This window comes from Pteronotus mesoamericanus, unplaced genomic scaffold (genome assembly GCF_021234165.1).
Source record: "Pteronotus mesoamericanus isolate MK-2021 breed Mesoamerican mustached bat unplaced genomic scaffold, CSHL_Meso_final scaffold_85, whole genome shotgun sequence".
Classification (NCBI taxonomy): domain Eukaryota; kingdom Metazoa; phylum Chordata; class Mammalia; order Chiroptera; family Mormoopidae; genus Pteronotus; species Pteronotus mesoamericanus.
This window is the reverse complement of record NW_026555329.1, coordinates 20,070,448-20,142,536: the sequence shown is the minus strand read 5'-3', so window position 1 is coordinate 20,142,536 and position 72,089 is coordinate 20,070,448. Positions and strand designations below refer to the sequence as shown.

General features: G+C 35.3%; 1 pseudogene; it reads left to right on the top strand.

Moving 5' to 3' along the window:
* The first annotated feature begins 37,619 nt into the window (after nucleotides 1-37,619).
* LOC129063137 (E3 ubiquitin-protein ligase RNF138-like) lies at nucleotides 37,620-38,199 on the top strand (annotated as a pseudogene).
* Nucleotides 38,200-72,089: the final 33,890 nt, after the last annotated feature.

The window sequence follows — 72,089 nt, the reverse complement described above, 5'->3', positions numbered from 1 at the left end:
TGGGTAATAATTCCAAATACTGCTATATCACACTAATTTTTCCATATAATGTTATTCATAAGTATGTGAGGGTATTCTTAGTCCAAGTCTTCTTACAGGCTATAAAGAAGTATCTTCAAACATCCCCAGAGCTGAAGCAGCTTATAATTTAATTTTGGGGAGGTGTTTACAGACAATAACCAAATGAAGTGGGCTAAGTGAGAAGTTGTCTGCATGATGTAATTTCAGTTGCATTCAAGAAAATTCCTGCTCCAGACAAAATGCTCATAAACTTAGACAAACTTTGCCTTAATAACTATTTCTACAAAAGTCAAGCTTTAAATAATAAATGACTTAGGAGAGGTATGTGCTGACTTATCAGCTCACTGAGATGTAGGTGACTTATAAAGAATTCTTCTCTTAAGAAAATTGCAAAGGGTCAAGAATAAAATGAGAATTAAGCTGAAAACAATGAACTTAAATCACATTTTTGTCCAAAGAAGGGCCAATAACAAAGAATAATAAAAAGCCAAATGGCAGTCATATTATGAAACCAGGACTCTAAGACTCATTTGTATTAGAAAAAGAGACAAAAAATCTAATATACAATGACAATTAAGAAAAAATGTGGTGCAAAAATAGACAATAAATAAAATTGCAACATTATTAATTAAAAGGAAAGTAAAAACAATAAAACCAGACAGCAATTGTAACCTCTGTCCCCAAAATATACCTCCAAAAGGACCAGTCAGATTTCTCTGAAAAGTAACTAAAAGTCATAGAAAGATATCTTGAAGGTCTGAGGTTCACTGGAAAAATTACAGAGCAGAGTTTTGGTTGAAGACTATGTCTCCCCAGCAAGCTGATGGCAGAAACTTGATTAGGACAGGGCCCCGCACCCAGGAAGGTGAAACCCAAGGCTCCCTATGTTCTCTGTCCTTAAAAGGCCATTGCCTCCTTCTCCAGCCTGACAGCTCATTGCCAGCAGGACAGATTGACGCTTCCAGGCTAACCTGCTAGTCTCACTTGGTCTGCATGGAAAAATCAAGGCTTGCTTAAGGTCCCCAGGTGGAAGCTAAATATAGGAACACAGCTACCATTATAAATCTCTCTGGGTTCCTATAAAAAATGTTCCTTAAATAGATCATACTAAAAAATGCTTATGTTTTAGTCTCAAAAGAATTTCCCATCAACTCCTTTCTTGCTTCTTCTTGCCATTAGAGAGAGCTGTATTTGTACTATGTTAAATTTTTAAGGGCGTATTCTAATCATTTCAAGAAAGAAAGAGAAATTCCTGAACATATATGTATAGATATTTTTTGGCCTCTCTTTTTGTGAAATGACTGGTGTATAGTAGATACTAAAATAAGCATAATTATTAATTTAGTCCCATGACTTTACTTATTAGATGCATTCCTTTAGAAATGGAATGTTGATAACACAATGTTAAAACTTTGAATAGGCATAAGTAAAAGTATATAAGGAATAATTTCTATCCAATATTGGGTAGTAAATCATTCAAAGAGTGAAAGAGTTGTAAAGTAAAATGGAGAAATAAAATGAATATTGGACAAGTGTGCTAGAAAATCTTTTTTAATGTGTAAATATATACATGTCTATTTAGATGAAAGTTTTAATTCCAACTATATATTTAATAATAATAACTGAATATGATCACTAAGTAAACTTCCACCTACAGATTGCTGCTTCCTTGGCTTCCAATCCATCTCTCAGCATTAATTTTGAAGTCACTGTTTGAAATTTAGCATAAAAATATCGGATTCTGTTGACTCCCTTTTTTAATCAGCCATATTGAATATGCCATTTGACATTTTTTTTAATTGTTTGTTTTCTTTAATTACTACAGAATTTGAAAATATATCTCTCTGGTACTATACACAATTCCTTGAGTAATTTAACTTCCTTCTTTTTTCAAGAATGAGAAAACCAGAGGCATGTACTAAAAGTAGCCTTGCTTTACAATGGAAATTAACTCAGTCACAGGCTAATGCAGGACAACCTCCTAAATGAGACAAAGACTAGCAGAGGGATTCCCTGCTATCTTCACTTATTTTATTTCAAATACGTTATCTTACAATTACAAAGATCATATTCTTAAATGAACCCAATATGATTAAGAGCAAAATGATGGTGTTACATGTTTTCCTACAACAATAAGTCAAAATAAGCTAATTACATGCATTCTATTGTTTACTCATTCCCATAGCCACTGGCATACATCGAAAATGTAGCCAACTAGCCTTCCTGTTTGGTAGGTGTGTATTAATTAATGTCTTGGACATCATTCCAAGTATTGTGTTAAAAGTTGTTACTTTACTTACATTCCTAAATATAAGCCCTGTTAGTTAAAGATTACTCTCATTCCTATTTTACAGATGAAATAATTAAGGATTATCCAGCATACTGGGTTCATCTTTTACGTTACTAAGATCTGAGCATTGGCCTTTATAGCTGATCAGAGTGACCCGAAGGACAGTTTGCACTCCTACGACAATCATGAAGCCAGATCTCTTTGTGGTCTATTGAATGGCTGGTCTTAACCCACCCCTCAGCAGGGAAAGAATGCTTCCTATACATTCTTCTCTGCCCATGGCTTCACAGTCACAGGCGCAGGCTTTCTTATCACTGGAAGTTGGGCTTAGACAGGTGGTTTGATTTACCCAGTGGGATAGTAGCAGATGGGAAGTGAGCAGAGACTTGAATTGCGTTCAGAGGTAAGGCTTGTACTTTTGGGCTTTGGTCATTAGAAGAACACAGGCTAGACAGCCTCCACTTCAGCCTAGGGCCAGTACATCCCTCCATGGCCGGAAGCCAAACCTTCCCAGCTGAACCCAACCTATACGAGCTGAATAGCTTATTGTTTTAAACCATTAAGTTTTGGGCAATTTATTAGGCAGCACTATTGTGTCAGTAAGTGACTAATACACTGCTATTGTCACCTGCTGATTTGATTTGATTTTGTTTTTACAGTGTCAGCCTCTCAGCTCTGCTGAGAGAAACAAGGAAAAGGATTTGGGCCCATGATTTTAAAGACGTATCACTTTTTTTCTGGGGAATTAACTTGGTATTATCAGGTAATGTTTAATGTTTCTTAAAATAAAAGTAAGATAAGCTGATATGCATATGAGGGGGGACCCAAAAAACCCAAAATGTATTTATAAAAAATTATGTATTTATTCTTACATGTTTAAACTTCAGACACCTTCAAAGTACTCTCCATTCAATACAATGCATCTATCGAGACATTTTTTTCCACTGCTCAAAACAGTTTTTAAATGTACTGATTTTGATGCCTTTTAGTGCTTCTGCTGTTTTTTGTTTCACTAGTTCCATGTTGGCAAAACATTTCCCTTTAAGGACTTTTTTCAGCCAGGGAAACAAAAAAAAGGTCCTTCTGGGGAATAGCAGGTGAATAAGGAGGGTGAGCATGGGGGTCATGCTGTGTTTGGTCAAAAACTGCTGAACACTCAGCATGGTGTGGGTAGGTGCACTCAGAAATCACCCATCATGAAATGGGCAAATGCATTGAAAGAGTCTTTAAAAAAATTCACTGAAGTCGAATGCAGCCTCTCACAACAATGCCAGGTGGTGCCCTGATACAGATCGGTTCCTAGAACACTCACTTGGTGGGGGATGCCTGTACTACAAGGGGCCTGCCCTTTGGAAGATAATTGTGGTTTTATTGGAGGGTACCCCCTTGTATGAATTGCCAGGTACTGTGCTTAGCATTTTATAAGTGTAAGTTCAACATAAATATTTTGTAGCTGCTTATGAATGGGTAAGTTGAGGATCAGAAAGGCCAAGTAATTTACCAAAGAAGGCAGGACATTTAAGAAAGGGAACTGAGTCTAAACTTAGCTTGTTTTGTACATATCACAGAAACTATTAATCACTAGGTTGTATTACTTCTAAGTGAAAAGCCCTCTAAAGGAAAGACATGACAAAACAGAAATATTAATATTCTTTCCAGAATTCACAGATGGTCAAATCATAGCAAGATTTTTGTTTTATGAAGAGGAAAATCAGTGTGTCTTCTTTGACTATAAAATCTTAGAAGTGATTCTTATAACTTTATCATTTCAGAAATAATCTAAATTATATAATTATAATATGTATTTATTATTTATTAAATATGTTTTTGTATTTATCTAGATAAATTGACTTACAGTTTATATTATCTATAAGATAGTACTTTTTAGGAGTGTATTGCTATAATAGTTTATTATATTCTTGAAAGAATATGTCATTCTAAACCTTTCATTAGAACATTTTCCATCATCTATCAGGTTATTTGGTATATGTTACATGTCGCATTCTATTACGCAGTGATTGTTTTGGGTGAATATCTAAGCTATTTGTTAATTTTACATTACCCTTGGGAAAACAAATAAAAGCTACTTCCTCATACATCTGGTGCCATTTCAGAATTGGGTAATAAGGGGACTAAATGTTAATGGGAAAAAATCCAATAAAGATTAAATTTTAAAAAAGTTCCAATCCATTCTTTGTAATAACAGGTTGTATTTGAAAGACATTTTGAAATATTGGACAGAATATTTCTATAGAATGTTAGCAAAAAAGAATAGTTTTGTACATTTTCCATCAAATTAGACAATATTCTAAGGTAGACAAGAAATTTTCCAAATTAGACACTAATGTCCCTTTTCTATTATCTACATAACACTTTTTTAAAAGTTTAATTTAAAATGGTGCTTTAATTTCAGTAACTTTATTTGAGAAAGTCACTGTTACTTTTTTAAATAACATTGATTTCCCAGTGATACATCTGTGATTACAGTTTTATGAAATATGCCTTGCCATATGTTCTACATTTGCAGTGACTTAATATTACCTAATTTTGTCTTATTTACTCAAAATTATATTTATTTTCTTCACAAAACACATAATTTGCAAATTTTTATTGAAATATATAATTTATATAGAAAAGCATTGAAATTATAATAAATGTATTGCTTAATGGATTCTCACCAAGTGAACACATTCCCGTGTATAACCAGTGTTTGTATGAAGAAACAGAACATTACTTGTACCCCACTAACCCATTTAAGCCATTACTAATCCCTATGGTAAACTTTGTCCTAATTTCTAACAATTTAGATTACTTTTTTACTATTTAAAAGAATTCTTTAATGAAATTATGCACTAGGTACTCTTAGTTTTGGCTTTTATCATTAAACATTTTGTTTGTGAGTTTCATCCATGCTGTTTTTTGTAGCTATAATTTGTTTGCATTGCTTAATATTTCATTTAATATATCATATTTGTTAAATTTATAATTAATCAGCATTTGTTTTTTCTAGCTTTTTTGCTGTTTTTTAATAATTGTGCTATGAAAATTATTGCACATATCCTTTAATTTACATATAAAATCATTTGTTACATTTATATCTACAGTGGATTTGCTGGGTCCTTGGTTTTGCATAAATTCAACTTTAGTTGATACTACCAACCTGACTTCCAAAGCAGTTTTGTCTGTGTTATTACCACAAGCTTACTATGAGCATTTCAATTGTTTCTCATTCTTGTCAGTACTTGGTATCGTCTGCCACTCTTAGGTTAGCCATTTTGGTGATAGTGTCTCTATATAAAAGTGTGGCTTTAGTTTGCACTTCCTTGATAATTTATGAAGTTGAATGCCTTATTGTGTGTGTGCTGGTCATTTGTACATCATTTTTCTGTTATGTACCTGATCAAGTCTTTTCCAAAGTTTTACTCACTTGTCTACCTTTTAAAAATTGCCTTGTAAGGGTTATTTATATATTCTGGACATGAATACTTTGTCCAACATAAGTCTTCAAAACCTCTTTAGCCTGTGACCTCCATTATACTCTCTTAATGGTATCTTTGGATGAACAGCAGTTCTTAATTTTAATTGAGTGCAATTTGTCACATTTTTCTTTGGATAATTAATGCTTTTTTGTACTGTTAGAGAAATCTTTTCTTACCCCCGGATCATGAATATTGGTTCACATGTCTTCTTCTAAAAGCATTGCAGCTTTACTTTTTCACATTTAGGTCTCTAATACATGGTCAAAATAATTTGAATGTGTAGTATAGAGAATGGGTCACATTTTTTCTGTATAAATATCTAGTTGATTCAGAACCATTCTCTCTCCATGTACTGAGAGGTCAACTTTACCATATTATCAGATGACTATGAATCCTTTTCTATAAGTTTGTGTTAGTTATTCTTGGCCTTTTGAGTTTCCACATAAATTTTAGAATCAGCAGTTGATTTTCAAAAAATATATCAGCAGGAGCTTTGGCTGGAATTGCACTTAACCTATAGATTAATATAAGCAGACTTGAAATCTTCAGTGTATTGAGTCTTCCAGCCTATGAAGGTGGTGTATCTCTCTATTTAAAGGCCTCTTTTAATTGTGTACTTTTCAATATAGTTGTTTTTCACATTTTTATTAGATTTATTGCTAGGTGTTTCATGTATTTGTTTTAAAGTTATAAAGGTAATATTTTAAAAAATTACTGTTTTCTCCATTCAACTTGCTATATTCACTTATTATTTCTAATAATGGTAGATTCCTTCAGATTTTCTACACATATATTCATGTCTCCTGTAAACAATGGCAGTTTTTTTTCTTTTTAATATTAATATCTTTTTTTTTCTTGCCTGATAGTACTGGATAGAAGATGGACTATAATTCTGATCGGAACTGGTGACAGAACATCTCTGACAGAGAACATCTTTGTGTCTGTCCCATCTGAGGGGAAAGCTCTCGCTGTTCAGTGTGATGTTTGCTGCATGTTCTTTTGTAGATGATCTTTTTTGAGACTGAGGAAATTCCCTTTTATTCCCAATTTTCTAAGAATCTCGTTATGAGTATTCATTTTGTTCTCCACACTTCTTTTTTGTCTCCAGAAATATCAGTCTCTTTTAAATACCCTGATACGGGAAAATGCCTGCTCTGCCCTTTAGAGGCATTTTCCTTTCTTTAATTGTCATTGCTTCCACAGCTATCAAATGTCTGTAGAAACATAACCTTCTAAATTCATCTCACTTTATCTAGTTACTGCAGGAGGATCATTGGCCTGTTCTAACCTAATCCATCCTACCCAGAAGTGGACTCCCTCTTGATATTTCAAAGCATGTGACACTTTGATTAATCATTATTTTAAATTCAATATGGACAATTTTTAATTTTTTAACTCATTCAGAATAGGTTTCATGTTTTTATTGGGGGATTTTAAGACAAATACTTTTGTGATGCTTGCTTATTATTTATTTATTTACTTATTTATTTTTGCTTTTTTTTTTTTGATACTTCTTTGTCCTTCCTTCTTAAAAATCTTTTATTATGTGAGCTTTCTTTGCCTGATACTCAAGGTCAGTACAGAATACTGGCTTTCAATCTTTTTTCTTCTGCTTTTACACACAGAAAGGGTGACATTCACTTGAAGATCACATTCTATTAGCATCCTTGGGACATAATATAATTCTCATGCCAGAAATATTAGTCTGGCTTATGCTCTAAGTTTGTATTTTTTTCTTTCTTTCCTGTTGACATTGCATATAGCAAAAAGGATGTATATAAGATTAACTCATTATTTTCAACTCAAGTATTTTTCTGAATTGTCATTTTTGTTAATATAATATGTTTTTGGATAGAAAGATGAGCTCTCTTAACATATATTAACCCTCAATATTACTGCAAATACATACTATAGCAAATAAACTGAAGTCAAAGTTTTCTTTGTGTCACAGAAATGAAAACTTCATAGTATGTGTATGTTAGATGAGCTGTTACTTGATTCCAAAGTCAAAGTAGCTTATAGGAGAATCTGCTGCAAACACTTTCTGTACTTACTGAAGTTAAGGTGAACAGATTGGAAGGAATGATTTGTCTATCAAATAAATGTATAAGATAAGTGAAAATTTATGCTAAATAAATGCATGCTGTATTTAAATGATTCTCACTGATATCTAAAACTTTAGAATATTCCTCTGGTTTGGCCTATTTCTGTAAAAGTTGCTGAAAATTTTAACTATTGGAGCTCAATTTTTCTCTAAGAGAGCTCCTTTTCTTGAGATTAATTGTCAAAAATAAATAAATAATATCCATAACAAAAAGATACTGACAACATAAAATTAGCCACATCTTAAAATATTTTTCTGTTTAGTTTCTAAAGCAATACATTATATAACCTATTATCTCTAGCAGGAAAAGTACAATGTTAACTTCTTTTTAAACTATAACCTCATCCAAGGCAGGCACAATGTCTCTTGATTCTTGCACTATTGAAGATGAAGGGTTTTTTTTCTTATTACTGCTAGACTATACTAATATCAAATCATGTACACAGTCCCCTCTTGTAAAATATTTGCTGTTGGGCATAAAATATTCATTGAAGCCCTTCTATGTGCTGTACTACATCCTATGAGGATTATATTCAAAGCATAGTATTTGACCTCTGAGTACAAGAAAATGCCAATTTAAAAATCTTATATGCTTGTTTAATGTATAAAATAGGTAATCTGATGTAGGGAAGTGTTTCTCAAAATATAGTCTTAGAACATATACATGAAATTATCTGGGCTGCTTGCCAAAGGTGTTGATTCTGAGCTCTCTATAGACAAGTTTAATCAGAATATCTCAGAGTTAGGTCTGGGAATCTGTGCCTTATGCACTTTATTTTGCTGTGCATGTAAAACTGGAGGATCACTGATAAGGCAGTAAAAAGCTTGGAAGCAGACTTAGCTTCAAAATCAAGAAAACCAGTTGTTAAGTAAATTGTCATCATTAGAAAGTTACTTAGCCGCTCTCTAGCTCAGTTTTTGTATGTAAAATAGGAATACTGTCTCTACAGACATAATTATATATGACGTATACATGCTGACCATTATAAAGCATGTCACATAGTAATTACTCAGCAAATGCTACTTATTATCAACATACTTTTAAAAAATAGCCAGGCATTATGTTAGAGACCCAGAAGTGGTTCACAGAAGATTTCCACTGCTAATTAGGGTAAAGTAGGTTGCACCAAATATAATCCCACCAATCAACCGGAAAAGTGGTTAAAATTAAGAAGAAAATCACCAAAGTAAAGGCATTAGAGTAAATATCGCTGTAACAATCAAGCCTAGAGGGGCTAAGATTTTAGGAAGAGGGGAACAAATGAGAGGATCTTGGTAATACAATTTCCAAAGGGACATTTGCCAATTCTGAGTGGGGAAACTGAGATATTCATTTACCAACTCCTGTCGGTCACAGATTGACAGCTGTCCCTGCTGGGGTGCGGGGAGAAGGAGGAGTTAACTTCCTGGCAATTCCAGATACCACGTGCAGGGTAAAGGCCACCGTAGCTTTGGAGAAAGCCTGGGGGGAAAGAGATGCAGGGATGAGCAACTAAAGACCTGGGAGTCACCTAGAAGCTACTGAAGTGGAAAGGCCAGAGCACGAAGAACCAGGCACTGGTAATGTTGGTTAATCCACACTTTAATATTCAGATTCATGCATGCCCTCTGTTAAATTCTTGCCCTTCATTACTTCTCTGAATCAGTAGCCGGTGACAATTTACAAAACAGGTAAACTAGTGGGACTGGCTATAATTATTTTGAACCCACAACTGATATTCATCATCGCTCATCTCAACCACCCCCAGATTCTGCTCAACCTCAGCCAGTACTTATGCTGGACTGCTGATGAGATTCACACCTACATCACTCGAGAGTCTGAGCTCCTATGGTTTTTATGCCCTATTCAGGCAACGGCCCTATTCAGGCAGTGGTTGCCATTACTGCCCACTCATGGCTATTACTGAACACAGGAGCAAAACAGGCACTCCAGTGAATTTCTTGATTTTTAGCCATATCTGCCTCCACTAAGCAGCAGCAACTCTGCTTCCTCATGTTAATCGGGGTCAGTCAGTGTGGCTAGTAGAGTAGCTCCTTTCTGTGGTGTTTTGAAGAGCATTATACGACCAGGTGGCAGTTCCCAGGTTCTTGGATCCTCTGGTGAAAGATTCGTTCCTAACCCAGCCCCCACTCCCATCAAAGAACAAGGACCTCAGGCAAAACAGAACCAAAACTTATGCCAGTAGAAAACAGAAACTCTTCACATCATTGGGAATGATGGTACGAGCAGTCACTCTTTCTTCCTCCTTTGGGTTCCAGAACCCAGTATTCTGCCTGAAGCAACACCGTAAACATGCCCCAACCCTGCAAGTCATTTCTATGCTGGTGTTTGAGCTGCCCCTGTGAGAGGCCATGCCAGCATTCAGTTCTGTCAGTTCAGCAGCTGATAGGTGATGCAGTATATGGAGGACTGATGGATTCCTTGGTCTAAGGCAATGTGATGCAGTTTCAGAAGATCTGTGAGCCCTTGGGCTCAGCTGGCAGAGGCTCTGTGGGTAGAATAAGAAAACCCATTAACTGGAATATATATCAATCCAGATAAAGACAAGTTGTTGCCTTCTAGGGAAAAAGGGATCAGATCTATTCAACTTGCCATGAAGGAGCTTGGTGAGCTCATCAAAGGATGGTACCATATTGAAGATTTCATACCAATTTTTGTTGCTGTTGGATTGGACATTCAACAGCCAGAATCATATCGATAAGTACAGGTGTTGCCTCTATTCTGGCCTGTGTGGCTATCCCATCCATGCGCCCATTGTGAAAGCAATGGCACGGCTGAGGAGGGGGCTGGCTAATCTCCACCCTATGAGTCACGTTATCCATCTAATTGCTCAGTGTCTCTGCTGCAGTGGGTGATCCTGGGTTGTCATGGATATATGATGCAAGGAAGCACATACCAGTACTTTTCTTTCAGTTCCCTCTGGCAATTAGTTGGGAAGAACTCTGTTTAGGAAGTGATAGTTCTCATGCTTGTGAACTTGAGAAACAAAGTGAAGTATAACTTTTAGAGCCCAGGGCACTATCAAGGGGAGAAAATGTAGAGCAGGTAGGAAGATCAAAGAAATATATTGACCCTGAAGAAAGCCCCCCCAAAATTTAATAAACAACTAAGTTATCCTTGTGCTTTCCTCAGGTGGCAAAAATGGAGGCAACGCATACATCTAACAGTATGTATATACTCACTGATCAGCCAGACAAGGGCAGGAGACCCTGAGTTTGAGGAATTTTGTGCCAGGAGATGATGTAAAGTTACAGAAAGATATACTACCTTCACCTGTCTGACAACTTAGCTTAGAGCTGGGCAAGAAACTACTGTGTTGTTGATGTATATTCATCATCCCAATACTGTGAAACCATTTAGCTTTCTTGCATTAAATCGACACCTAAATCACTTAGTCCTTTGTTATAAAATATCCTTTCAAATGTATTTCTACATATTTATTTCAGTGGCACCGAGGTAAATTGCAAGTCTTGGAGCCAGGCAAACCAGGTTCAGATTTTACCTCTGTAATTTCATAAGGCTATTTAAATTACCTGAGATATTAATATAAAGCCAGTCAAATGGCAGGAACTAAATACTAATGGATATTATTATCAGTATTATTATTTTCTTTCTTAAAAATTTGATCTTTATTGTATTTTTTCCCACTACCATTTAGTCCCTTTATACCTTCCTTCCCCTAGCAATCACCACACTGCTGACCATGTCCACGAGGGCTTTTTCTGTTTCGCTCAATCCCTCCGCCCATGAGCCAACCCCCAACACTGACACATAGTAGTTGTTATTTGTTCTCTATGAGTCTGTCTCTGTTTTGCTTGTTAGTTCAGTTTGTTCATTAGATTCCACATATGAGTAAAATCATATGGTATTTGTCTTTCTCTGACTGGCTTATTTCACTTAGCATAATGTCCTCCAGGTTCCATCCATACTGTTACAAAGGGTAAAATTTTCTTTTTTATGGTCAAGTAGAATTCCATTATGTATCAGTATTATTATTTATCATAGCCCTAAAGAAATATAATAAACAATTAATTAATTCCATAATTTCCACTGTATACTCTAGAAAAGAAATTCTTCAATCTTTATAAAATAAATTTTACCTTTTTTTTTTTGGTAAAGAAATAGATGAAATGTCACTACTTACATATTACTGATATTTCCAAAGGAGGTTTACTTGGCCTGAGGGCTGCCAAAAAATAAGACCTTTAGGTTGTTGATTTTATAGTTTTCCACTCCTTCAGTAAAATCAGGTGCATATCAGTTGCTACTACTTTCTCAATGGTGGTTTATTTACCAGGCCAGTGAGGCAGAGTTCAATACAGACTTTTAAAATTAAAAGTAAAGTTAATGTTCTTTCTAGAATGATACCTACATCAATAATTCAATCATTCACTCAGGTCATGTAAAGCTGCTTTTAAAAATTCCCAACACATCGTGGCTTAGACATTTTATGATCCCAAGCCTTTAGGGCAATTGACTTATTAACCAAAAGATGTGTTTAACCTCTTGTGGTTCTCACTAGGCAAATTCATTCTATTCTGACTTGTCAAATTTACCTCTCTATGTGTTCTTAGGATCTGAGAAATTATTTTTTTTTAAAAAGCAATTTTCTCAATCTCTTATAACAGCTCCACCACTCTGTCCGGATGAGGATTGTTTTAGCACAACCATATATATAGGAATGATTTCTGCTAAATGCAAACACAAGTAGCAACAATTGTTCTTTATATATGGCATTTGACTATTATGCCTTGAAGACCATGAAGACAATATATTATATAGTCTAGTCATAAAATGTTAGTTGAATTTCTTTGGTCAGGGTTCATTTGCAGAGACTATAATGCTACTTGAGAGGGTTTGAGTGGGGAAGGATTCATTACAGGGTATTTAAAGACTTACAAAATCTTCCGAGTGGCTGAAGAAATAGTTTTAGTTTAAATCAATACTTTAGGCCAACTCTTCTGCCATGGACCATGGACCAGCCAACCAAGTGGAAAGATTTCTTTTATAGCTGTCGTTTAGGGCCAGCCCCTGAGGAGCTCTGTTATGTAGTGGCTATCAAGGTATCTGAAAGAGTATCATGTGGAAAAAAAAACAATTTTCTTCCTCTGCTAAGTATAAAACAGACCACATTTTGTTTTTCCTTGGATAACTGGCCATAGGGAACTCCCTAAAAGACCAGGGGTGTAGTTAAAGCTAAGACAACAAAGGAGTAGGAACAGAAACCCCAGGATCCCACACATGCAAGTTAGTCACCCTTTCTGCTCTGCTGGGGCCCATCCCGTATTCGAGGTCCATTGAACAATGACATGCTCCTGTGTGTGATTCAACGGGTGAAATAATTTTGTTCACAATGAGCAGTTTAAGAGTCATAATCTCTTTGTATTCTTGGGTTTTAAGAATACAATATTTACTGAATATATTCAGTCTTTACTGAAGTTCAGTAGTAAACCAGGAGTTGACTTGCTTTAAAATTAATTTTATTTGTTTATGTATATTTTTCAATTACAGTTTAATATTCAATATTATTTTGTGTGAGTTTCAGGTGCACAGCATAGTGGTCAGACAATTATACACTTTACAAAGTGTTACCCCCAATATTTCCAGTGCTCACCTGGCATCATAAATAGTTATTGCATGTTATTGACTATATTCCCTAAACTGTACTTCACATCCCCATGATGGTTTTGGAACTACCCATCTGTACCCAGCCGCCAACCCCATCCCCTCTGGCAACCCTCAGTCTGTTCTCTGTATCTACAAGGCTGGCTCTTCAAATGGAGACTAGTCCTTATTAGAAGGACGCATGGTTTTACTCCAAACCCTAGAGGCATCCGTACTCTGGTTCTCTTTGGGATTGGCAAGAAGCGCATTATGATACTTGTCTGTGTCACATATCTATTACTCCGGGACTGCTTTGTTATAAGGCTTGAGTAGTACGACAGGTTATGCCATAGTCTCAACCTGATGAAGAGCCTTCTTTTGCTTTGGATATGACTCAAATCTGGTAACCTTGTGGATTTCCCAGTAAATGGATGTGATAGTGAGTTCAAGTATTATATATGTTGCTTCTAAAATCCAGAAGGGCCGGATAGATATTGTGCTTTATTGTTCAGTGTAATGTATATCAATTTTTCTCTTATTTTAGAGGGGGTACCTTACATGTCTCAGACCAGTGGGTTCCTAGATATTTCACAGATGTGGAAAGCTTCTGAATTTTCCTGGAATTTATTGTCTAGTCTCTCCCATGCTGTGTTTTAAGGCATCTTATACTCACCTGATCTATTATAATGATACCAATGTAACGGATAGCATGATGTTCCCTAGGATATCAAAATGATCAATATTTCTCTGAACTGTATATTAGAGAGCAAGAGAATTGACATAACTCCAAGGTAAGACAGTGAAAGTCTGTGGCTCTTCCTGCTATTTTTGCATTATTTTGAGTGGGACAAGAAAAAGACATAGTCTAAGGCAATAACTACATATCAGGTACCAAGAGTTTGTTAATTCACCTCTGAAAAGAGAGTTATTTGAAACACTTGAATAGCCTAAGGTATCTGGAATTACATTTCATTCCTGCTTATGGTATTTTTCTATTAAATCAATGTACTTATCACCTGACCATTATAAGCCTTAACATTAATTGGCTGATCACATTAGTTTTTTGGAATTCTGGAATTTGTATTAGGACAGAGTTAGTATATAATTACCTGCAGAATATCAAAGCATTTCTATTTTCTCATTATGTAGTCACATTGGAAGATATTGACAGGTCACACTGAGTAAGACTTGGAAAAAGGACTCACATAGTGTTAACTTGCTTAATCCATGAGTTCCACATTGAGCAACTAGATCATGTCTGTGAACTAAGAAGCTGTGACCTAATAAGGAATATTTTCTTGGGCTCCCAAGGGTGCAGAGTTAGGAGTGAGTAAGCAGTTCTTTGCAGTCCAACATTTCTATCTTCCTAAATTTTTAAGTTTTTGCTTTCTGCATTTATAAAAAATTTCTGTCATTTGAACTTTATGTGTGCGCTGCTTGAGGTAATACATGAAATCCAAGATCTCATATCCTTATAATCCTAATAATAGATGCAGCACAAATTAAAAATTACCTTCCCAGTTGTCAGTCATGTTCCTAAGTTTTAGTCAGTACCAATTAGCAAAGTCTTACAATTAATTTGCAAGAAGACCCTATAAACATTTCACCTGAGGTAGTAACAGTGTAAGTGGATGTAAAATCCATCATTCTCCATTCATAACCTCATTACTTCTAGATCAAAATTAGAGTCAGATCCCACTCTGCTCCTTAGGACACAAAGTTTAGGTGGCTTTTTTTTAAAAGAGGCTTTCAGTACAAGTTGGTAGTACTGAGCTTGTTCTCACAAAGTTTTAGCATCACATTTTATATCTACAATGATTATTGAATTCTCTTCAGATTCTCTGTGGCATTATTATACCATCTTTGGAACAAAAGCACCAGTTGAGTCCTACATAAAAAGAAAATCAATTAATAGCAGAAACAACAAACCACAAATATTTCAAGGAATGTTTAGAAAGCAGTTGCTTTACCTACATTAAATTTTTATGGGAATTTCCTATTCAGCAAATGGTTCTGCATCTTCCCACTCCTCTTGGAAACCATGCAGAATAATAAGGGAAACAGTGACAGGTAGCAGGCTATCCATCAAATATCTATGCTTCCTCTCTATTGTTTAGAGTTGTCTCTTGGAACCAGCTCCCTGTCCTGCAAAGTCTGGAGAGCCCCAATCTTTTTTTTTGTTTCGTTTTGCTGTGTTCAAAAATTCAATTCATTTTATTTTTAATTTTATTTAAGTATAGTTGGCATACAGTATTATATTGGTTATGTTAGTTTCAGGTGTACAATATGGTGATTCAACATTTTTATACCTTAAAATATGATCTCCCCACTAATCCTAGCAATTATCCATCACTGTGTAAACTTACCACAATATTATTGACTATATTCCTTTTCCCCTTTTCCCCCATCCTCCACCCCCTCATCTGTCCAGCATTTAATAACAGGAGTTATAAAACACAAGTAAACCTAAGGTGAGAATAGAGAGAACCCACTGGAACTATGATCTTTGTGTTGGGAAATGACAGACAGGCAGTTTGAAAAATAATAATTCAGTTTAAGGTATTTGCAAGAAACCCGCCAATGTCATCTAGCACACACACACACACAAGTCACATTTCTACTATGTGTTCAGAGATCACAAACAGGATAGGACACTTATGGACAAACACACCACTCATTCTTCCTTCTCAGAACCAGCTTAACATTTCATTATTCTAGGTCAAAACAACCTGACAGATTTCAGAAAATACTAGCATACCACACATAATATCAAAATGGGGGTGCACCACATTTGAAGATGATGTTTGTGAAGAAACCTGTAAAAGGAAGCAGGAAATAGAAACTTTTCTGAAACAAGGTAGGACGTAAGGCTCAGAACAAAAGCAGCCAGACTCATATCAGCAGTTTAAAATCTGCTTACAATAGTTAGAGGAACTTTTGACACATGAAACTTAGAAAAGCGGCCTTGGATCTCCTTATTATCATTTTCAGAAGAATTTTTGATTCTTGTTAAGAATAACCCATCCATTTTTAATATGAATAATAGAAAATAAATTAGATCACTCTTCACCTAAAGACACCACAAGAGATGTGATAAAAATTAATATAGCATTTTGGCAGATGACAAAACCTCACCAGATATGTTGTCAACAGTAAGCTATAGGCTATTAAAATTATTGAAATGTAATTATAAAGAAAGTATTCCTTGAATATCCAGACAAAATATTGAATCTCTTGTAAGCAAAAGAAAAAGTTTCACAGTAGATATTTTTCATAATGCAATTCTACATCAGAAAGGAAGATATTCAAAGTACATAGGGGAAAATGTGAACCAAGAATATTTTATTCAAGCTGTGAAGTGTAAAGGCTGCTGATAATTTTCAATTACAAAAAACTGGGAATTATTGTGTTTATGACACCTTTCTGAAGAATCTACTAGAGCACAATTTTCATCCAAGTTGTTATAAAATTTTTATTAGAGGGGTGGTAATGAATAATGAACAGTACCCTGAACAGTAAATTTTTGACCAAGGAAAAGTTGAAATAAAAGCAGACTACAAAGGTAAGCACAAGGAAAGATAATGTTATTGAATAAGACTAAAAGGTAGAAGTAATGGAAACAGATAAAAGAAGTTACATGCTCCACTGTAATTCTCCACTGTGTATGAAGGTAAAAGAATAATGTTAAACCTTTGCTATATAAATACAAACTAATTATTATAAAAGCAACAATAAAAAGGGAAAGAAAAGAGTCCACATAAAGAATATGTAAATGAAACATGACATAAAATGCAGGACCCAAACTTACATTTACACCAATAAACATCATTGGGCTTAATTCAATCAGAAGAACACTATTTTAAATTATATTTTAAAGGAAAATCCAATTCTACATTGTATAAAAGAGATATATTTTTATTATTATTATTTTTCAATTAAAGTTTATTTTCAATATTATTTTGTATTGGCTTCAGGTATAGAGCATAGTGGTTCAAGAATCATGTACTTTACAAAGTGTTCCCCCCTGATATTTCTAGTATCCACCTGGCCCCATACATAGTTATTACAATATAATTGACTATATTCCCTATGCTGTACTTCACATTCCCATGACTATTTTTAACTATCAATTTGTACTTCTTTATCCTTTCACCTAAAAGAGACATATCTTAAATAACTTAGAAATGTTGAAAAATAAGAAGATAAGCAAAGTAAACCAGAAAAGAGAGCTGGAAAAATAGCTAGTATTTTCTGATTTTCCACAGGATGATGGACTCTTCCCAAATTTCAATGTTTTCACATATCCTCTTGCAAAGCACACTGAAATAATAAAATAAAATAAATATCACCCACATACCATACTAGAGCATAACTAAGGGACATAGATATTCCAAAAACTCCAATATGCATGGAAATGGACAATGATAACCAAAATCAAGAGCTCTGTCCAGAACCCATGCCTGAGACCTGCATTGGTGGATAACAGATTATATCAACTGTCACTAGTTGGGAAATACTGAACATGAACATTAAACCTGGCAGGGCAGACCATGGCTACTGGGAGTCAAAAAGAAGAGGATAGGAAATCAATGGGACCAAATGTGACAGCTATGGGAAGTCACCACCTCTGAAGAGGAAGGGGACACCTTAGAAAGAGAGGTGCACTTGGCAGACTGGATGATGATGAGAAAGATGGATGCAGATAAGAATGGGCCATACGAGTGCAAAATATATATCAAAAAAATTAGACAACAGAAAAAAAAGTGGTTTATTTAAAACACTTATGTCACTGTGTTAATAGTAGATGGTGTAAAGTTATATAAAGCAAAAACAAGAATAATGAATGGATTGCTATCTCAATGACTGACCAAATAGAATTTAGACTAAATTTGACTAAGTTAGAATGAAAATACTAAGTGACCAACAATAGGACACTTTGTAATGCTAAAGTTTACTGTTCACAAGTATTTCTCTATCAATTATGCATACCTACATTCCAAATATCACAGCATGATCTTAATAAAGCAGAAACTACTGTATATGCATGGCCCAACATCATTAATACACTAGTCATAGAAGATATTAACACATACTTTTCAATCTAAAGAGAAATAAAGTGGATACAAAATAAGTTAGACTCTAAAAGAACTAAACAATTTTAATAATGTTTATCTTATGGCTATATCTCAAACTTTGTTTTCCCAAAATAGAGAATGATATTCCTTTTCAAGTGCACATTGAACATTTACAAAGTCATCTAATATATGGACGTAGAGAGATACAAAATTTTAAGATTAGAAATAATGTGTTATCATGCTCTGATAATAATTTAATAAATTCAATAATTACTGACAAAACCAGAAATAATCAAGCCATATACTTGTATTTATGCAATGTATTGTGAGTATATTTTTCTTCAAAATGTTTTTTAAAAACTTCCAAAAATGATAATGAATGCAAATTCAGAGGGAAAAGGTAAGAGTCTGACGAGATTTTCATTGGCAATGTTGGGAAAAATTTGATAATTAAAAAAATAATAATAATGAGGGACTTCCACTTCCAACCATGACAAACTAACTGGTTCTGAACATGCCATGATGTAAGCAATTAACATATCAGACAGAGTATATGAGCCGACTAGGCATATAGGCAACACAAGACCATTACCCCAAGATAAGGCTACAAATGAAGTGATCCCTACAGTTGTTTTGACTTTCTGCTAGAGCCATGACAGAGCAAGAAGGAACCCCCAAAGAGCATGGAAAACATGCTAATTTGAGAAGACAGAGATGACCAACTTTCAGAAACTTGTCCAAAGACATTCCACAAGGAAGTGGTGGATTCAGCCCTAGACAGGAGTCAATCCTGGGCACTCTGGCTTCAGAGTTTGAGATTGTCACTGCTACTCTGTCTTGCAGTCTATGCAGTGCAATCTAGTATAAAGGATCCAGTGTTATCAATTAGATTTCAGAATCAAAGCTTAGCTGAATTTTCTCTTGGAACCTAAGGTAGTTAATGCAAGCAAACAACAACAACAACAACAACAACAACAACAACAACAATAATGAATAGCCTTGGGCAATTATGTTCATTAACTTTCTCATGGTTATAGATACATTGTTGTCATTAGAAGCCAAGTTTTGTTTTACTGAACTAAAATATGCCCTACAGCTGCATCAATAGCTTAATTAAACCTTTTATTGAAAGATGGTTTCATGCATTATGAATAATTTAGTTAAGCTTCCACAATCTGAGAATAACATGTGTTCAGTGAAGCTTATAGCACAATGGGCTGACAGACCATGCAGAGAAGGCTAATGTACTTCAAACAGCTTAGTTAGGAAGTAGACAGTGCAGTCATATGCGAGTATTCGTTAACTCATGCTTTCTCAGGAAAAGTTCTAACATCAAACTTGGACAGGGTTTTGATACTGAAGTTGACAAAATATAAAGCAAAAGCAAATGAAAGCCTAAAATAAAAACAAGTGAAATCTATAAAAGCAACGAAAACACTGGCAAAGCTTGTTAGAATCAATTTTATAAGAACTCTGACAATTAAACAAAGGCTTGTAGCATCCCATGGCATGTGTATTCAAGAAAAAAATAGCTGAGTCTCTGTGAGAACAGCAAGCTCTGTGGTATTTTTCTGTGGTTGGCTACTCTTCCATTTTCCATTTCCTAACTCCACAGTAGCTTTGAAAACCAGCAGCACCCAATTACAGTGAAAAATAATCGCCTGCAGTCACTGGAGGGGCTGGAGGGAATTGAAGGTCCTTCCAAACTTCCATCCCAGAGAATTATCCTTATTTGGCATGTCTGATGGTTCAATGGAAGATCCCATTTTCAAGACTGTCTTTATTTGAACAAAATCAGAGCTTGCTTAGTGCTAACAGTCCTTTTCCTGGGGCTGTTCAGCACAAAAGATTAGAGGCAATTAATTAACATCATGACAACCAGAAGCAGTGAAAAATAGTTGGGGAAAACAACAGGCTAATGAAAAAATTTCAAAGGAAAATCTAGATAGTGATTTCTACAGAGGACTTTTAAAGGTCCTATTGGGTTGGCCAAAAAGTCTGTTTAGTTTTTCTATAAAATTAAAGACACATTTTTTATTTCCACCAATAATTTTATTGATTTGGATATTTCGAGTATGTTGATTATCTCCCTTCTGGTATAACATTTACTGTTCTCAAATAATGTCTTGATTTGATCGCTATCAACTTCAGCTGGCTTACCTGACCATGGAGCATCATCCAACAGGAAACCCCTAGCATGAAACTTCTCAAACCACTTTTGACACATTTGGTCAGTCACAGCACCTTCACCATACACTGTACTAATCTTTTTTGGCATTTCAGTTGCATTTTTACCTTTCTTGAAATAATAAAGCACAATATGCTGAAAATGTTGTGTATTTTCTTCCATAATCAATATTAAAATGGCTACACAAAAATTCAACAAACTTGATGTTTTATTTTAAATGAACACTGATATGACAGCTGTCATAATCTAACAAACTGTTTTCAATGCAGTTAAAACAACTGAGCACTAATAGAGCCATCTTACAGGAGGAAAAAAGGAACAAACTTTTTGGCCAACTTAATGCTAAGCTAAGCACTTTTCCTGAATATTCTCCTTTAGTGCTAGTAATAACCCTCTAAGGCAAGGATTTTTATTGTCCTCGTTTTATAAACATCTTAACCTGGTTACTTAGAAAACAAAATAGAAATAAATACTTATATACTAACACTTTATCAGAGAATTTAAGCAAGAAAGGAAGAACTAGTGAAAAAATAAGGGAGAAAAAGAGGGAGAATAAATATCAGGGAATAGTTAATGAGCTAGTAACAGTTTTATAACAAAACGTTTTGTGAATTATCTTCAGTGAAGCTCTATGAAGCTTCTGTCTCCAAAACATTGCAAGGAGGAGAATTTGAGAAGGAAGTACCTGACACTATCTCCCACCAGTCAAAGTTTATGCCCATTGAGTATTAACTCCCCCACACTCCTACATTTTGCATACAGCTGAGCACTAACTGGATCCTGTGATACCTTGCATACAAGTGTAAACAGGAAAGCCCCATTGGGAAGCAAGAGGCATGTGGCACTGGAATAAGATGAGATATTGTTGCATATGCCCACAGGTAAAGTTCCCTTTTCATTAAATGCGTACTAAGGATAGATGTACTTAACCACTTTTCAAACTCTCACATTGTTTCTCTGAAGTGCAGTGTAAGGGCAACTGTGGTGGGAAGGACTAAGTAGAAATTGTCTCCCTGCCAATCAAGATAGAAAATCAGAAGCAATATTGGCATTAATGACAACATTAAAGAGTTGAAGGATGCAGGCTGGTGTTCTCTGTCTATTCCTATTTAAGCCACCAGACTGGCCCCAAGGGAGGAAATAGGGATTAGGATAGATGACAGTGTACTGCAGTGGCCAGATGGCAGTCCCCATCACAGATGCCTTGGCTTATCTGCTAAAAGTGAACTACACAGACTCTGGCATGTGGTTTGTGGCTATTAATGTACTCCTCTTGATTCATATCCATAGGAAAGATCAAAGCAATTCAGTTTTATGTGGTATTTTTTGTCTTAGGTATTCTAAAAACTCATGCAGCTCTCTGGCTAATAGTAAACTAAATGATACGTTGTATCAGGGCCCATAGTTACTGGGTATCCCACATGCCTTTGAATATCCCGGCTGGCAGTAGAAATCTCAGCCAGTACACTGGCACCCCCTGATCACCACATGCCATATTGGAGGTTAGGAGGATGAGAATACACTGAATCACCTGTTCCTGCATCGTGGTTTCCGCATTCTTACCTGCTACCTTCAGCAGAAGAGGCTCCCTGTCTTGAGCAAAATGGCTTGGACAAAACAGGATTGTTCTGAGATCCTTGACACCTGGGGAAGGGTTATCCAGCCACTTCACATTGTGTTGCTGAAGAGACTTTCCATCAATTTACTCTCCTCACATCACATAGAGCCTATAGGTAAGTCATTTCTCTCCCCTTCCTCTCCCCAACCCCCACTAAGAGCCAGGAGACCCTTCCCTTCTCTCCAACGTGCTGCTTCATAACCATAATCTTATTCTTGCTACCTAGGAGAATGTGATGTCATACAAGTTGCAGAAATAATTGTTTCATGGAGGGAATAGTAAAGAAGCCAAATCTTTCTGATAGGTCAGGTGAGATAAGGGCAAAATTTTTCTTAATACTTATCACGAACTGTGTAGTCACATCTTTGGGAAGAGCAGTTTTAGGGCAGTTTTGGGAGGAGAGGACAGATGGGAGTGGGTTGAAAAGTGAGCGGGAGATGAAGAACTAAGTGCAAAGGTCACTGTGAAGTAGAGGAAAGAGTTTGGAACCGTTGAATGTGGGGTCAAAAGAGTATTTTATTCACATGCAAAATACTTCAGCACTTTTAAATATTTATGTAACAATAATATAAGCGGGGGGATGACAAATACATGATAGATGAGGTCCCTTCCATAGGCTAAATTATTTGTATTCTTCAAGTCACCTGCCCAGACTCATGGAGAAGCAAGTGATTGCTGGAAGGAAGAGAACGTGGGTATTCTGACATTTTTTTAAGTTATTCTTCCAAACATGTTCTTCGGGATGTATCAACCCATAAAAGAAACACCCTCTAGATCTGTATGTTTGTAGAGGTATTTTAAAGGTGTCTTCCAAAGTCAGGCACTTCATCGAGACCGTTCACACATGGGGCCTACCCTCCGCGCTGTGCTTCCACTACAGCCCCCTTCCTTCTGCTGCCTGTGGCTGGTGCTGAGTGGGCAAATGGCTGAGCTAGACGAATCAGGGTAGCTCTCCTGGATTTTGGAACTAGAGTTCCAGACAGTACAGTATCGTTTGGCCTTTGAGCAGAGAAACTTCCAAGTTGTAGACTAAGAAGCAGATAATCTGTTCTGCAGAGATGAAGTGACGACGCAGATTCTCCGGGTGTCTAGCCGTTGTGAAAGGGCGTAGACTTGCCTGTTTTCTCCTCATTGTGTCCCTGGCATCTGGTGCTCTACTTGGAATAAAGTAAAGGCTTACTAAATATTTGTTAAATGGATGAGTGAAAATTGAAATAATGAACCATTCAGGTTTATGTACTGGTAAAATAAATATGATGCCATATATTACTGGTTATTTCCTTTCTCTAAAGGTGTTAGTATCCAAACATTCATATATTGATTTAACATTAGCAGAGCTACAAAATCTCCCAAGTTAGATATTATGGGGAAAAAAGAAAATACATGTCTACAACTTTTCTTAATGTTTATAAAACCATCAAGTCATTTCTTGGCATTGTTTCATTTTAAATCACAATTTAATAAAAATCAAAGATCAATTTGGTTTTATTTTGAGAGAAATGTATTACTACAGGAATCCCATTGAATTTGTCCAGTGTTTTGAAAATTAAGCCTTTTTAGATAGTGGGGTTTTTTTGTTTGTTTTTTGTAATATGCTACTTGGTTAGTAAGGCCTATTTTCCCTTGGATATGGCAGCATGAATATCGTATAGAGAATATTTCTGCTCATAGAAATTTTAGGACTTCAGACCATCCTGTCTCTAGATTTTTCAAATCATTCTGGCTCAAATTATTCTGATATAGTACATTCAGTTCTCTCTAACCACTTTCAGTTCTTTCTAACCACTTAAAAAAATTAGACTCTGAAAATGCTGATCAGAGACAATTTGACTGGACTGATGAGATGTTCTTCCATAACCACTAAGAGAAGTAGCCAATATTGAAGGTTAAATTCTGTTGCTAGGCAACCCAGAAATATCCAGTATACCTAAGAACTTTCTTCCACTCAAACACAAGTTGTAGCAAACTGCATCAATCAATTCAACAATCAAATGCCATTTCTTTGAAAGAGAATGAAATCAGAATTTGTCATCTGATAAGGACAAATACTTCTACAGGTGTCCAGCTTAAGTGTGACTAAACATCTGTAGGTTTTTTTTTAAAATAGCCTCTATGTGCACATGTGATCACAGTATCATTTTTTTCTTTGTTGGACCAGAGACTTTTAACTCATTAATTCAATCCATTAATGGAATCCTTGCTTAGCTGTGTCATGTCAGGTACTGTGAATACAGAGATAAATGCAGAAAACTTGGCCCATAGGGAGTTCACTTTCTAAGGTTGGAGATAAAAAAGTAAACAAAGCATTTCAAAGATGATAAAACAGGAAAAACAAAACCAAGTATATACAGAGTGCAATTGGAATACCAAAGAAAGAGTAATTAACTTTTCTGAAGGACTTAATGTCTGAGCTGAGTTTTAAAAGAACAGCTAAGTAGGAGGAGGGGAGGAGGTGGAAGGATTGAGCAAAAAGGAAATAAGACCCATGGACATGGACAACAGTGTGGTGATGGTGGGGAAGGGGTATAAGGGGACTAAATGGTAATGAAAAAATGCAATAAAAATACATAAATTAATTAAAAAATAAAATAATAAAAAAATTACAGGCAGAAAAGGAGATAACAGGCATTCCCAGCAGAGGAATCTCTGTGCATTTGGAAAGTCACAGGCTTAAGAGGCCACATGATGTTATTGGAGAGCCACAGAGGATTCAGTACAATCTAGCATAAGGTATTGATGAAGAAATATGAAAATGGCTGGATATGTAGACAAAGTCCATATAATGAGGGTCTTTTTTTCCAGGGACTCTTTCATGCTTTGAATGGCCTTAGGACATTTTATTTTAGAATAAGGGGTCAATGAGGGTTTTAATAAGGAAGAGACATAACCATTTTTTCTTTATTAAACATTTTATTGATTTATATTAAAATAATATTTATTTTTTTTTAAATTTTATTTTAATTTATTTTTTTCAAATACATTTGTCTCTGCCTACCCCCCACCACTTTCCCTTGCCCCCTCCCTCCTTCCCTCTCTCAGCTCTTCCCCTTTGGTTTTGTCTATGAGTCCTGCTATATGTTCCTTGACTTTCCCCTTCCCTTCCTTTTCCCCGCCCCCCCTCCTTCCCTCTTGTCTCTGTTGATTTCTTTTCCTTTCAGTGTTGCTGGTCTTATTTTCCTTGAATCTTTGTATTGTTGGTTAGGGTCCACTTATAGGTGAGATCATGTGGTATTTTATTTTTATTCAATGAAATGTAAACCAAAAAATTTAAACTTGCTCATAATTTTATGATATTTTACTGATATTTTTAAATGTACCCTTAGAAAATGGAAACAGGTCAAGATGTATACATTAAAGACTCTCTCTAACCCCCACCAGTTTCACTTACCTTCAGACCCTTCGCAAAGTTCATTGTTGTTAACAGTTTTCATGTGAGTGCTCCCAGAATATACAAATACACACACATACACACAGGTGCATACACCTACCCGCTCATCTATTTATATATTAAGGTTTCTACATATTTACTTAACTGTCATTAACTTATCACCTTTCTCTCTTTCTGTCTTGAGAATACATCTATCCTCAAGCTATTTATCTTTGTGTCTTATTTAACAATGTTATTGAGTACTGAAAAATTATAAAGATTTTATGTTACTTACTAAGGTAGACTAATCATCTTGAAATTACTTTTTGTATAAATAAGAGGTAAAGATCAGGTTCATTTTCTTCCATATGGATATATATTTGACCCAGAGCCATTTATTGAAAACACTGTAGTTTTCCCATTGAATTTTAATGGCTTCTTTATCATAAATCAGTTGATCACATATATGTGGTATGCATAGTGCATACATATGGTTCTGTTTCTGGACTTTCTATTTTATGCTATAGCCTATATTCTCTCCCAAACTATACTACTTTCATAATGATTTTGATACCTGGTAATATGTCTTCTGACTCTGTTCTTAACTCTGCCTGGTCTTCACTTGACACATATATCCAGAATCAACTTATCAAATTTCTAAAATTCTTATTGTGATTATATATTACATTGACTCAATATATCATTTAGGAAAGAGGAAATTGACATCTTTGCAATATTGACTCTCAATTCTTAAAATTGGCCTTGTATCCAGTGACCTTGCTGAATTTTTCTTATTAATTCTAATAGAAACTTTGCATTTTTTTCAGGTTTCTATGGACAATTATATTGTTTTTCATGGTTGTATTTATATGTTTATTATTCTTATATCTTTTATTCCCTCCATCCTTACTGAACTTGCTGGGACATCCAATAAAATGTTTAGGAAGGTGGTAATAGAGGACATTATTGTTTGCCAATATTAGAGGGAAATCTTTATATTTCAATGTAATATATTTCAGTATCAACATTTCACTATTAAATATGATGTTTCCTATATTTTTTGCTGATGGACTTTATCAGATTAAACAAATTTTCTACTTTTAGTAGTTTTCCAAGAGCCATATTTTGAAATCATTTTTATTATTGTTAAAAAGTCAATATTCTGAAGGAAATAAAAATGTATGTAAATAAATGGAGACATAGTCTGTGTTTATAGAAGACCCAATATTGTTAATATGTCAGTACTTCCATTTTGAAGTATTCAATGCAATCCTAAAAAAACATTCCAGCAAACCATCTTGTGTATATCAACAAATTCTAAAGATTATATGAAAAGGCAAAAGACCAGAAGAGCCAACATAATGCTGAAGAACAACAAAGCTGAAGAACTGACACTAATTGACATCAAGGCTAAATGTGAAACTACAGTAATCAACACAGCACGCTAAAGGCAAAACAAATAGGTAGTAGATTAATTTAATAGAAATAGACCAATGCTAATACTGTCAACTAATCTCTGTTAGGGTAGTAAGAAGCACTCAACATAAAAGGACTGTTTTTTCAACAGCTGGATGTCCATATGCAAAAAAAAATCTAGACTCAGGCCTTACATCTTTCACAAAATTAGATCAAAAAGTAGATCACAGATCTAAATAGGAAGTAAAAGGGAACTTCTGAAATCTTATAAATCTAGAAGAAAATAGGATAATATCTATGGATTTGCCCATGAACTTATAGATATGACACCCAAAACATTGTCACATGTCTTTTATCAAAGAAAAATTGATAAATTAGACTTTATTAAAAACTACTCTGTGAAATGCAATAAGAAGAAAATGAAAAGATAAGCCATGGGCAGGGAGAAAATATTTGCAAAACATGTATCTGATAAAGGAATTGAATCCAAAATGTGTGAAGAATTCTAAAAAGTCAACAGTTTCTTACTGAGTTAACAACCTAACTTAAAATGGGATAAGTATTTCAACAGACACCTCACCAGAAAAAAATATGCTATTGGTAAATAAGTATATAGAAATAGGCTCAACATTATTTGTCATTAGGAAATTGCATATTAATACAACAATGACAGACCACTACACCTTTTAGGTTGGCTAAAGTCTGAAAAACTGACAGAAATTGTTAGTGAGGATATAGAGCAAAATAAACTCATTCACTGCTCATAGGATTGAAAAATGGTACAGCCATTTTGGTAAAGACAGTTTGACAATTTCCTACAAAGCTAAACATAGTCTTACTATATAATCTAACAATTATTCTCTGAGGTTTCACCCATTTGATTTAAAGACTTGTATATGAATGTTTATGGCAGGCAGCTTTATTCATAATTACCAAAGCCTGGAAGCAACCAAGATCTCCTTCAATAAGTAAACTGGTATATTTATACCATGTTTTTTTCAGTTTTCGTTTTCTCAGGACTGAGATTAATGAAAACTCTACTTAGCTTTTTAGCTTCTTTTCATGACTGCATGATGTTTTGTATTTTTATGAGACTCACATTCTATACCTTCAGTCTAAAAGTCAGCAAATGTTCTAAGGGGAATTCTAAGTTCATTATTTATAGTTTCTTTCAGGGGTGTCTAACCTGTGGCCCCGTGGGCCACATGTGTGCCAGGATGGCTATGAATGCAGCCCAACACAAAATTATAAATATACTTAAAACATTATGAGATTTTTCTTGTGATTATATGTCACAATGTATTTAATGTGTAGCCCAAGGCCACTCTTCTTCCAGTGTGGCCCAGGGACACCAAAAGTTTGGACACCCCTGCTTGGCCTTTCAAGTTATGACCATCTTGGTAACCTGAAATCCAGTGTTTGTCTCTATAGTCCAATGAGACTGTTCCACACTCTCGGCTGCTGCTTTGAGCTGACTCTGATGAGAGACCTAGGTGCCTTGCCAATTGGAAGTCTGTCTCCTAAGGGCATTTTGAGTGTCCTCCAAATGTGATAGGTAGCTTCCCCAAAGCAAGTGATCCTAGAGAATTGGGTCTAAACTACAATGTCATATAAATGACAACCTCAAAAGTCACATGTGATCATTCCTGCAATATCCTGTGGAGGTGATTACAAAGGTCAGCCTTATGAAATATGGAAGGTCAACACAAGAGTGTAAATTCCAGAATCAAGAGTCATTGGTAACCATTTTGGAGACAATCGGACATTGCAGAACAAGAGGAGTCAGCAAAACAGAGAAGGAAGAATCAGAAATTTAGAGGAGAACTAACAGAGATTGGTATTTCAGAAATGAAAGGAGATATTTTAAGGAAAAAAACCGTATTACAAGGAGCAAATGTACAAATAGGATAAGAACAGAGAAGTATGCATTGGAGTATACATTTAGGTACTTCATGGTGCATTTTGCCAGCATTATTTCATGGGGGTGGTGGAGAAGGAAGATATGGTTCAGGTAACTGTAGTGCACTTTGGCACCTGAGAAGAGCAGGATTCTAGAACTAAAGCTATTGCATATACAGATGCTGATGAAGTCCAGACTTTGATTAGTGCAAGAATTTAAATAGGAATCATAGAATAGATGATAATCCAATTGAGTCATTATTACTGGAGGATAGGAATGAGAAATTACATTAAAAACAGGTTATACTAACATGAAATGGATATCAAAAATAGATAAAAAACCTAAGGGATACTTAGCATTAGCAACAAAAACTTTGGCTCAAGAAAGTCTAATATATGTTAGCAAGGTTCCAGTCACCAAACTGGAACACTGGGGTAGACCTAACATACTAGAAATAGTAAGAGAAAAAGATAATACAGGCAAGGATGAATAACAGCTGTGCAGAATCATTGCAAAGGTAAATAAGTAAAAAATCTAGCCTACTTATTAAAATTGTTTTAATCACACTAGTGTTGAAGCCACAAAATAATACCGAGAATGAAATGCATTGGTCAAGGGACATTTCATCTTTAAGACTTACAGGTTTATAGGAACTTTTCAAGTTGCTCTAGTTGACAGTTCTTTCAGGTCTTTTGAGCAATGGGTTTTGAGGAGGAATGATCTTTGATTCCTTCTCAGTATAAGGTCTTTAAAACTTTGCATATTAGAAGGTGCTTTTGTTTTATATACATTCTCATACATGGATATGCATATATATACACACATACATATAAAGGAGTCACACAAAAATATTTGAAATAGTAATGATTAAAGTCACCATTGCAAGTAAAAAAAGATGCAAAAACATTATACCATAAAAGCCATTTCAGATCCTAGAGAGGTAGAGCAGAGCAGGAGAAATGTGTTCATTGTCAACATTCTCCAGTGATCCCAAAAGCTTCTGATCTTTCTCAAACTTCAGTTCTATTTTTCCTTTCATCCACTCATAGATCTATTCATGTCCATAATTAATTTTTAACCTCTTGGTTATTGAACTGGTTCCCAGCTATGACCTTTGTTTTGGATATATTCTCTTTGAGCCTTCAAATCCATTCCCCACGCCTCTCTACCTGGAATCTGACCAGTATGGCTTTAACAGTTCTCTTTCCTGCTGGTTCTTATTTAGTTTTGTCCAGTGGTAAGTAAAAGCAAGAGATCAGTGGATAGAAAGGAAGTAATTCAGGGTATTTATTCTACCATCATCCTTTTTATTCCAAGTCACTGAAAATTGGCTGTGGCCCTCATTAAAAGCCACAGCTCCTGTCAGGCAGCCCTCGTCAGGTGCCAGAAGCTCCCAATTCCCTTCATCACACCAAGCTTAGAGGGTAGAAACAGCTCACAACTGGTCCTGGCATGGGAAACATGATTATCCAATGTAGATTTCAAATCTTCATGTAATTCTGTAAATAGTCACTTTATTAAATTACCCTGTTTGATCATGCCAATTTATTCCTTCCAGGATCCTGAAACAGCACCTACATTTACTAATTCCTTCAGCATATAGAATGTATCATCTTTATTTTTTTAATCTATATTTTAAAAATCATATCTGTGACATTGTTTCCATAGGACCCTCACCCTATTTCTATTTGTCCAGCTCAGAGCCATCTTTCAATTCTTAGATGAAATGCTGTCTCTCTGTAAGACTTTCCCTCCAAGGTGATTCATGTCCTGGTTTGCCGGCAACAATCCTGGTTAACACCTGTCGTCCTGGCATAATCGTCAATTGATCCCCCTTTCATTCTTAAAAATGTGCAAGTTCAGATGATAAATCATAGTGTCATTTTATCTATGAGTCTTTCAACCATAAGTAATTTCTCCTGATTCTGACCTCTGTATAATTTTCTTTGCATTTCTTACACAGAGAATTATTTCTATTGATATCACAGACGTTTGTGTTTATCTCCAAACCTTTCATGACCTATGATCTCCTTGAGAGCAATCACCATATGTCTTAATGCCCTGCACCTCTTAGTCCCCAGTATACTAGAAAAAAATATATGTAGAAACTAGATATATAACATACATTTTAATTTTACATATAAACTATATTTATTTCTTTATTCATATACATATACTTTGTATATACTTACATAGAAACTATATATAGAAATTATATGTATAATGTGTACCCATTATACATGGGTACATATGTATACAAGCATATATGTGTATATATTTATACAGAAAGAGAGAGAGAAAGAGAGAGAGTGAATATTTGTCTCCTTCACAATATAGAACAATTCCAATTTGATCATCATCCTTGAATTAAAGTTGGGGAGATTGATATTTTATGAAGGAAAAAGGTGATCAGCGAACACTGACTTGACTTTGAGCAGTGCCAGTGCTCTCAGAGTGCCAGCCTTATGAAGGTTAACCAACCTCATGACAGGACAGAGAGAGAATAACATAAACTGAGAGATTTGCTCCAGCACAATGTGTGGCTTGGAAACTCTCCCAAAACTGGGCTACATTGAGGGGGCTATTTTCACACAGTAGGTCACAATCATCTCTATAAAAAAAATAAATTAAACTCTTTTTAGGCACAGTTTTGCAAGGCTGGGAACATTTAGATTACTTTTTTAAATCTTCCCAGAAATAAGGCATACTTTTTGATGACAAGAAAAATCTCATTCATTTTTGTTTTTCTAGTATCATTTACCCCACTAACTATTTGTTGCTGAACTGGTAATGGTGCCTTTAAAAATAGGTCTTTCTTCTTATAACACAAATATAATCATATGTATTACATATATGTACATATGAAAACAAATTTAATGCTAAATTACATCTACATTTTTAATTTGGCTGCCATTTTCTTATTATTTTTTAGAAACATACTTTAGTGCTGAATTAGTGTTATGAAAAATTCTATCACAATATCCATATAGATCACACTAGACAACAAACAATACAAAGCAATTCAAACCAGCCTTGTTATCTGTCTTTCACACTTATGCTAACAGCACTCAGATTTAAACTAAAATTTGGAAAAGGTTAGAGTCCATCTCTTGTCAGTGACTTGATATGTCCAACATGTATCTTCAAACATTTACTATACAGAAGTGCCCTTCACTTTAAACCAATTTTACATATTGTCAAGAAATTAAATGGGGTCTCTTGAAGCCCTGTCAAGTGCAATTTCCATCATGTCCACCGATCTTAGAATTGTAAGAGGTCGGTGCGTTCATCAAGTCCTTCTCTCTGCTTCGATGGCTCTCAGTAGCGGCGGCATGACAGAAACAGCTGTGAGGCTTTTGAATATATTAGATACTCGTGCCTTATTTCTGAACTGTTGTCCATAAAGCCATTTACAGATTGAAGATGCTAGAGAGTATGTGACTGAAGAAGAGCTAAACTGAGAGGATAGAAGCTATGTCACTCCATGGAGAGAGGATGTGGATGTTTCACTGCATCACGCCAACCTCCCAGGCCCCCTGTTTTACCTCATCTCTCTGTTATTTCTTACCATTGGTAGAAAATAGAAGGTTAACCAAAATGACCCCACAATCCTCCACCTCACTCTACTCTTCACTTAGAGTGACATATCTTGGCAGGTAGTTATTACTTTGATGTATATGTATTCCTAAATATGCAGAGATGGGGGGAGGTCAGGAAATAATTAAGTACAAATAGCATCACACTAATCTATAATTATTAATAATAGTCCAGAAATCTCAACAATTCTGTAAACCACAATCCTACAATGCATGGTAGGAATGGGAGGATGAAGAATATAATTTAATTTTCTCCCTGGATGTAAGGCTAAGTAAGAACATTTTCTCTGATTCACTGTGAAACTTCTACCTTCACTTGAAGAGGGATATTTTCCCTGAAAAATGAGTCTGAAAAACACATTACTGCTTAAGACTCTGAATAGTTCTTATATTTGAAATACATATGATTTTTTTTAGACTAGGCAACCTCACAAATACTACAGACTTACAAGATAATAGAATATCAAATCTTTTCTGCCCTGCCAAGTTTTCAGCAGTTCTTAAGTGGATATAAGATTATATTAAAGCATAGAATCCCAGAGAGAGTGAGCACTAGGTTCCATTTTACCATTTTAAAAATAAATTCTAACTTTTTTTTGTAACCTTGATGGCACAGTTTGCTAGTTTATGGGTAGAAATGTCATGTTTTATAATAGAAGAAATGTTAGATATCATTTCAAGGAGGTTCTTAACTGGCATCTGATGACTCAAATGGTTTGTTCCAGAGGAAAGACTCTGTAATAATTCTACTTTTTGAAATATTTTTGGAAATATATAATTTTTTAGTTTCTCAAATTTATTTCAGAAGACATCAGGATATAAACTATTGAAATAAACAATCATATCCTTTTTTCTCAGCAGCAACTATTTCAGTATCATGTAAGATGCCAATTGGTCAGCTTCATTAAAATACTTTTTTGAGCTTCACTCAGGAATATTTGTTTGAAATATATACCTCTAGTGTGAACTATTATGATATATATATTTGTTTTCTTTACATGATTATTTTCAGTGGAAAAATTTATAATTCAGCTACCTGATTGTACTAAAAATGATTGGGTCTAATCTGATTTCCCAAGAATGCTTTAGGGAAATTGTTCCATGAACAGAGGACTAGAGCAGCAGCACCCTACTGTGCCCAGAGTGCAGTTAGACCTTCAATGTTGAAGATATTAGCAAGAGTTATCTCCTAGAGGAAGTCTAAAATGAGACTAGCTATTGCCAGTTCATGTGGAGAGTAAAAGTTGGGCAAAATGAAATTTGTTTTGAGTTTGTCCTCAATAAGTCTGCAACCAAATACTTAACGTTGTTGTTTTTATGTGCTCAAAAATTTAGAAACCATCACACTGTAAAGATACTTGAAAACACCAAAAACCTCAACTAATGTAATATTCCTTAAGAATTAATATAAATAATACATATTAAGTACTAATATGTTCTGTGAACTTTACATGGATTATTTTTATCCAGTATGAAGATATTTCTATACGGAAAAGTACTATCCCATCCTTATTTTATGGACGGATAACTCTAAGCTCTCTAGGTTCTATAAATTGCTGAAGGTCACAGCGAGCATATGGTAGAGTCAAGACTTTAACTTGGGCAATCTGACCCCAGCACCTTACACTCTTAGGCACAAAGCTATTACCTCAGTAGTATAGTACTATAGTTAAGAACTATAGAGTGAAATATGACCTTAACCCTGACTCGATCTAATTTTCCAAGGAAGTATTTCAGGTAAAATAAACTTTCAGTTCTTCCTACAAAATGGGACTAAAAATACCTATTTCATCAGCTTATTATAAGGGTTAAAAAAATAAAATAAAGGGAATCATTAAGAGACTTTCTTTTCCCATTTGCAAGTGAGATGGGCTACTTAAATTTCATGTTTCTCCACATACCTTCTAAAATAAAGCCATAGAGATCAAAATAGGCACATATAAAACTACCCATAGTTTATTCCTACAGTAAAACTGGGAGGCAGGTGATAATACATCCTTAAGTTTACATTTAAGTAGATCAATGAAAATGTGAATAGAGCAGAATTGTCTCGGGGACTCACATAAAAACAGATGGTCAGGCCAGAAAGGAGCTGAAGACAACAGAGTGCAACAGGAGTGATGGGGCACAGACAGCACATTAAGGTTCAAGCCCAGAGGAAGTATTCTCCATCCCAACTCAGGAAATGCTAAGAACAAGATCAGGTCCAAGATCTAATCAGATCTCTTGGCTACTTGACAGTGGACATGAAGAGACTGGAAAATGTATGGCCTAGAAGCAGTGGTATAGAGAAGCCACCATCCTAGTGAAGAGGGGTCGCCTCAGGAAGAAGGCTATCCCTTAGGTGGTAACAGGAAAAGACGAAAGTGGCAGAAAGAAAGGCTCTAAGGAAATGAAATATGTTCAAAGAATAGGATGAAAACAGTAAAAAACCCACATGCTTTATTAAAGAAACTACAGTTTACTGTGAAAACAAAAGAAGCTAGTGAAGTAATAATTTGGTAAATTTCAAGAGGAAATTTTATAAACCTTACAAACACTCCCTCTACCCACTGAGGCATTGACAACCATTGATTTAACAGATGCACTCATGCCTAGTTCCTCTACAGAACTTCCACCTGATAAGTAGAGATAAATAGAGGCACAGAGTGGGCCAGCATGATTTTCACACCTCTCTGCAGAGCCAGGTGACTGCAGATATCTGCACTGCCTTTAGAACTGGAGCAGGTAGGACTAATAATATGTGTTCATCTTATTTCAAACCTGAGAGTAGCCAAGTCTGGTCATTTTTTTTTTATTTGGAAGTAATACAAAGCATCATCATATTTTCAGGTTTTTCGTAACCTGTATCAGTTAACTGGAGAAAGACAACCTCATGATGACATTTTTAGGGATAGGAGAACAATGTCTTTAAACTAATACTTAGTTTTTAGAAAAAATCATATTTCTTGATTTCCCACATCTGTATATTTGGATATATTATTATATCAAAGAAATGTCAATTTTCTTTGTATTTTTCAATGTATGTATTTTAGAAATATAATCAAATTATATCCATTTGATTGGAAATTATAATATCTTCCCAAATAAAGGAAGGCAGAGATGTCTGCCTAACATTATCTGTATAGTCAGGAGTTAAGCTGACATCACTTTGGAGAAAAAATACCAAGAAATTATGAATATCTTATTAACAGAATTGGCATATCATCAGGGACTACATATCTTTCAAATACTAAAATGTTAAATTAATTTTGTTCAAGAGAATCTAATTCATAGAGCTATGGTGTGTCCTTGGTAACTACGATCAATGTTTAGGGTAAATAAATTGCTTTATGCCAATTTCTGAATTCTTCTATAATTTTTGCAACACCATAAAAGTCCCAGAGGAGAACATTGGTAGGAAACTCTCAGATATCCCACACAGCAATTTTTTCACTGATATGTCTCCTAAAACAAGGGACATAAAAGAAAGAATAAACAAGTGGGACCTCATCAAAATAAGAAGCTTCTGCATGGCTAAAGAGAACATCAGCAAGATGAAAAGGGAGACAACTCTATGGGAAAATATATTTTCTAATGATACATCAGATAGAGATTTGATCTCCAAGATATATAAAGAACTCACTCGACTCCACTCCAGGAAGACAAAACGATCCAAAGAAAAAATGGGCAAAGAACCTGGGCAGACGCTTTTGCAAGGAAGAGATACAGAGGGCCCAGAGACATTTGAAAGGACGCTCGGCATCACTAGCTATCAGAGAAATGCAGATAAAAACCACAATGAGATACCACCTCACACCGGTCAGAATGGCCATCATAAACAGATCAACAAACAACAGGTGCTGGCGAGGCTGTGGAGAAAAGGGAACACTAGTACACTGCTGGTGGGAATGCAGACTGGTGCAGCCATTGTGGAAAGCAGTGTGGAATTTCCTCAAAAAGCTGAATGGAACTGCCTTTTGATCCAGTGATTCCCCTGCTGGGACTATACCCTAAGAATCCCAAAACGCCAATTCAAAAGAACCTATGCACCTCAATGTTCATAGCAGCACAATTTACAATAGTCAAGTGTTGGAAGCAACCTAAATGCCCATCAGTAGATGATTGGATCAAAAAACTATGGTACACAATGGAATACTATGCAGCAGAAAGAAAAAAAGAACTACTACACTTCGCGACAACATGGATGGAACTCGAGAGCATTATGCTAAGTGAAATAAGCCAGGGGGCAAAAGACAAATACCATATGATCTCATCTATAAGTGGAACCTAACCAACAATACAAAGATGCAAGAAAAATAAGACCAGCAACACTGAAAGGTAAAGAAACCAACAGAGACAAGAGGGAAGGAGGGAGGGGGGCCAGGGAAAAGGAAGGGAAGGGGAAAGTCAAGGAACATATAGCAAGGATTCATGGACAAAACCAAAGGGGAAGAGCTGAGGGAGGGAAGGAGGGAGGGGGCAAGGGAAAGTGGTGGGGGGGAGGCAGAGACAAATGTATTTGAAAAAAATAAATTAATTAATTAAAAAAAGAAAGACAAACAAAAAAAAAAGAAATTTTAAAAAAAGCTCGAATTATAACCTTAGAAATTTTCCAGATCACAAGTATATCACTTCCTTCATTGGAGCTGACTCACCCTGACTTAAATATACAGATTTACATTTATTTCTGAGTTCTCCGACCTTATCATAAATTTATCAGTGTATGCAATGGTAAGGGCATGTGATACTCAGTCATTATAAACCTAAGTCTACATCAAAAGATGAATAAAGAAAATATGAGTTCCAGTCAAGATGGCGGCAAAGGTAAATGCAGGACTCCAATCCTCCCACAACCACTTCTAGATTACAACTAAACCATAGAATAAACATCATTCAGAACTGCCTGAAGTCTAGCTGACAGAATTCCTACAACTAAGGATATAAAGAAGAAGCCACATCGAGACTGTTTCTGGAGAAAATGTTTCCAACTGCAGCGAGAAAAAGCAGAACACATTGTTCTCCCTCTGTCATGAAAATGTGATTAGAAGAAAAATAGCATGACCTAAACAGGCCCTGGACCTTGCAAATATCACAAGGAAGTGTCCTTTTAGCTACAGATACTGTACAAAACAGATTAAATTCTATCACATGAGACATCATTACAAATCTTGTAAGAAGTATCAAGATGGATATGGCGTTTTTGCTATCATTCCAAACTTTCAGATCTCTCAAGGTGCAGTGAAAAGCAGCAATAGGAGTGAAACATCCACATCTGATAACATAGAAACTGATCAAGGGAGCACAAGTCCTTCTGGGCATCCCGCCTTTCAGAGTTTACTGGATCCCTGGAACAGTAATCACCTATTCAGATAGTTCCTGCGATGTGACCTATCCACATGTCTCTTCCTTGGGGTGAGCCTAGCCAAATTACTAGAAATTTCATTAGTCATCTAATTCAAAGACATCTGTTTGATTATAGAGAATTTATGTATCTACAGCTAGATGAGGAAAACCAATATCAAGCTGCTGTTGGAGAATTTTTTCAAGTAATCATTTGAAGGCTGTAGACATCTCTTCATCTTTGTACCTGCAAGTGCCATCTTTAATGAGGAAACTACATGAAGTCACCATTCAATAACTTGATATGTATATTAATAAAAGTAGTTTAGCCTAAAAATGTGGTATGTATATAATAAAATATTATTAAGCCTGGAAAAGAAAGAAACTCTGCCATTTGCAATAACATGGATGAAATGAGAGGGCATTATGCTAAGTGAAGTAAGCCAGATACAGAAAGAAAAATAGTTCATGGTCTCACTTAAACATGGAATCTAAAAAGTTATAACTCATAGAAAAAGAGAGTGCAATATTGCTTTCCAGGGGCTGGAGGGGCAGGGGGAAAGGAAAAAATGCTGCTCAGAGTGTAAAGTTTTAGTTGTCCTGGATGAATTAGCTCTAGAGACCCAAGACACAGCATGGGGACTACAGTTAATAATACTGTATTGTATACTTGAAATTTGCTAAGAGTAAATCTTCAGTGTTCTCACCACACACATAAATAAAAGGATCATGAGAAAAAATGGAAATGTTTATTAGTTTGATGGTAGTAATCTTCTCACAATGTATACGTATCTCAAAACATCATGTTGTATACCTTATGTACAAGGTCTATCCAGAAGGTATCTAGCCATGTAATATAAAAAATAGAGACATTCATTGAAGACAAAACAAGATACAAGAAACATTGCACATAGGACAATGACCCCTCAGTCTCCTTCAAACTAAGCACCTTGAGCCTGCACATAGTTCTCCTAATTGCCATCAGCTGTCCCATCATATTTTCCTGAAATCTCTTCCCTTTTGAAGGTGATTTTAAGTTCTGGGAAAAGCCAGAAGTCATAAGGCACCAAATCTGGGCTGTAGGGGGATGAGTCACCTGGGTGATTTGATGTTTCACCAAAAAACTCTGCATAAGACTTGATGCATGAGCGGGCACATTGTTGTGATGAAGCTGCCAATCACCAGTTGCCCGTATCTGCGGCCTTCTGAATCATCTGAATAGTCTCTGCAGGAGAACATTCAAGCTTAGTGAAAAATTTGATGCAGATTTGTTGCTCTGCTCACTCAATCATTTTGAATGCCATGGCCATACAGTACACAGGGTCACTCAATGGCATCTACCACCCCCACTGACGTAGCCATTATTTGCACATGTGCATTCCAGGCTACTCTCCTTGGCTACCAGGTTATATTGATGTTGCATAACTCGTTCTCATTATATTGACAATGGTTGGACTTTTCTAGACAGTCCTCACATATACATTTTTAAAAATTTTTTTTATTGTTCAAATACATTTGTCTCCATTTTCCCACCAACCCTGTCCTCTGCCCCACCCACCCCCTCCTCCCACCCTCAATCCTTCCCCACTTTGGCTCTGTCCACGGGTCCTTTATATATGTTCCTTGACTTGACCCTTCCCTTTCTTTTCTCCCTTAACATCCCCCATCCTTCTCCCTTCTGGTTACAGTCAGTTTGTTTTTTCTTTCAATGTTGTTGGTTATATTTTTCTTGCTTGTTTTGTTGATTATGTTCCATTTCTAGGTGAGATTTTTAATTTGTCGATTATACCTCATAAAGCTGGAGAAAATTCAAATGTTATAACATATTACAAGTTTCTTATATTTTCTCAAGCAAATTTTGCTATGAACATGATCAGCCATGACAGTGTTTCTGAAGTGCTATGTCTTTAGCAGATTGGCCCTTAAAAAGAACATTTTGTTAAAGTTAGTTTTAAAGGACAGGTTGGATTTCACTCATAGATAAATTGTATGTTATTTAAATGTACTTATTCCAGAACTTTGAACTGAAAGGGCCCATCTAGAAATAATTGTCATTATGTGAACTTATATAAAAAAGAATCGCCTTCATTACTGAACCAGAGACACCATTGAACATATCCTAAATCCTCTATCAGTGACAGGCCTGAACAAAAAAGACATTGCTCAGGCTTTCTGATTTAAGAGTTTTAAAATTCTCATCTGAAAATATGCCTGTAGTTGGGAAGTCCATCCAAAATGGGAAGTTAACTTTTTTTTCTAATTTTGTTTTTTCTCCCATTATCTATTTAAAATCTACCTTATACTGGGCTCAGGGTGTTAGAAGTTAAAATTAAACAAACAACAACAAAAACACCCCAATGCGGTCCCTGACTTTATACATGTGTTATATCACAAATTGTTATTAGCATATAAAATTTAAAAAATGCAACCCAAAGCACTTTGTTCTTATATATACTATACTGATTATAGCACAATATGGTAAATATATACCTTGCCTCTGGCAACTCTTCCTTGAAGTACTTTATATAAACTTAGAGGCAATGCTTTCCTAAATGTCTTAGGTTGTATGTACTAACAACTTCATGCTGCCACAAACTATAAAGTTGGGGTATTTAAGTACAGAAGCAATTTCATCTTGAAATTAGGATTTTGCATGTCCACCACTGGGGCTCAGACATTTCTGAGCCTGTCTGAAGAAATAACATGACAGCCCAATGGTCAGTGATGTTTAATGGCTTCAGAAAGGTTGACCTGCAGCAAAGAATAGGAAGGAATAAACAGGAAGGCAGAGCAGAACAGAGAGAAAAAGAGGAAGAATATGTGGAACACAATTGGTCAAGATGACTTTTATTATTCTTTTTTTTTCCACTGAGAAACAAGTGTTTTTATTTTTTAATATTATTTTGCATAATTTATTTATTTTTCTTTTTTTAATCTTTATTGTGGACTCTTAGTATTCTTTTGACACTAAATCTCCATTCTAGATACCCAAAGATAACTTAGTCAATTGTGAAAGATTTGAAAAAATTCTTCCATGTGTGCAAGTGTCTTATGCTTTATTTATGTAATTAAAATTGCCTTCTCTAAGTAACAACCTGCTTGTGATTTTACTTACAATCATTTCCATAAGTTTGTGTAAGAACCCTGAAATTATATTGCACCAGAAGGTCAAATAAATGTGGTTCCACTTCTGGTAATGGCAGATCTTGTCATTTGTACTAATCCGTCCACTGAGAAAAATTTAGGAAGCTGGACAAATTATTACAAAGCATCTATTTGAAGGTATCAAATCACTACTAAGGCAGGGAAAAATTATGGAGCAAATATCAGGACAAAAGAAGGGAGTCTAAAGAGGTGAACTTGTCATTAAGGGATATTTTCCCCCAAGGAGCATCAGTTAATTGCAGTAGAAGTGAAAAGGAGGAAGAGAAACTAAACAGGACTTTTAATACGAACTGTTGAGCTAAGCAGTACTCATCAGGAATTCAGGAATTACTGACGGGTGTGTATTAAATCTCCAGGTTTGGTTGTGGACATTGAAACCTCTAGTCTACAAATAAGAGTAAAAGCAAAACAAAACCTTCCTATTCAAGTCTGAAACCTGGCTGCTAATCATCTAATCTGTAATTGAAGTAAGAAATTCCAGGACAGCTAACTAGTGTTCATAAATATTTGCCCAGAGTGAACTTATAACTTCTGGAAATTCAAATTATCTTTAGTAGTTTTTTTAAATTTATATGTGGAACTCAATAACCATATAAGAATGTAATTTAAAAAACAAGGTAAATAAAAAACAATAGAAACAGAATCTGGAGAGCTCAAGATATTTGTTATCACACACCATCTAAAGTAACTATACGCTCAATACATTTAAGGAAATAAAACAGAAAGTTGGGACTTTATATATAAAATTGGAAACTCTAAAAAAGAACCAAATGGCAATTCTAAAACTGAAAAATTTCAAATATAATATTAAAAACTTGGTAGAAGTTTAACAGTATATTAAACACAGCTAAAAAGACAATAAAGAAATTAAAATTTATGTGCAAAGAGAACATCATGTATGATTGATTACAATCTCCATTTTTACTAACATTCCTTTAACTGCTTAAGCAATAATCCAGCAATGGTCCCCACCATCAGCTGAACAATGTTGTTCTCATTGTTACCCTCAGTGCCTCAGTAATTTTGCATTAGCTTCCATAAGTATTTTGCGGCCATCTCGTCAACCTCTCCCCTTTCAACAACTAAATCTGGAAGACCATACTTCTTTTCCATATGCCTGCTACAGTGTCAATGCATCTCTACTCTGCTTCAGCACTCAGTTACTAGCTGCTCAGCCACAGTTAAAAATAGGACAGCCCATGATGTATTTGGGGTGGTGGCCAGTCTTCTCAGTGATATACAATCTCTCTTTTTGATCCTAACAATCAACAATATCAACCCAAATAAATACATATTGAACATTATTGTGACCTGGAAACTGTTGAAGGTGCTTGGGGATGGAGGCATCAGTGAAAAAAAAAAGCAAGCCAGCAAACAAACAAACAAAAACCCAAAAAGTTAAAATTCTCTGTTCTTTCATAGAGGAAAATGTAAAATAAACAACATAATAAATACATAAGTGTATAGTATTCTAACATGTGAAATATAGGTACTTTTCTGCCTATCATTAAGATTTGTCAATTACAGTGAATCTTTTTGAATACATTTATGTCATATAATTCATAATTTTTTATGTGTTTGAAGTTCTATGCCAATTTATTTATTGACATACTTACAAGCTAATCCATTTCAACTGGGATTGTCCCTTCTAGTTTGGGTTAAATTTAAAATCCATGCATTCAAAGGAGCCTAATTAAAATTTCTGTGTCCCGATACAAATTCCCTGGAGATGACATTTGCCTGGTTCAGTGTGATTATCACTCATCCCTTCTCCTGTTTAGAGTTCAACTGAAAAGGGAGAGAGTGATCAAGATACCCATTTTGTTTGTGGTAAAGCTAAATTGCAGGAGTAAGAACAGCATTTGCTTATTTAAAGACAGCTGATCCCCCAAATTTTCTAGTGATAACTATTAACTGATTGTGATACTGCATCACAAAATAGGGAGGAGTTGGAAATTGCTAAAAACCTATCATTTTACTTTGACCAGTGAGGAACAGAATGGGTTAGGAAAACCTACTTTAAAGACCTTTTAAAAGCTGAAGAAACATCAGCTGATCTAACATGGGACTCAATGGGTTGCCTTTTTACAAATACTGAATGATTTTGAGATGGGCCAGGAACCACACTGTAAGAAACATTAGCCTAAACAAGAAGAGCAATTAAAGATAAGGATCAGTAAAATTGAAGAGAGGAAGAGAAAGGAAGATAAAATTCAGTGTGAGTGACAGAGAAGAATAGGTAAATTTCTGTACATGTCAAGAAGTTTATGTACATTTGATCTTATTTTGAGATATGTAACTATTTTTGTCTTTTCAAAGTTAGTCAAAATATTTCAAAATTCTGTCTTATTAAACTGTAAAATATTTTAATGGTCAGCAAATTCTTTTTCTGTAAAGGACCAGATAGTAAGTATTTTAGGCTTTGCAGGCTATACAGTATCTTTTGCAACCACTCAATCAATTCTGCCATTGTAGCACAAAAGTAGACATTTATAATATGCAAATAAATGGCATGGCATGTTCCAAGAAAACTTTATTTACAAAAACATGCAATGGGTCATATCTGGTCCATGAGCAGTAAGTTGCTGATCTCTGATATAATTAGTTAGCAAGTATTGCCAGCTATTTGAGAAATACATGAAAGATAATTGAATTCCTAAAAATTATATAAAAATTCAACAGTAAAATTAAAATCTAGGATAAATTGTAATAGTTTTTTTAAAAAATGTAAAATATAAAGAAAATTTACAAATAAAAATCTTGAATATGAGTCTATTTGGTAAGTTTTGGAGAGCTAACATACAACTTGACTATAGCTAACTATACTCAATTATATACTTGAAACTTACTAAAAGGGTAGATATTAAGTATTCTCACTATAAAAGAAAAGGAAAGTGGCAACTAATGAAGTGATGGATGTGCTTTAGCTTTTATTATTTCATAACACATATGTCTTAAATCATCAAGTTTATACCTTTAATATATACAATTTTTTAATTATCAATTATACCTCATAAAGCTGGGGAAAAAGTCCACTTGGCAAATAGACTCTACTGAGCAACAAACAGTTAAAAAATTACAAGCTACTAATAGTTCGTCAAATAAAAGACATTTCTTCCACGCAGCTTTATAGTAGTTACTAAGATTATAACATGTACTAAGTAAATCATAATAGAGAGAAAATCCACACTTTAACTTGCATCTAAAGAATATTAATAGAAAATCTTATATCTGAGAAATGGTAAATATCTTATTAAAACATAGAGAGGACATCTCCAATCCCTTTCATAGACTCTAAAATGCTGCTTACATCTTAGGAAAGGGTTTCTCATTGCAGGTTCAAATATATCATCAGTGCCCAAATGTCAAGGGTTAAGATATAAATTTAATAAAATGTGGTTAACAAAATGTCATGTGGCAAAATTCAAATCATGAAATGCTACAAAATGAGGGGTCATGGCAACCTGTGGTGTGAAAGAAAATGTCAGTAATGAAATGGAAGAGTGTAAGTGGACACTTGGCAATTCATTTCATTCTCAGTTGATCCCTTTGTTTCCTCTCCCTTTATGATCTATGCACATATTACTGCCCCACTTTGCTCCCTTGCTCTCTTCCTCCCTGCTCTCTCCCCCCACATACTTTAAAGTAGGCACTGTTTAAATACTTATAAAAGATAAACAAAAATCACATAAAAGAGAAAACCCTATAGAGTTCACTGATAGCTATTTTTTTATCATAATATATTTCGTTAAACGAAAATGTAGTGAGTTTGAGATATTATAATAAGGTAGAAATGAGCCCTTGAGCCAGTTAGATTTTGGGAAAGTGTCCATTGTTTTTTAATCTTACCGTCTTACTAAGAAGAAGGTAATCTGAGCTCCACTTCCCTGTTCTTTATGGTTTTAGTCATTGGTTCATGTACTTTATAGTGTCTGCTGCTATGGAGTCGTGCTAGTTCCAGAAACTGTGGTCAAAACAACCAACTGGCCAGGAATAAGGTCATTTTGTGTAGAGACGGTAGTAACTTTGGAAACAGATACTGCTCTGGAAAGGTAGAGTAGACGATTACATTGCTCATTAGCCAATTAACCATCCTCCCGGCAGGAGCCATCTCTGTGTGTTCTCCCCTCTCAATCTGGGCTGGTCCCGAAATATACTCGAATTAATAAAATGCAGCAGGGGTGGCATTGTGCCACTTACTTGCTGAAGCCTTAGGAAAACCCAGAAACTTTTGCTTTGGTATCCTACCATTTTGCAGTTTGAAAGCCTCCAACTGCCATGTAAGAAGTCCAACCACCTGACAACGGTCAAGCTGAGCATGTGAAGTCCACATGGTTGAGAAAGAAGGTGCCAGTCCACAGCAAGAACAGAGGCCCCAGGCAGATGACCCCACTGGAACGGGTGTAGGTTGTCCCCAGTCACTTGAGCCGCACCAGCTGATCCACTGTGGTGCAGAGATGAGCGAAGTCATCCCCGCCGTCCTTTGTCCAAAAGCCCATCCCACAGAACTGTGAGCAAATAAAACGGTGGCTCTTTTAAGCCACTGAGTTTTTGGATGGTTGTGCAGAAACACTATATAACTGAAGCTGAAGAAGTGGGGGCAATCACTAGAAGAGCCAAGAAAAGATAAAGGACCCTGGTAACCTAATAATATTCTGGAGGGAAATCCAGGGAATGTCATTGTTTACCCTCCAACATTCTCTGCTACAGGTGCCCTCAGACCTGTCGTGTACCATTGTACCAGGTCATTTTTTAAAAAAATAAATTCAGTGAAATAATATGGTCTTATCAAACAATGAAGGGACATATACTTTTTAGCTTTTGGGAACGTAGGTCCTGTCCATGGGGCAAGAAATAGCAACATTTCTTCTGTGGCTTACTTCCAGGACTGGAGTCTGTTTCGACTCCACAGGGCAAGTCTGGGCTGGCCCTGTGACTTGCTTTGACCATCAAAATGTGGCAGATGTATTGTTCTGCTAGTTCCAGGTTTTAAAGGAAGTAGTAGCGTCTTCTTCCTCTCTCTTGAAAACCAGCCACCACATAAGAAATCTGATTAGTCTGTGGCCACCATGCTGTAAGGAGCTCCAAGATAGCCCTGTGGAAAGGCCATGTGGAAAGAGATGTCCAGTTGCTCCCTTGCTATTCCAGCCATCACAGCTGAGGCGTCAGACATGCCAGTCCCAGGAAATACCAGGTAGGATGAAAGAACCACCCAACTGAACCCCATTCAGATTGCAGATGTGTAAAAAAAAAAATCAACTTGTTGTTTTAAGCCTCTAATTTTTTTGTTATTTCTCCCCGTAGTGATCATACAGTTTAATCAAATATGTAAACCTATGAGGTTTGAATGTGAGATGAATGAAAATTGTTGTTTCTATAAAAACAAAATGAAAGCTTTGGGAAGTCTCAAAAAAGGTTTTAAAAATAACTTAGAAGTGTTGCTATTAAAATATGTGATTGAGGGAGAAGACAGATGCCTAGGAATATTCTACACTCAGATTGCTTTGAAATATATCAAAGTACACGTTTTTATAGTTCTCATTTACTTCATTTCATTCTTGTCTACTCAAGCTTGAATGTGAAATGTTCTTGTCAGAATTATCTAGTGCCACAGTGGATATGTTCATTGAATTAGCTGCCATGGTCCACTTTGTTGCAGTAGAATATCTTTCTGTGTTCCTGACAGCTAAAGAGAGAGTAGGTTTATGAGTATGACATACTATCCAACTAGCATAACTCCATTAGAGGGTGATGAAATTTTTTGCTGCTGTCCCATATTTTATACATGGAAGAGGGGGTGGGAGGCAATCTCTACCACTTTGTCCAGGCGAACACATACGCAGCACATCTAACAGAGGCCACCCTAGGAACAAGGCTCCGACCTGTCTGTCTGTGGTTTAGCTGAGTTTAAGACTTGTAACCATAAAGAAAATAGAGAAATAGGACATAGCTTTGACTGCCTAATGAAATAATATCCATATAATAGTGAAAAACTTTCCCATTTCCTGGTTAGTGACATCTCAGCACCCTGAATGGGGAAATGGGAAAGTTGAGCAAGTTTCTTTCCCAGGCCTCCTGTGCCGACAGAGAAGCCAGGCTTGTCTATGGAAACCCATCAACATCTCTGGGTTGGAAATTTCTTCCAGTCTCTAGCGTATAGCTAACTATGATTTAGCTTTTAGTATTATTGCATAGTTTTTATTGTTATGGATATTTAATGGTATGTGGAAGGCAGATTCATTTTAACTTGAAAGTCATTTAAATATTGATGAAAGAGTTATTTTCCCCCAAAACAGCAGTTTTATTATTTTCTTAACTCTATAGGCATTTTACACCAGGTATTGAGATCAGGTATCTTCTCACTTGGAGAGAGCTAGAGAAATGTGATTGTATTACTTGCCAACATTATGTTTCCCATATTGAGAACATTTTATTTTCTATTATGAGAATATTATCATCAGCCATATGACAGAAACAGTTAACGCACACCAAGCATTCCATTTGTTTCTTTGTGCTGCCCAGCCCTCTGCAGTTACGGAGCCATGTGATATGTTCTGGCCAATGAAAATAAAATAGGAATGGAAGTGTGATTGGCCATGTCAAGGCTGAAGAGTTAAAAAGCTGTTGATTCTCTAGTTTTTTATTCCTTTGCCAGGATACTTAAAAAGGCTTCGAGTGGCAGCTGACTCAGATACAAGGCAGGGAGTGTAGCTCAGCCTGAGGTCCTACCTGGGTGAATGGAATAGAGCCCCTGGCCCACCTGCAGACTCTGTAGCATGAACAATTCATAAATTTTGCTGAGCTTATTTTAATATTTTGGAACTGTTTTGTTGCTGCAGCATAACCTAGCCTACCCTACTAATAACATATATAATAACAAAGTAATTAATCATTTAATTTATTCAACATATAGTAGATATATTCACCTACTGTAGCATGGCACTAGGAGTAAGAGGACGCACAAACACAGAGGCTATGTCCTCTGTGACCTTATGCTCTAATGAGAGAAATGGACAAATGAACCTTCTGCAAGGAGCATCTAGCAAGCCCCCTGCATATGCTACACTTGGCAGGAAAATGTGAATGAGGAATTTTCAGTAATATAGATGTGGCAATAGATTATTATAATATACTATGGAAAGTATGCCAAGAAAGTCTGTACCAAATATTTGAATGGTAAAGATAAAGAAGCAATTAATTATCTTGAGATGTCATGGGAGGCTTCCCAGAGAAGGCGACACTTGCTTGCATCTTGAAAAGTGAATACAATTTCACTCACTGAAACGGTTGGTATGGTAGTCATCAGCACTCGCAACAAAAATACCTGACGGGCTTCTCTCCATGGTAGGATTGCATTTACAATCCCCTTTCAATTTAGCAATAGCCATGTGCTTTTCTTTGGCCAAGAAAATGAGTCGAGTAGAACGACTGACTGACACTCTGAGGTAAAAAATTTCAGAGCCAGCGCACTATTAGGCATAGCCCCTTCTCTGTTCTGCTGTGATCATAGAAGCACAATTTGAGATGAAGTGTCCCCCCAACCTGGGTGTCAGAGTGACAGTGACGAGAGGAGCCCCACGAATCCACAATGAATGAGTGAAAAATAAATTTCAATTGTTTTAACACATTGACATGTGAAGGGTCATTTGTCACTGTAACATAACCTAACTAACTCTGCCTGATAGACTATATTCCAGGGAGAGAGAATAGCTAATGTGAAAAGACCTAGATGTATGAAAGATCAGTGTGAAACACTGTGAAACAGTGAATTGAATGAGGCTCCGATTCGTGGTATGTGGGTAAAAGAGGGATAAAAAAGATAAGGTGAGACAGGACAAGGTGTGAACAGTCTTCTACTGCTATGTTGAAGGTCTTCTACTTTATTCTCAAAGCAAGAAAAATAATTCAGAGACAGAGATGGTCAAGGCATGAGCACAACTCTATCATCACTCATGTCCACCTAACCTTGTGCTAAGAAGAATCTTTTTTCAAAAAGCCCTGAAAGATTTTAAATTTTAAGTTGTCCTATTGAGTCAATATTTAGGTATGCTGATAAAGTCACACTGACAACAATTTGTATTGTATCACCCAGAACAAGATGTTATCAAAACCTAGAATCTATCGTCTGTCATGGCCATCATATCTTGTTTGAAGAATGTTAATATCTATAGAAAAGTAAGACTGAAAATCTTTCTTTTTTTAAGATCGAGAGATAGAGTAACATGTTGATTGTCTGTGGCAGAAGCTGTCACATCAATTACAAAAGCTGCTAAGTCCACAGCAGGAAGCGCATTGATTCTTGGCGAGTTCAAAACTGTAATTTCAGATACCTTTGTCATCTTACTGAATGAGAAACTGAAAAGAAAATCACTTCCATTCACAACAACACTCATCACTTGGAGCCTTTGAAAGGAACTGATAAGATGGAAGTTTATTTTTGAAATCCCCTCAGTTGTCGTTAATTTTTATTTTTAATTTAATTTGCGCTTTTCCTTTCTTTGAGGTATCAGTTTAACAGCCCACTAGATTCTTAGGACTCAATACGACCACACAGTAGTTTGCAAGTTCATTTTATTATGCAACTAAGTAGAGTGATTCAGAATTGGGCCTGTCAGTATCTCAACAACAAAAAAAATATTTATTTCCATTAACAGTTCAAATTCTGGGCATATTTTGTTTTTTGCCTTCTGCTGCCTCCATTAAGATTATCTGGTTTCTTCATGAAGTAGAAGTCAAGATACTTGAAAACCTTGAAAAGTATGAGCAATCTATGGACCAGATCAAATGGTTCCAAAGTCAGATCAAGGGGCTCTTCAGGAACTACCTAGGGGGTGGCTGGTGGGGAGGACAGAAGGAAGAGAAGAAGATGCTAAAGACCGTTAAGGACTGACATCTCTTGTTTATGAAATATATTTATGTGCCCTGCCTGCTACATTTATCTCTCCCTAACAATTTCCCCTTCTACCACTAGGAACCAGTTTTCAAGGTTTCTTCTGAAACCCTGGAAGTTGCAGGCTTGTTTAGGGATTGTGACAGAAAATAACTATGTGTTCACCATTCCTCTTTCTTTTCCTGAACACTGAGGAAGGCTGCATTTCTAAGCCTCCCATAAACTTAGATTATGGCCACTTGACTGGATTCTGGCTGTTGGATTGTAGGCAGAAGTAATGTATTCATTTAGAAGTTTGCCATACAGATATCCTGCGTGCTCACCTGCAGTCTTCTGTGGTTACCATGGCTACCATGTGTTTAAGATAAGCAATGTTATAAAATGGAAGGAGCCTTGACTCTCGAGATGTTCTAGAAGAGCTAACTAACTTGCAGACAGCAGTGATGTGAGAAAATAACAAATTTTTATCATGCTAAGCCACTGAGATTTGGTATGAGTTTTTCATAGTTGGCGGGCATGGCTTGTTCTAACACAGGATACTCTTAGAAATGAGAAAGTGTAACCTGCTATGATCAAAATAAGGAATAGTATCAGAGCAGCAATAGTAAGCCTTACAACTAGGGTTTTATAGGACTTCTCAACTCTAAAATGATATTTGAAAATACCAATACTTATACTTTATGTCATATAAACAATGACCCCCACGTGGGTTGAACCAATATTTAAGATTACTTTCCAGAGGACAGTGGTCACATCACTTTCCACATTAGCTTAGGAACAATGGCAAAGCTGTAACATGTTGAATATATAAGAGCAGTGTGCAAATCCAACAAATAAAAGCCTGAGTTATAACTCTGTAAAAGGAATTAGTTAAAGGACTGTGACTTTTCCTAATCTGTACTAAATTGTTTTAGGAAGTTGATTTACTCAAGTGATGAAATAAAAAAAATCAGTTCTGCTTTTGTTTTCATTACAACCAAGTAGTGATTTTGCATCAGTAAGTGTAGAGTCATTGAAATGGAAATGGTCCACAGTAGTTCCATTTCTCAGTTTCAAGAGAAATTTTCACACATTCCCAGCATTCTATGTACGAGGGGTGACCCAAAAGTAGCTGGAACTACCTTCTGAAGATGGACCCCTTGTAGTACCAGCTTGCACAGCTAGGTGAGTGTTCTAGGAACCCAACTGTATCAGTGCACCAGTTGACATTGTGAGAAGCTGCGTTTGTCTTCAGCGAATTTATTTCGAACCCTTTTGGTGCATTTGCCCATTTCATGATGGGTGATTCACGAGTGCACCTGCTCACACCTTGCTGAGTCTTCAGCAGTTTTTGACCAAAAAATGGCACAACCCCTGGGCCCCACCCTCCCTCTTCCCCGATCGCTCCCTGGGCAACGTTTTTTTGTTTTCCCAATGAAAAAAGTCCTTAAAGGGAAACGTTTTACTGTTGTGGAAGAAGAGAAACAAAAAACGGCAGAGGCACTAAAAGGCATCAAAATCAATGAGTTCAAAAAGTGTTTGTTTTGGGCAGTAGAAAAAAATGTCTCAATGGATGTATTACATCAAACAGAGAGAGCTTTGAAGGTCACTGAAATTTAAATGTGTAAGAATAAATACACAACTTTTTATAAATAAATGTCATTGGGGGGGTCATCCCTTGTATTTTTGCACCTAGAAAGTCTGTCTTTTAGACTTTTGTCTATAATTTAGGTGCTTAATAGCTTGACAATTGATTTAAGTTGCATGTTAATATGACACATTGATAATTCTGAACTGGTTGGCATAGATTTATGTGTGTAGCCTTTTGATGAAGAGAAAACCTTCTCATAATGCTATATTGGATCAATAAGAAATCCCATTAAGCTGCTAAACATCACTTTTCTTTTTACCATTTTGTGTCTATAAGCTGTAATTAAAGTTTTTAAAATTTCTTCCTTAAAAGCCAAGTTTTGGCATAGAGACAAATGGTTAGTGATTTATTATTGGAAAACAGTGTGTGTTTGGCATTTTACTTCACAGACTATTTCATGCTTGGCCCATGTAAAGGATATAATTTAAGAGCCATTAGTATTTTTTTTTAACTTTAAAATCTTGAGTGAATCTATGTATTGGCAAATTGAGTCCCACTCCTTGAATAGTAATGAAGTTTTTAACATTAAGTTACTACACTAAGAAAGCTTATCCATGGTTCCTGATGCATCTTTCAGGCTTAGGTGCTTGTAAGGGTTGTGCAATAGAAAGAGCCTCGGTTTAAGAAACTGAAACCTGTATTTTATCCTTGCTCCCCACTAATATTGTGTGACCTTGAAAAGTTCTTTCACAGGAAAAACCAATATTTGGATAGTGCTTAAAAGGCCTCGCAGTATTTTTTCATATATCTTATCCTATATGTAATGTAGTTAGAACCACAATTTTAGTTTATTGGAGATTCATCTGAACCCTCAGGTTTTAGAGGAGAACAGGTCATATCCCTGGTCAAGCAAAATGTGTCACCAAAAAATTATGTCATAGATCATGCTCCTAAGCTGCACTATCTGTCTATAACCTGGACAATTAACACCCATAAAATAAGTAGTATATCACCTAGTTATAGTAAAAAACTCTTTTATTACATTTTACTCCATTCAATTGTTATCTTAAATAGGAAAACAATGGCTAATTTAAGCTGTCATAATCTTTTTAGAAGTTTTAAAAGTATTTATCAATAATTTATTAGGCCAAGCTATGAAAGTCAAGCTTGCCTCATAGAAATCTGTGGTGGTAAATTCAACCCTGGAAAGATTTGATTACCAAAGAGATCAAATCTGGTCACACATTTCCTGAAGTTAAATTTTACAAATAAAATATAGAGATATCCACCTCAAAAGATTCAGACTTGAATACTTCATGGCCTCTAGAATGTAATTTCCATAAGAATAGAAATCTGTCTTTTTTTTAACTGCATATCCCTACTGCCTTAAATATAATAGATGCTCGATAGCTTTTGTTGCATGAAACAAATAATTTTTCTTCTGTTAGCTTCTAGGGGAAATACATTTTTTACCTCTATCACTGATTTCAAATAAATAGAAAATTGGGTGAGTATAATTATGAGGGGAAATAAATTGGATAAGGAAAATGAGCATACTATAGTGCAACATGAAGGGCAAAATGACTGTGTATCTATGCCTTTTCTCCAATATTTTGCTTTTAAATGCTTGTCAATGAAGATGTTAATAGATGAAACTCAGTTTTCCTCACCATGATTTTGATATCAATAAGGGGCTGTTGTAAATCTGAAATTTTTTACATCCCAATGAAACGAAGTGATACTAATAGGATTTGATCAGGTTTTCCTGGCTTGCAAAAGTGAAAATTCACAAAATATAAAAACCTGGAATGTTTTTCTTGTCACTACAGTGTTACTTGTTTCCTATGATTTGAAGAAGAAATCTTCTTTATTTATTGTCCTCTACTTAGTGAAACTCCTAATCTGTACATAGCATGAAACAACAAATGAAGAATCGACAGAAGGGGTGGTTAGGAAGAATCTGAGTTCAGAGATTGGAAAAACAGGTGCAGAACTCTGGATCTGCATACTTACGTCTCCTTTAGGAGCTGTTAAGACTCTGGGAAAATAATTTCATTTCTGTAAGTCTGAACTTCGTCTTCTGTAAAAAGCAGAAAATAATAGTCCATAACTCACAGGATTCAATGACCCAGGAAAAGAAATATTCTTAGCTCAGCAGGAATAAATAATACTTATCACTATCTGAACAATAAACAGGATTCTCAAACACTGAATTTCAAGAGAAGGCTTTAGCTTAATTGCAAGTATTACTTGTGATATAGGTATAATAAATTACTATATTAAAAAATAAGAACGTTGTTAAAATAATGATCTAAACTTCCATTTTAAGAAACTAAGAAAAGAAGAAAACTAAACCCAAACAAAAGAAAGGGAATAATAAAAATCAGAGTGGATTTAAATGATATAAAGAATAGAAAAACAACAGAGAAAAATCAATAAAACTAGTAGTTTTGAAAAGACCAACATTGACAAAACTGGGGATTTGGTGGAAGGTGAAGGAATGAGTAGAGGCTGGAATCTCCAGGAATCACCCTCAGAACACTCTTGCATTGTCCCTCCAGATGGAGTTTTACCTTCAAACTTCCTCTGAACTACCAAGAGATAGCAGGGTAGCTGGAATTCAGGCCTCAGGGGGATGGAATCAGCAAGCTGTGACTCTCAAAGACACAAAGCTGGTGATTGGCACTGGTGCATAAAGTTTATCTGCTACCACTAGCACAAGTGCCTCTCGCTGCCCACGTAATTGGCAAATGGGCATGGGAGTGTGGGGTCCCATTGCCTTTTCCACCAAAACAGCTTCTTTTCATAAAGAAGATGAAGAAAACCCAATACTGTAGATAAACCTTGCATCTCCAAAATTTTACTTAATAGCAAAAAGGCAGGCAAAATATCAGGAAAATGAACACAGATTCATTATTACTGTTTCCATACAAATCTCATGGAATCACACCTAGCTGCAATACCAATTCACTGCGGAAGTCTAGCTCTAAGGTAGTCTTGGAAATATAGTTACTGTACTTCCACCTTACCCATGGGGGATACATTCCCAAATCTCCAGTGGGTGCCTGAAACTGCAGATAATACCAGACCCTACATAAACTGTGTTTTTTCCTATACATACATACCTATGATAAAGTTTACCTTATAAATTAGGTACAGTCAGAGATTAACAATAGCAATAAAATGGAACAATAATAAGAATGTACTGTAATAAAAGCTATGTGAGTGTGGTCTTTTTATCTCTCAAAAGTCTGTCATACTCGTTATTCTTGTGATGATGTGAGATGAGAAACTGCTATATGACGAAGCGAGGTGAAGGACGTAAACATTATGATGTGGCATTAGGCTACTGTTGATCTTCTGATGATACATTTGAGGTGTGACAGCAAAACCAGCACAAATTTCTTTTTACTTCTTCAAATTTCATGAATAGATTTTTTATTACCATAGATTTTAGCAACTTCAGCCTACGATTATTTTTCTGCCCTTATTCAGTCGGGAACGTTCACCTTTTCACTTAAAGGAAACAATTTTCAGCTTCTCTTTGTCACATCTGAATGATCAACATTGCCCTGGGGCCATTAATAAGTAAAATAAAGGTTACTTGAGCACAAGCACTGCGATGCCACCGCAGCCAATCTGATAGCAAAGGCCATGACTAAGTGACTAACAAACAGACCATTAGCGTCGACAGCGTGGGCACGGTGACAAGGAGATGAGTCACGTCCTGGGCAAAAGGGAGTGCGAGGACACAAGGCTTCCTTACACGGTTCAGAACGGTGTGCAATTTAAAACTTACAAGTTATTTCTATAATTTTCCATTTGACATTTTCAGACCACAGTTGGTAACTGGGGACAATGAAAAGCCATGGCTAAGGGGGGCCTTCTGTATTGCTTTTCTAACAGTTGTAGAACAAAAGACATACTGGAGAGAGAGGGAATATTGTTTAAGTAAACCAGTCCATGGTATCTACCATAAACAGATATGACAATCAATGGCTAATCCTTTGATGTATAAAATGATCTTATAAATCAGTAAATGAAAGATCGATGTAAATGGAAAGTTCCCAAGAAAACAGATACAGATAGTTTACAAACATGCAAAACAATACTCAATATCACTGATAATTAAAAAAATGTAAATTTAAAATATAACTGCCTTTACCTATCAGATGGTAAAATGTCAACAAAATTGAATTGGGGAGAGTTTATTTTTTAACAATAGAATCTCTGGAGGATAATTTGACAATATTTGTTAAAACTCAAAATGTATTTTTACCATGGTTACCAATTCCAGGAATTTATACTAGATATATATTAGTATATTTGCAAAGAATTGTGTACAAGGCTATTTATTGAAGTGCTGTTTGTAATATGAAATACTGAAAACTAACTTTACATCCTAAAATAAGGATAGGTTATAACTTACAGAGTTCATATATAATATATCAATGACCAATATTACTAATATTGGAATGCCTGGAAAATATATTATTAAATAAAAGAAGCAAAGTACAGAAAGGTATATACAGCTAGTAATCATTTGCACACCCCCCAAAATGGACAGATAATTACATATATGCTGGTATATGTATAAAATGATTCCTTGTGCTTAATCAAGTAAATAATAACAGTGATTGCTTCCAGGTAAGGGAACTAGAAGCCCATATATCAGGGATGGGACCAAACCTGTTAATTATAGATTATGCTATTTGAATTTTTTCATGTGCATTTATCTTTACAAAAGTACAGATAATCTAAAGCATAAGGCACAAATATCCATAAAACTGATACAAAAAAGAAAAGCTATCGCACATTACAAATCTCTCATTTTATATGTGCCTTTTTAGTGCAGGTTTGTCAGTCAAGCAGATCTCTTACAAGACATGGCAGTTATGTTTGCCTGTGCCTCCTGAAAGCCAAGGCTGAAAAATGCTTGGAAAAATCTTCAAGGCCACTACTGACAGTTTGTAGAAGTAGTGTCTCTTCAATAAAGCATAAAAATAAAAGACTACTCTTGGGAGTATCTGGAATCAGTTAATTTTTTTTAACTAAGACGATAATTTATGGGCTGATTGAATTAAGCCAACTGGAAGTCCTAGGAGAAGAGCTGGAGTCAGCTGAGTTTGTTCAGAGTTCCCGTTTTCTTTCTCTGTGACTCTGTCCTTATCTTTATTTTCAGTCTCACATTTCTTAAATTAGCTAAACGGCCAAAGCTCCAGGTAACACCAGGACAAAAGAATTTATCTTCCTCAATCTTCAGGCATAAATCCTGGACTTTAGGATGAGTGGCCTAACATAGCATATATCCCCCCTTGAGCCAATTACTGATTGACTCAAGCCAATCAATGACCACTCATAGATTTTCAAGATAATGTCAACCTAACAGCACATATTATTTTACAATACCAATCCACCACAATTATATAAATAAATAAATAAATAAATATACATTCTAGGAAAAGAGCTACAATATTCACTGTTAGTTATTTAATGTAGTTGTTTATAGAATTGCTACCAATATAACACTAATTTTTTAAGTGTAGGAATTTAACACAGGTTGTGTGCTTATTTTCCATTCTTGGAAATGAATATGGTTACTTTCTTTCTTTTCAGCCTAGACTAGAACGCCCAGTCAAAGACTGGGAGTTGGAGGGGAAAGGGTTATTTCACCTAAACAATTGTAACAGTAATAGTATCTATTTTATAGAGCTGCTCTGGGAATAAATCAACAGATAAAATATTAGACCAGTAACTAGCATATTACGATTACTGAAAAATAGCTACCAATATTTTTAAAAACATGATTATTTATCCATATTCATCCACAAACATAATAGAAAGGTTAGATTTATCAACTTATATAACAAACATTTTGGAGGTGACTTGATAAAAACACTTCAAGAAGAGATTATGAACATATGTGAAACAAACAAAAAAAATTGGAACATCTCAGCAAAGAACTGTAAGGTATAGAGAAGACCCCAAAAAACATCTTTAGAACTAAACAAATGCAAAACCTGAAGTAAGGAGCTCCAGGATGGGCTCAGCAGCAGGATGGGAGGGGCAGGGAAAAGAATCATTAAACTGGAAGATAAAACAGTACAAACTGATCAGTCTGAACAACAGAAAGTCAATACATTGGGGAAAAAAGTGAACAGAGCCTCTGAGACCTGTGGGATTGTAAAACAAAAATGTAACATTTTATGTCATCAGTATTCAGGAAGGAGAGAAGAAAGAGGGCAAGACGAAAAAGTACTAGATGAAATAATCGTTGAAAACTCCCCAAGTTTAGTAAAATGATGACACCAGTATGCTTTCATAAGTTATGTGTACTTAATATAATAGCCAGAGCAACCACTAGAAGGTCATAGAAAAAATACATTTCAAAAACACAATAAATAATCAAAAGGAAATTCTTAAAAATGTTCAAACAACCCCTAGAAAAGCATAAAAAAGGAAACAGAAAAAAAAAAACAGAACAAATAGAAAGCCAAAATTTTAAGGGCAGACATAAGCTCTAATATAAAATAATTAAATGATATTGAAGTCTTAATACAGCAATTAAAAGACAGAGATTGTCAGAGTGTATTATATGTATTGCTAGTTGGAATACAGAATAGTGCAGCCATTTTCAAAGTTTCTTTAAAACCTAAATGTGTAATTATCATAAGACCCAGCAAATTCACTCTTTGGCATTTATCCCAGAGAAATAAATGAAAATTTATGCTGTACACACACACACAAAAGTTGTGCATAAATGCTTGTAGCAGCTTATTTATAGCAGCCAAATATTGGAAACCATATTGGAAACCATCCAGATGTTCTTCAATGGATCAATGGTTAAACAAACTGTGTTACATACATAACATGGAATATTACTCAGCAGTAAAAAAGGAAAAAGATATTGATACATTCAAAAACCTGGATTATTCTTCAGAAAAATATTGATTAAAAAAAAAGCCAGTCCCAAAATGTTATATGTTATGTATTCCATATATAAAAAATTTATTAAAATGACAAAATTATAAAATAAAGATTAGTGGTTGCCAGCGGTTAAAAGGAGTACGGGTGTAGTAGGAGTGTAGCTGTAAAAAAGACAAGAAAGATCTTTGGTGATAAAAATGTTATGTATCTTGACTGCATCAATGTCAATACTCTGTCAATGTCAGTACTACAGTTTTGCAAGATGTTACCACTTTTTGATTTTTGCAGCTCTTATAGGCCAGAAGTTATATCTCAATAAAGTTTACATTGTTATTTCTTTAATTAGGGTGAAGCAAAAGTAGGTTTACACTTGTGAGTACATGAAACCTTTTATTCTTGTATTAATACTTACTAGTTATTGTATTGTTTTCCACACCAAAAACTATGAAGCTACTTTTGTCCCACCTGTATGTGGAGCTGGGCAGTTTTTCACATGTCTGCTCATTTTTAAAGAATCTCTTCATGTATGCTCTATTCATATCTTTTGCTCATTTTCGTAAGAAGTTGTTGGTCTTTCCCCACCTTGATTTGTAAAAGCTCTTGCTACACAATACAGATGGAAATATCTTTCTTTCTAAATTTTTTATTTGTCCTTTGTTTTTGCTTCTTATAGAGTTTTAATTTTGTTTTCTCACATTGAAAAAATTCACATGTAGTCAAACTTATTAATCATTTCAGTTTATTTATTGAGTAATGGTTAGAACATATTCCCTACATTCAAATACAAAGAAATTGGTCTATATTTTCTGCTCATGTATGTGTGGTTTTTAAATTATGTTTAGAACTGTGGTCTTTTGTGGAATGTATCCTCCTAGTTTAGCAGTGAGGTGCAAACATGATTTTATCTTTTCTCAAATGTCTAATCAGTTATATGAACAACAATTACAAGCAATCCCAGTTTTTAAGGTTCAAATATACATGAATTTCAGTTAGCATGGTTTAGCTAAATAACATTGTCTCTCAATAACATAGTTCAAATTTCAATTACTACAGTATATTAACTGTGAATAATCATACACAGTACAAACTTTGCTGCTCGCTCTTCAGTTTATAAATCATTCCATAAACAACACATACACATCTTGACCAGTGACAAATTATGTTACTTCTTTCAAAGGCTGTTGGTAATTGGTCACTGTACATCTATTATTCAGTTCATGCAGACAGTAAAGCGTGTAGCTGTCTTGCCTTCTTGTCTCCCAGTGACAAATTCAAGTGACAGTTTACAAAGACAGATAATTGAAAGAGAATTGCTCAACAAAGACAGAAGTGTGGGAAAGAAATAAAATCAATAACGTTGTAAGTAGATTTGAATCAAGCATAAATGGAATTATAAAAACCAGCTGACTGTGGGGATGGTGACACTGTACTATCTGAGCTGGTATATGCAGCCGAAATTATTCCATGACAAATGTGGGATGTGGTTGAGATGAAAAAGGTGAAGATGTCCCAGAAGAAGTGATACCAGCAAGAGAAAAAAGTCACATTGGAACTCTCAAGGATATTTCATAACATTGACAGTGTAAAGGATAAAATGCTGGGAGCTGATCCAAACTTAGAAAGGAGTTGGACAATTTCCCAAGGCCTTGAAAAGATGCATTCTCTGTTTTCTAAGTTCTATAACAGGAAGAAGTAGCTTAGCACTGTTAAAACTACTCTTTATAACATTTTATGAACAAATAAAACACTTCCATTTTCAGTGTTTCTAATGTTTTGATTATATTGTACTAAACAAATATTACTTTTACTATACATTCATAAGCTATATTAAAGAAATGTCCAGTGCTTTGACAAAATATGTTAAAAGACTGTAGCACAATTATAATTTTTTTCATTAACTGTTAAAATTGCTTTACCTGATGTCAGCTGACATGGTTATTTTTTATGTCACTAAACCAGAAGGCATTACTTTGCTATGCAAAGTGAGAAGGGCCAGTAATAAATAGTTCATCTTTCCCTCAAGTGTTTGGGAAGCCTACCTATATAATACGTTTCTGCATATGGTTGGGTCTATTAATTGGAATTTCTATTCTATTCCATTGATGTGTCTCTTCATGCATCAATATGCATTTTAAATTACAGAAGCAACTTCACTGACTTTGTTATTTCTTTCCAAAGGTTTTCTGGTTACTTTTTTTCCTAAACAATCTTGATTCAGAATATAGAACATTTTTACTTCCCCTCTTTGCCTTATTACAATGCTAGGACTTCCAGTACAATAGGATTCCAGTACAATAGAGTTCCCATATGAGAGAATAGAATTGATGAGAATAAGTATTCTTGTCTTGTTCTTCATATTAAGTGAAAGACTTTCAATATTTGAACATTAAGTAAGATGTTATGTTTAAGGTTCCCTCCCTCAAGGAAGTTTCCATCTTAGTTTGCTGAGAATTTTTATAATGAATTGCTGTTTCCTTGGCTAATCTTGCTTGTTTATTCTTTTAAAAAAATTATTTTATTGTTTATGTTATAGTTGTCCCATATTAATTTAATAATCATATCTAGTTTAAAACCTCTTTTGAATTTTATTAGGATTACATTAACTTATAAATTAATGTTGACTTGCTACATTTTTGATGTTGAGTCTATGTTCAAAAACATACTTCAATCTTTTTTTCAAATATAGTTTGTAATTTTAGTAATGATTTAAAGTGTAGGCTTTGCTAAGATATTTTATGTTATGGCCTTGCCTATGTATTTTAACCTTTTTTTGCTACTGTAAATTGGCCTTTTCTTACATTTCTAACAGATTATTGTTGGTAAACATGAGGACTGTTAATTTTTATATGCTAATTTATACCCTACTCCTTTATTAAATTTCCTTAGATTTTAACACTTTTTTCTTAGATTCTCTTGGATTTTCCATAAATTCACTCTTGTCACATCACCCACCAATTATGCTAGTTTTATGTTTTGTTTCCTACCCTTGGGCCTCCACCTGTTTTTCTCTAGCTGCATGAGCTAATGTCTTCAATACGATGTCAGTAGCGGTGCTGATTGTCAGTGTCCTGGCATCATTCCTAGCTTTTGTCGTAAAGTCTCTAGTGTTTCTCCATGAAACAAAATGATTGATTTTTAGATTGTGATATAAAATTTGTGGAAAAATGTCATCTGAGTATTTTTTTTCTCCTTTTATTCTTATGACTAATCAGTTTGGTTTTAAGGAAGAGTTTCAGGGAGATTTTTAAAAACTACTACTATCATGGTTATGTCACAGGAAGTTCCTCAAAGGTTAAATTTATTTAGTAAGAACAAGACCAAGAGAAAGAATAAGAAGGAGAAAGAAGGAAAGAGAGAAGGAGAGAGAGAGGGGGAGAGAGACCTAGACAGAGATGTATTTTCTCTATGATTAGAGATAAATAACTACAGCAAGGAGACTGCTTGCCTGAAGAGACAGATGTGTGTTAACAGAAGACAAACCACTGGTGCACTAGTTTAGTTGCACTTTAATGCTCGAAGAGCTGCATGATGGGAAAATTCCTGTAAGCATATATGAAGTGCGTTATTGGAAAACGCAAATAAATTGACCAATTAATATTAATCTAATAATGAAAATTCTGTCTTTAGATTGTTTTAAGAACTCATTGGATACATAAGGTAGCCTGGGGATTAAAGGGATGAAATTCCCACATGTGAAAGGATTCCAGTACTTTATCTTTGGAGACATCCTCCAGCTCAACTGAGGCTTGATAGTAAATGAATTAGTAACTTATTCTGAATCAACAGAAAAGAGCCCAGTAGTATTAATTTTCCATGTCTTCCAAACCTGCACCTATTCACTCTGTAGAACTTTGACTGACTTCTCAAATTTTAGTACTTGGAGCTTAGTGGAAATACTTCCTTCTCATAACTGAAATCCCTAGCTCTAGTCCTCCTTCCTCAGAAATGTTGTTGTTGTTGTTGTTGTTGTTGTTGTTGTAATTTTGAGGATACATAATGTCTACAATGCTAATCATCAAACCTCCAACTTATGAAAGGATGGCAGGGATAGCAAAAGCAAGTGTAAGAAATAACTCCAACCCTGCTCCAAGAATAGGGTTGGTGGAAATTTGTTTCAGAATAAAATGGGTTTCTGTTCAGATCAGAGATTCAGAGCTTTTCATCATCCCTACTAGTTAATGACCCTGAAAAACCAAGAGCTTGGATAACAATGCAGATTTATTTTGGCTTGAACATTCACCTAAGTCATACAGAACTTCCAACTACACTAAACGTCACCCAAGCAAGTTGTACTGTTCACCCACTCGGATAAAGGGATGCATCCACAGAGGAGAAAAGCATCTCTTTTCCATCACCCTATGACAAATGTATTATCAGTGCCTTCTGCAGTTACCTAAATTCAAGGTGGCATTGTATCTCCTGTTATCCTGTTAGACTTCATTCAGTTCTTCATAATTTTCAGATAAGTTAAGGAAATACAAATATTAAGAATTAAATTTTCCCCTTTTTATTTTTATGTATCTGCATGGCATTTATTCAACCATAAAATTAATTTGCTTTCCTTTAGGGAAATAGTATTATGAGGGTACAAAGTTCATATTGCTCTGAATATGTGGGAAGAATACTTAGCTTATCAAACGTGGGAAGAATACCTAAGAACTGAGATGTGTGATTATCTCTTTTGCCTGGATACCGAAGCCTCTTCCAATGAGAATGAATGGTGATTGGGGGAATAACTGCTAGATATTTGGAGAGACCCAAGCAAGTAGGAGCGAGAACTCCATTTCACCCTGGTAAACCCCGCGAGCCAGGGGGAGGGCATCTCCCAGCGCTCTCCTTTCAGGGTCTACTTTGCAAATGCCAGAACAATTGCCAGACAGCTGTCCCTGCGAGCAAAGTTTTTATTTTACTGTTTTCTATTTTATTTTTCTTTTGAAGAAAACTCCTATACAACCAAATATTTGTGCTGGGATTATTTTCTTTTCCTGCCCCTGCCAGTCACAAGAGCCAAGAAAACATTCTGTTTGTTTGCTCCACTGGAGCCATATATATAGATGGCTCAATGACAGCACTGAACTATATAACCAAAGCAAAAACATAATTAAGTTTTGGGATAAAGAAAAGACAAGGAGGGGAAAGAAAGAAGAAAGTGAGAAACAAGAATATAAATCTTTGTCTTAGTTTGTCATTATTTAACTTGAGGACCATGTTAAATATTCAAATTTTAAAAATCTTTTTTATTAGTTTCAAATGACCACTTTTGCAAAATATTATTTCCCTCACTGTGCCCTTCCAAAATAAATTTTTATTTTGGATTGAGGTAGTGAAAAATATAACCATTATGTTAGTAAAACATCCGACACTGCAGCAGCAACAACAACAAAAAATAGTTCCTCATTTACACAATGCTCACACTGGTAGATAAATATCCCAGTTTTGGAATCAAAATATATGGATGCTATTATCATCAGTTTTCAAGAGTGAATATTCTCTAAACTATATTATTTCAGGAAAAACACAATTTTGCATCTATGTCATTCTCTACTGTTGGATAATAACAATAGTCTGTGTTAGGATTTTCCCCCCTTAATCTATATGTCAAATTTGGGGCCTTCCTTTTGAAAGTATCCCATTAGGTAAGATAGGGACCCTGAGATCTGGGAAATGACCGATTTAGGCTCAGGGAAAGGTGGCTTATGGGGGTTGTTCATCAAGAATAATCTCCCTATTTGGAAGTTGCTGGAAGAAATCTTTTGGAAGGACATCACCCATGTGCTCGGGATTTAGTGTGAGGAAATGTGAGAGGTATTTCCCAGATAAAATGGAAAATGAAGGAACTCCTTTAAGAGAAGATACCAGATGTCGTAGGAAGTTCAACAGAAAATGGAACATAAGAGAAATCTCTTTTGTTTTCTCTAAAAAGCATGGCACTATGTCAGAGAGAAGTGGCCCAGAGACACAGGAATTCCAGGTGATGTTTCATTTGAGAAAAAGGAATTCAACTACTATAATTGGGAAACCATTGGATTACATAGCATTCATGGTCTCCTTCCACTATAAAATTCTATGATGTAAGCACTGTAAAAGCAGAATGTATATTGTACTATTATTTTTTATAGTGAAACATGTGCCCTGGGCAGAACATAATGATTATCAGAATAATAGCAACATATCCATGATTATCTCTTAGGTTTTTCAAAAAGTTGGACATAAATGTCCTCTTCAATGGCTCTTATCTAGCCTGGGGCCCTCTGCATAGGAGGTGACTGGCTGTGCTGATGGCAAGCCAGCAATTTGCCAGGGAAATTACCCTCTGGAATGAGCAACTCCTGATTTATATCACCAAAGCCATATAACTGCACCAATCTCTCAGGAACATTGTTTCAGTGGCCAAGTATCTGCAGGAAGGTGATAAATTGGGCAAATGCATAGAGTAATAATAATAATAATTTTTAAAGCCCTCAGAAAAAGAAGCAGACAAACCAAGAAAAATACCACAATGGGTCTCTGCAAGATCGAAGGAAGTCTAATGTCCTGACACCCTAATCCAGGTGAAAGCAACACCTGATTAATAGTTGTCAATATGAAGGGGAAACCCAGAGACAGAATGTTACCCATTTTAATGGCCACCCTCCAGTCCTGTTTTCTCCTAGACATGCTTCCTGTCCTTTGAAGGGGGAAATTTGCTCATCCACAGACTGATGTGAAATCCTGCCTGTCAGGCTTTATTTGGAAACAGGATCTGCCAATACATGTGATTTTATGCTTGCAGGAAATCTTCGGAAACCCACTCTCCGCTCTATTAATGATAAATTCTAACAGGGGTCATTTTCCTGTCAAACTTGTCATTCCCCTCCCGACTGTTCAGCAGACACCACTTCCAGACTTAAATTTGAAGATCCGAAGAGTGTCCGTTGCCCCACACTCTTTTATCTCTCCTTCCCCGTTTGTAATCCGATTCCTTTATGGGGAGCGTATTGTGACCCTAGACATCCCTTGTGTGTCTTTCTATTGACCCACCTTCCCCTAGACATTGTAAAATATCTATTTTTTCTATCTCCATATTAAAAATCTCTTGTCCTTTTCTTTCACAACCCTGAATTTATGTACTAAATGGCATCCTTCTCAGAGTAGTTAATTCTTTAAAAATATTAATGTCTTTCTCTTCTAGGTTGTAAGCTCCTTCCAACCTACAACACTGACTCTGTGTGAAGGACAGGCTCTGAGGCATTCAGGTAGGAAAATACTTGTCAAATAGCAACTCTCAAAAAGTAACTCAAAGTACCCACCAACAGCTGTGATGGGCTAGTTGAGATTTATCTCACCTGTAGAAATCTATTGTGATGGATTGCCCTTTCCTCTAAACTATCCCTTAAAATTGGTAGAGTGCCTTTGCCCAAATTAAAGGAGTTATCAGGAAAATATCTGTTTTCTGTAATGACTACAAAATACTGATTTGGGTGACTTCCTTCCACAAATGCACTTTTGTTCAAAATTATTCAATTTGGTTTTCCTACCTTAAATTTTCATATAAAGTACAAAAGTTTAGTTTTATAAAAACCTAGTTTATGTAGTTTTGATGATTTTTTTCATGGCACTTAGGCTACTATGTATTTGCTAATATGCCATTGTAAGAATGGGGTCATAAAAGGTAACAAACCAAGTGGAAGATTTCCAGGTTGCCACAGACAAGGCACAGTACCTATATGGGTACACAAAAAGATTGGGTTGCGTTAATCTCACCAAATCTGCTCTAGAAGGAGGGGTTGTTGCATTATTGCTAATGAGTCTTTCTCAGTTCATATCAAATGCTCAACAGTAACAACTGTTGGCATAAGAGATCAGCCAAAACAAAAAGTTTATTTTATAAGTGTGACTCCATCAGGGATTTACAGGTATAACAACAAAATCAGATTTACTACTATCTATTTAACTTATTTTATCCACATAGTTCAAAGAAATTAAACAGTTTAAAAATAATTAAAAGTCAACCCAAATTAAGAAATTTGTTTTGAAATATTATAAGCATAGATTTGATGTGTTTAGTAGGAAACTGGTTTTTGGTATTTACTAACTAGTAGATCTTAAATGTGATATGTATGTTATCTTCAAAGGTAAATTGAAAATAAATAAATCCAGATACCTAACTGTTTCAAATATTCATCTCTGGGTAGTCTCTTCCCTAGTTTCTGACCGAAAAAGATTAATTTGCATATTTCCTCTAAGTCTGATTAAGGGACCTAATACTCTCACAAAGTAATTTCCTTAAATCGGGCAATTATTTTTTATGTACATCTCAAGCATCTCCATTCACAATGCTTGTTCTGGGACTTCTGAAAAGATGACCTCATTTCATGTTAATTAGATTAAAATTAAAAATTTCACCAGAAACCTAAGGTCATGCTCCCAAGATTCCCTCATTTCCTTTCTCTGGGTCTATAAATGGGATGATTTACCATGGTTTAACATACAGCAATGAAACTTCTATGCAAACTAATCTTTAGTATCTACAATAGAATGGATTTTGTCTAGAAAAATATTACACTTTGTGAATGACTCAGGAAAATTTTAATCATTCTTGGGAGACTAACTGTGGCTATAACTCGTGTGTGTGTGTGTGTGTGTGTGTGTGCGCGTGCGCGCTCGCTCACGTGCATGCCTTATTGCATTATCACAAAATACAAAAGATCATTATTATGTTGCTTTGTAGGAGGCTGGAGGAGAAGCAGCTCCACCAGCCTCCTACAGAGGGTGGTGATCTCTGGAGGTTTTGTAGTGAATCCCTTCTGATATGTAACAATGTCCCTTCTTTTTGTTATCATCATGTCATTTCCACTGTAATTATCATTTACAAGTTATTTACTTATACTATTTTAGTTTGTGTACAATGAGGTTTTTGTATGGTTTGTTTTTTCGGGGGATGGTAATTTTTATTTTGGGGGGATTTCTGGTGGCAAAGTTGACTCCCATCATTATCAGAATTCCTTAGGCTGACTTAATTACCTCCTTATTGTATTTTGCATTTCTCTTCTTCAGTTTGGAGTAATTGGCCCTTGAGAATAAATAAACTCAATATTTTTAGGTTTTTTCCATCTCTTTATAGCATCCTTGGCCTCGGGTTCATCCAAAATTTTGTGTTTAACTTAGTCTTTAAAATATTTTGCATTATTCGTTTTGGGCAACTGTATGCTAAACGATGACCCACATCTAATATCCACATTCACAGATTCCTGCCTGCATTTTGACAGACTAAAAGTACATAGCAGGAAGATTTCTAGGTATCCCGGGCAGATATTTCTTCAACCTTTAAATTGACTTATTATAACTATCTATAATTAATTGAGTTTACGATTTGATCAACATTGCAAAAACCAGTTCCAATGACAAGGTTGAGAATAGAATCTTTGGGGGATATGATATTGTGGAAGAGGGGAAAATTCCACCTTCCCCCCTTGGTTCTTACAGCTAGTTGAGTAATTAAAATTACATAAAGCAAGTTAACAGGAGACAGTCAAGTTTTAATACATACATACAGGGAATTCACTTTAAACATGAAGCATTTCAAAAGAGTAAGTCCAAACGAGATATATTTGTTATTCTGGACTAAGAAAGAATTAGGGGTCTAGACTTCAAATGGAAGTTTAGTCAATTTACAAGTAGATTAAAAGACAACATTTAGTAAACAATGTTGATTGCGACATCTAGAGACAATGCATCAAAGAAAGAACTTTGATCAAACCTCTCTATCTACCACACCTATGAAGTTTCAGATTAAACGATAGTTATCCACGGTGATAGTTCTGTAACTGAGTGCAGGTCCAGCTGCCTGCCACTAGAGGCAGGTGCTGATGTTAAAGAAAGTGGTTTATATTCAGGTGTCAGCCACCTGGAAGATGGGGGACTCAAGCCTCAAAGCTCATCTCCCTATCTCAGTGGAGGTAGAGGTTTTTCATAAGAAACAGAATAAAGTGATGAAGGGAGAGGGGTGAAAAGTTCTCTACCTGCAGGTAAGCACAGTCCATTCTGATAAGGCAAGTCATGGTCTGGTGTGCTTCATCCTGGCTGAGTCATCCAGGACCAACTGCTGAAGGTCAGCAAATCTCCCAGAGCTGGGATGCTTGAAGGTTGAAGTCTGCATCACCTAAAGTTAGTTCCTAGGATTCTTACACAAATATGCAGTCTATCTATAAACTACATATTAATCAGAGTCAGTGCTTACAGAGTGTTAAAAGAATGGTGGGGTCATTACAATTCCCCGTAACAATTTTCCACTGTTACAGCCCCTTCATGGAACAAGCCCTCTGTCATAAATTCTTTTAGACAGTTAGGAGTAAGGTCAAAAGTTCTTCCTGGGCCTTTGGGCCTTACAAATTAACCTGCTTAAAATAATCAATGTCCAAAGGAGGCATATTTTGGGGTGTTAAATTCTGCTCCCCTTCAATTTAAAGGCACAACTCCATGGCCATATCTTAAGGTCATATGTGAACGTGCCACCATATTTGTCATTATGGCCATTATAGAAATCCTAAAGGACAATCTCTGTGATGAGTTGATTGTGCTTCGAGTATATTTAAAGGCAAGTTACGACTCCTTTGGGACATTTCAGGATGCTTTCTTACACTTTATCATAAGGTAACCACAACAGTCATTACAGTTTTGTTCTTTCTTTTCTGTGGTTGCCATCCTGTGCTTTCCCAGTACTTCCCGATACAGCAGTTGGAGTTTTATTTCTTTCCTTTACAAGTTTGGCTTTAAACAGTTTCAGGGAAGGAAATAGAGAAAAATTTACTCCTGCCCAATAAGTCTTTCTCATCCAATAAAGTAAATAATTCTGCTACTGTTTCCTTGATATGCCATGTAAATCAACTTTAGAAAATTATATTTTCATCTTAGACATGAAACTCTGAATCACAAAACTGGGCTACTTTTAAAGAAAATAAACCAATTATATACAAAGATGTGCTTGAAAATAAGCAGCAATCATGGCAAATTATTTGTTTGCATGTTGCAATCTAATCCTTGCTTTCGGTGAACTTGGAGAGTTTATTGGCATCCACGTAATTTACTCTGGAGATAATAATATAACATGAAAACCATTTTACTTTCTCTTTGTTAGCTAAGTGAATATAATCAACAGAAAGTTTTATATAACTGTAGAGTCTGAGTGTAAGATTTTTTCCCAAAGATGTTCAAAATCTAAGGAGTCAAGAGCGAACACTCCATTACTTCAAACTGGTTATTTTTCCAAAGTCAAAGAACTGGTGCTGGTTGATCTAAAAATATACAAGAATACACAGGATGGTATAATCCAAAATTAATCATTTTTGTCAGGGTTGCTATTTTTAGTGTGGTTCAAATGAAGGTGTCAGGTATATTTCCTTTCTTTTTAAATTTGGTGAAATTTATTTTTAATGATAAATAGCAAGAATAAGAAACTGTGCTTTGTTAGTGCTAAATCCTTTTACTAATGTTCATTCTTCCAATTCCCAGATTTACTGTACCAGTACTATATATATTTTTCTCTTATTTATTTATTTTTAATTGAATTTATTAGGGTGACATTGGTTAATAAAATTATGTAAGTTTCAGGTATACAATTCTATAACACATCATCTGTATATTGTACTGTGTGTTCACCCACCAAAGTCAAGTCTCCTTCCATCACCATTTATCCCCTCTTTATGCCAGGTATATTTCTTAAAAATGGTTGGCACAGTATTAAAAGACTAGTTAATTTCATTAAATTTCATTACAAGAATCCTGAGTTTTACCAGAGCCTTCCAATGGATTCATTAAAAATTATCTCAAATGTATTATTAAACACAATAATTATTTATCATAAAGTCTCTAACCATTTGCTATACATGCATTTTTTTTCCCCTTGAATGTCGAAAACTTGATTATATTAACAGGTAAAAAAAAATTCCATATTTTACTTCCAAAAAAAAAGGTTCAAATGCTAACTCCATTTCCTGTGCCTGAGGAAAACTGAAGGTAAGTATAAAACTTTTACCATCAGGAAATTCATATTCTACTTAGGGACATAAAATGTAAATGCATTTATCATATGACTTAGCCCTGTGCCACTGTAGATTTAATGCCATGTGTTGACAGTTATGGAACAGGTAAGGATTTGGTGGAGGCTGGAAGAGGAATAAAGGAAGAGATAACCATGGGGCTTTCCACAGCAAAGGGACCACAGGCCAGAAGTAGTATCTGGAAACCCACAGGGACACTATGGGACTTGTATGAAGGAGAAGAGATAAAAACTTTAGATGGTGATGGAAGAAGATTTGACTTTGGGTGGTGAACACATGAGGCAACATACAGATTAGGTATCATAGAGATGTACACTTTAAACCTATATAATTTTATTAGTCAATATCACCCAAATAAATTTAATTAAAAATGAACTCGAACAAGTATATAAAGTTTATAATTTCACAAAACTATATTAAAGTATAAGTGCATTCTTTATAAATAAAAACACTTAGGGTTTACTTGTTTAGGGAAACATCCTGTTATCTCTAAACAGGGAGAATTTTTTCTGTACCAAAAACAGATTTAAGAAAGCTGAAACAACTGACATGACAAGAAGGGAAAACTGCGGGAAACAATGATATTGAGAATATTTGGATACATTTAAATATTTAATAATCTGTGAGGTTTACTTTGACCTTGCTAATTGACTTAAAAATCAAAAAATTAAATATATTCAGTAAAATACCACCATATAATACTATTTGTGACTGTCATGTAGCCAGCTTTCTTTTCTAGATATCAGCAGAAATTATACCCTGTTATTGATGTCTCTTTATTAAAGACACTTTTACACATGTTTCTAATAAGGTGGATATTGCTATCAAGGAAGTCTCTGTATTCCAGCTCTTTTACTTTCTACATTCTGACTGAAGTCCCTGAATTACTGGACTTACCCAAAAGAAATAAGTGTGTGTTTGTAAGTTATTTTCCATGATTTAAAAATCCCAACAAAAATTATGCATTTATCTGTTATAAAGCAACACAAGCTACTAACAAGTCTGATCTGTTGGATTAAAAATATCTTTTAAGACACAAGTTCATGGGAAAAAAAATAATGGGTAAAAGGATCCTTCTTTAGTGAAAATTTGGGAAAACAGTATTAGGTGCTATTTAAAATCACCCTGAGAAAAACAAATCAATATCTTGACAGATTCAAAGTTCAAACCAACAGGAGAGCTTATTTAAGTTACAGCTATCTAGAGTTAAGACATTTAGCGATTTAGCATCTGTATTCTTAATAAAGGTCAATAAAATTCCTTTTTCAAATTGAATATCAGGATAAGAAAAAAGAATCTCAACTAAACCATGGTCTCAGGTTCATGTTTCTAAGAAATAAAGATTCATAACAATGAAAATTCCTTAAAATCAAATGAAATATTTTATTTAATGGAGAATATGAACTGGCTCAAGTTTCAGCCAGTTTCTTTTCCTGAATCCTAACATAGAACAAAATAATGTGGGATATACGTTAAGGAACTGTATACTGAAATACTTTGAAAAGGTCATAGATTATA